Source organism: Heterodontus francisci, chromosome 34, assembly GCF_036365525.1.
Source record: "Heterodontus francisci isolate sHetFra1 chromosome 34, sHetFra1.hap1, whole genome shotgun sequence".
In the NCBI taxonomy this organism is placed as follows: Eukaryota; Metazoa; Chordata; class Chondrichthyes; order Heterodontiformes; family Heterodontidae; genus Heterodontus; species Heterodontus francisci.
The window spans coordinates 7,173,905-7,237,526 of NC_090404.1; the positions used below are offsets into that span (position 1 = coordinate 7,173,905).

General features: G+C 43.6%; 1 pseudogene; it reads left to right on the top strand.

Moving 5' to 3' along the window:
* The first annotated feature begins 36,277 nt into the window (after window positions 1-36,277).
* Window positions 36,278-47,038, top strand: LOC137348478 (Ig heavy chain C region-like; annotated as a pseudogene).
* The last annotated feature ends 16,584 nt before the right edge of the window (window positions 47,039-63,622 follow it).

Genomic DNA, 63,622 nt, shown 5'->3' on the forward strand with positions numbered 1-63,622 from the left:
TGAAGCTAATTATTTGTATTTGTGGAATTGAAAGCAATATGATGTGTTTTGTTCACATACACAAACACATAAATAAGTAAACACTTGCGGGTTATTTTGCTGGAAGTGTGAAGCCAGGGGCTCAATGGGCACTGTGCTAATGAAACACCCTGTTTGAATGTCTGCATTTAGCACACAATTTTGATCCTAATTGATAATTACCACAATTGTATTTGCCTTAAAGGTGCTAAACCAGAGACCTGCAGATTTAGCTCTCAAGTGCTGATTAACCACAATTTTCTTGAAACAGTCTAGGTGGGTTCCATGAACCCACTTCTAGTACAAGTGTTGGGTGGCCTGGCTGACACACAGTGACATGTTTACGGATGGCTCAGGAGCCAACTGAGAGTGTGCACAGATTCTCAGATACAGCATTGTAGGTCCTGGTGAAGGAGATCCTGGGGAGGCAGGATATCCTGTACCGCAATGGGGCAGGACACCACCTCATTCAACTGTCTCACTATCCTGCAGCAACTGGGGCTGCTCTGCCTGGCCTCATGTCCTCCCCTCCATTCAGCCAACCAGCAAGGTGCCAATGATCAAGTACTTCTTTTCTCCCGTTGACTTCGATAAGGTTAAGTCGCACAGCTCTTACACTTCTTGAGTGAGGCCTTCAGAGAATTTCCAAGAATAAATTTTGATAGGGTGTTGGAAAAGTCGGAAAAGTGTCCCAGAATTTCTCCGGATGGGTTTCAAAAGTCCTCTTCAAACTTCCAGCAACCAATGGACAATAAAAGGTGATGTACCTTTAAGTAGCACAGAATACCACTGCAGCAACGTTTTACTCCCAATCAGCTGGTTGTTGTTTAGAGAGAGGGTTCGCCAAGTGCTAGTTACCAAAATGGTGTGCAGCCGATTTAATAAGCGTTAACAGAAGATTTTCAGTAACAATTAGCTGCAGACTGATCCTCCGTATCCTAGCCCAAGTGTCAACTCTTTTACCAAGACATTATCTTCCATTAAACTCAGTCGAAATCAATGTTTCAGCTAGAGATCACATCTTGGCTCCATTGGAGGCTACATCGCACTTAAAGTATCAGGGACGTCCCCCCTCGACCATCCTCCCCCGACAATGTCTTTCAGGTGACATCATGAAACAATAGTCTCTCCTCTCCCTCTTCTCTGTTGATATGGCTATTAAAGTTCCCATCGTTCCCACACTGTGTCCTGATCAACATTCCTCCCTTCAACCATGGTTTGACATCCTTCCATCTACATGCAGCAAACCATTTATTAAGGTGGTGTGTCTTCTCTTGGTGTGCCTTTGCTGAGGGCTGTGAAGGCCAATCATTGAGGGGCAGCTGCTGCCGCAAGTGCCAAAACTTAATCAACCAAAATCAATGAAAATACATTGACAGATGTTCAGTCACTTTGCTCTATTATTGATGTTTCTGGGCACAAATCGGCCACGTTCATCTGGAAATAGTTGCACCACACATTTTGGGACCTCTGAGAGAAGGTGATGATCTTGTACATCAATGCTAGTTGTTTCTTGGTGTATTACGACCAGAAACAGTAACTGACATCGACATTTTCACAATAGGAGTAATGGCCAAATACAACCACCAGGTGTCAGTGAAAGCCCGATTGTTGACATTACATGAAACAGGTGCTGCCTCAGTTATTACTGCACTGAACCCTGTATCTGTTTATATTAGACTAGACTCCGTCTCAGTTTATATGAAGCTAGAGCCGGCTTCAGTCAATATTACACTAGCTGTTGTCCCTGTTTATATTACACTAGGTCATTGTCCTATTTGTATGCCGACAAACGTTGTCTCTGATCATATAAAAAACAGCCCATACCTCAGTTATTTCTATATTGGCCCAAACTCAAGTGTTAATATACTGGACCATGTTTCTGCTTGTATCACACAATGCCCTGTCTAGGTTATTACTGCACTAGACCACGTTTCTGTTTATATCACACAATGCCCTGTCTCTGTACTGTAATTAACCATCTCTCTGTTACGACTACATGTTACCCTGTCGCACCTATTGCTGCACTGTCCATGTCTCAGCTCATAGAAATCGAGGTCTTGTATCAGTAATTACTGCACTAGGGTCTGTATCAGTTTATAATACACAATGATCTCCATCAGTTAAAACTGCACTGGACCTTGTCTCAGGTTTTCTTATACTAGATGCTGTTTCACTTTATACGACACTATACAATGTCCCTGTTCACATGACACAAGACTCTGTCTCAATTTTTACTGCACTCGACTCATTTTTTCTTATGCTAGATCATGCATCTGTTTGAATTACACTAGACCATGTCTGTTAATACTACACGGGACCCAATATTAGTTTTTACTGCTCTAGGCCCTGTCTCAGTAATTACTGAACCAGACCCAGTGTTGGTTTATATTACTATAGGTCCTGCATCAATAATTGGTGCACAAGGCCCTCTCTCAGTATTCCTGCACAAGACCCTGTCCCTGATCATATTGCATCAGTTATTAGTTATCAGTTATTAGTTATCAGTTATTAGTTATCAGTTATTCTCTCGGTTGCTACTGCCCTGCACCCTGTCTCAGCTGTTACTACAAAGGACCATGTCTCCGTTTATATTAAAGTCGGCAAAGTCTCTGTTATTACTGCACCAAACCCTGTGTCTGTTTATACCACACTAAACCCAGTCTTAATTAACGGTGGACTCGTCCATGTCTCCATCTATATTACACTGGACCATGCCCCTGTTATCACTCTACGGGAACATGTCTCTGTTCGCATTCAACTAAATCCTCTCATTTCGTTAATATTGTGGTTATTTTATGCTAGGATCTCTCTCTTTCTCGATCTCTCTCTCTGTTGATATTACACTAGATTCCCTCGCTGTTTATATTAATGTTGACCCTGTCTCTCTTCACATTACGCTGGACCCCTTCTCTGTTTGAATGACACTATACGCAGTTTGTGTTCATATCACACAAGGCCCAGTCTCAGTTTATATTACACCAGGCTCTTGCTCTGTTCATATGATATTAGGCTTCTCTGTTTATAGTCTATTCGACCATGTCCCTGTTATTACTCCACTGAAACATGTCCCTTTATATTAAACTAGGTCTCTCTCTTCATTAATATTCTGCTAGACCCTGTCTCTGTTAATATTGCACTGGACCCTCTCCGTTTATATTACATTAGATCCCGAAATCGTGCCTCAGTTTATATTACACTAGACCTGCGTCAGTTGTCACTGGATTTCGTCATGTCTCTGTTTATATTACACTAGACCCGATCTCTGTTCTTACTGCAATAGGCCCGATCTCTGTTCTTTTACACTAGATCCTGTCTCTGTTTATATTGCACTATATCCTATTTCAGTTCTGAATGCAGTGTGCCCTGTCTCAGTTTATATTACACTAAGCCCTGTCTCAGTTCATATTGCATTCGACCCTGTCTCAATTATCATTGGACTTCGCCCTATCTCTGTTCATATTGCTCTGGATCCTGTCTCTGTTTCTATTACACTAGGCACTGCCTCTGTTCATATTTAACAAGATCATGTCTCAGTTTATATTACACTAGACTCTGCCTCTGTTTGTATTAAACTACACCCAGTCTCTGTTTAAATAACACGACACCCTGTCACATTTTACGTTACACTCGACCATGTCTCAGTTATCAGTGTCACCATGTCTCTGTTTATATTACGCTAGACTCTGTCTCTGTACTTACTGCACTGGGCCCTGTCTCTGTTTATATTACACTCGACCCTGTCTCTGTTCATATTAAACGAGACCCTGTCTCTGTTTATATCACACTAGACCCTGTCTCTATTTATGTTACACTAGATCCTGTCCAGGTTATCACTTCACGAGGCCATGTCTCTATGAGATGAAAAAACATTATTATCAATAATGATGTTGGATTGGAAATTGGTCTCGGGTGACAGCCCAACACGGTCGTTATGGGTTTGGCCACCCGTTCTACGCAGCGCCTGATACTTAGTTTCACGACAGTCAACGGAATTAAATATCAGGTGCTGCCTATACCGGGCAGTCAATCCGATACTGTCCTTTCTGTGCCACTGACTGGGACCAATTTCTACCTCATATATTTCTCTGTGTGGGAGAGTGCAATCCTTTTCTGTCTGAATGAATATGTTTATTCTTGTTAATAGGAATCAGCAGCTATGTGCAATTGCGAATTGCTCCAGTATTATGTGGGTAATATTTGTGTTAAAAGGATAGGATGAGTCTTGCACCGATTTCCCAGAAATGTACTGGCGTTGAAGGACAGGACTAAAGGTGGACATAGTGCACTGCACTTCACACGACACAGTGACAAACTCTGTTGTCTTGAAGTTTGCTAATTCACTCTTGTGTTGTACTGTGAAAATGCTCAGTTTTTAATGTTGAGGATTTTTTGGCCCTGCAGGATTTTCAATTTAGCTTTCACCTGAATGAGTGATTGTGTCAGAAACAGCTTGGAACAGTGATCTCGCAGTACCGGCTGATGGGCTGCCGCAGAGTGCTAATGCCCACGAGAAATTTCTCACCTGATCAATAGCAAAAGTGAAATGGGAATACACAATGTGTTATATACACGAGTGTGTGTGTGTGTGTGAGTGTGTGTGTGCAAAATAAATCATCCTTAATTACAAGACCGTTCCACAAAGACATGTGCGTATTTCACAGGACTTTTTCTGCATTTTATTTTCTTTTATTCAAACTGTAATTGCAGATTGCTTAATACCGTGGAATGTAAACAGAGATATGGGCTAGTGCAGTAATAACAGAGCGACATGACCTAACGTGAAACTAGAAGAAACATGTCTTTCTGCAATAATAGTTGAAACAATACTTTGTACAGTAATAACTGTAAGTGGTCATGGTGTAACATTAACAGAAGCAGGGTCAACTTTAACAATAGCAGAAACAGGTTCCTATTGAAAACTGACAGGGACAAGGTTTACAGTAATAATAATGGAAGCGGGCACTAGAATTCGAATAACAGCAGTTTTTTTTTCAAATAATGACAGTGACAAAGTTATAAGTGTAACAATTACAGTGACAGTGACTAATGCAATAAGAGTGGAGACAGGGTCCAGAAGAAGACGTGGCTTAACTTGAGTATAACAAAGACAGTGTTTGATGCAATAATAACACAGGCAGGCTGCAGTGTATTACTGAGCACATCACGGGATCCAGTGTGATGATAACACAGTCGTTATCTAGTGCACCAAATCGAAAGTTCGGGTCTCATCTCATAGTGCGCGTGAGTCAGAACCTATTTAAATAATCGTAAATGCTTTGCCTAATAACAGAGTCAAGGACCACTGGAGTATGAATGAGATAGGATTAGTGTCATGACACAGGCACTGTTCTGTGTAATGGCAGCTGGGAACAGATTATGTCAGCATTGTCGAATTGGTCGCCCACTCACTCCTAAATCTGAAGCTTGTGTTTTCAAGCCCCACTCCAGAGACTCAACTATATAATCTAGGCCGATGCTCCCAGTGTTAGTATAAATGCAAGTCTTTCTGTTCTTTTGCCCACTATTTTCTTTGACTCAGAAGGAGCGAGGGGAATGGCAGACAGAGCTATTCTGCACAGTTTCTCCACCCAGCGAAGCAGGCGTTCCCAAAACATCATTGCACGTTTGACGTGCTGCCCACTCCCCCCAAAAGATATCATCACCCTTGTTTTTGTGAAGGGACTTACGACTGCAGGCCCGGGACAGACTGGGACCTGGTATAATAATAATCACAGAGGCTGGCTCCAGGGTATCGATAACAGAGGTTGCTTTTACTGCAGGTGTTTTTACACTGAGGGAAGCATGTGCCGAATAGACACTCGACTGCAATAGGAAGAAAAGGTGCAGGGAAGCAATGATGTTTAGAGCCTAGTGCAGGCTTCTGTGTGGTGGTGAGTGAAGCAGGGAGTTGTGTGATAAAATAGCAGTGGAAATATATTGACAGAGGCACTTGTGACCGACACCACCTGACTAAGAGCTGATACACAAAAGGCTTTGACCATGAGGACATGACGGACTGCAGAGATTTCAGATATCTGAGGTGACAATTATGCCTCTCTCAGAGGAACCAAAAATAATCTGTTCCTTCTCATCCTTCTGCACCTGTCAGCTGTGCCTCAATTGGTAACCCTCTCACCTCCAAGTCACAATTTTCCGGGTTCCAGACCCACTCCAGGGCTTAAGCAAAAAAATCACGACTGGCACTGTAGCGCAGTAGTGAGGGGATGTTGCACTGCCAGAGGCCCCGTCTTTCAGATGGGATGTTAAACCAAGGCCCTGTCTGCTTGCTCGGGTGGATATACAAACTCCCAAGGAGCTATTTAGAAGAAGAACAAGGGAGTTATCCCTGGTGGCCTGGCCAATATTTATCCCTCAGTCAAGATCACAAAAACATATCACATTGCTGTTTGCAAATTGGCTGCTGAGTTTCCTCCATTACAACAGTGACTACACTTCAAAAATACTTCATTGGCTGTAAAGCATTTTGAGACATCTGGTGAAAGGCACTAGATAAATGCAAGTCTTTCTCTTTTTCTTTTTTGCAGTCCCCGGGTTACACAGGGGCTGGATCTGACAGTTCATAGAAACCAATGTTTAAATCTTCTTTTTCGGGAATTTTATGTCTGAAAAAATCAAACTTCAAACCTCGCCAGAGGAACATTCAGAGTGTCACAAAGTTAAGTGAGCTGTTCGATTAATCCTATTTCCCATAACACGGCCAATTTGTCCACCTTCATGTATTGAGACAATTCCCTTTGAAAGTTACTGTTCAATCTGCTTCCAGCGGCCTTTCAGGCTGTGCATTCCAGATCACAACAAATCGCTGTATTAAAACAAAATTCTCCTCATCTCCCCCTCTGGTTGTGTTGCCAAATATCTCAAATCTTTGTGTCCTCTGGTTACAACCCCTCCTGCTATTGGAAACAGTTTCTCCCTATCTACTCCATCAAAAATCCTTCCGGATTTTGCACACTTCTATCAAATCTTGTCTGCTCGAAGAGGACAACCCATGTTTCCCTTTATAAAATCTATCAAAAACCCCTCATTTTTGAACAGATCGATTAAATAGGAAGACACACAGATGAAGAGGGAGACAAGAGAATGAGAGACAGAAAGACTCAAAGAAAATCTGAGAGACTTGAAAAAAGGCAGAAACACGAGGTGGTGAGAGATAAAAAGCTGAGTAATAGAGGGAACAAAGAACACACAGAGAGAATTATATAAAATCAAAGGGAGAAAACGACTAGCTCCCGGTTTCAGAGAGCAGAGAGAGCTCAGTGACTGATCCACAGATACTGCCAGTTATGTCCGGGAATGGAGAATCAAATCAGAAACAACAGGTTACATTGTAAATGTCACCACAATGTGTTCTGTGTGACTTTGAACCGATTCTGTGGACAGATATAGGCCACCTTTGCAGATGTTTCCATCAGATTGTGGCCCCTGGATTTATTTTCTACTCAGAAGTGAGATGTGTGGTTTGGAACCGGCAGCAGTGAAACAGGAAGTTGTGTTGCCCGAGAATGAAACAGCAGCTGTCAGTTTCATGCTATCACCATGAACAATTTTCCTGCCTGTGAGGGTGGATTCACTCTGATAGCACCAAGAACCAGCACAAAGATTTCTTCTGGACTCAGCATTGCATTCACCTCTATTCACATTTTAAAAAATAATCATCTGAGTTCATTTGGGTTTTTATGAAGGGGGAGATGGATTCAGGATGATCACTGGGAGAAATGAGGGGAGATTAATAAAATGCATTTTCCCCAAAGAGAATTATTCGAAAATAGGAGATTTTAAATGAGTCAACGTCTGTCTGTACAAGCGAGATAGAGAGAGAGGAGACAGATCTAATGCGTGCAGTGCAGTCTGAGGGAGAGGAGAGAGGTTCACTGAGTACAGTCTGAGAGAGAGGAGAGAGATTCAGTGAGTTCAGTCTGAGAGAGAGGAGAGAGGATCAGTGATTTCAGTCTGAGAGAGAAGAGAGGTTCACCGAGTTCAGTCTGAGAGAGAGGGGATAGGTACAGTGAGTTCAGTCTGAGGGAGAGGAGAGAAATTCAGTGAGTTCAGTCGGAGAGAGGAGAGAGGTTCAGTGAGTTCAGTCTGAAAGAGAGGACAGAGGTTCAGTCTGAGAGAGAGGAGAGAGGTTCAGTGAGTTCAGACTGAGAGAGAGGAGAGAGGTGCATTGAGTTCAGTCTGAGAGAGAGGAAAGATGTTCACTGACTGAGTTCAGTCTGAGAGAGAGGAGAGAGGTTCAGTGAGTTCAGTCTGAAAGAGAGGACAGAGGTTCAGTGAGTTCAGTCTGAGAGAGAGAAGAGAGGTTCAGTGAGTTCAGTCTGAGAGAGAGGAGAGAGGTTCAGTGAGTTCAATCTGTGAGAGTGGAGAGAGGTTCAGTGAGTTCAGTCTGAGAGAGAGAAGAGAGGTTCATTGAGTTCGGTGCAGCTTGAGAATAGGACAGAGGTTCAGTGAGTTCGGTGACAGATGTTCTCGCCTGGGTAACGGAATGGTCTGTTTGAGATGTCTTTCTCACACAAGAGCACGCAACAGAATGGGTTGTGAAAAATTGTTCTTGTTATCAGATGATTGGCAATGTTATTGCATTTTGAATAAAGCGAAATTGAATAAAATACTGAAAAACACTCGGTTGACATAATCACTTATGCCGGTGCAAATGCATTGGAAGAATTAAGAATTATGTGTTCGAGGCAAACTGACTATACAACACCAACACCAGCCCCCACACCCCCGTCAACATCCACATATGCACACACCACACACACACATATACTCCACACACATTGCCACCCACACAGCACACACCCATACCCACACACAAACACACATCATTCTCCCCACACACACAGTCACTCACAACTCCACCCCACACATACAGCCACTCACCACCCCACCCCCCCCCCACACACACAAACATATACCTACCCACACACAAACACACATGATTCTCCCCACACACACAGTCACTCACAACTCCACCCCACACATACAGCCACTCACCACCCCACTCCCCCCACACACACAAACATATACCTCATCACACACACACGCACAGACACACACACATAAAACATTTTGTGTGAGCTATTTTCAGTTGCAGCTCTGAACCAGATGAGAGAGATAATCGTGTGGGCATTAGGACCCTACGGCAGCCCATCTGGTGGTGCTGTGAGGTCACGGTTCCAGACTCTGTCCAGTCGAAGCAGTGGGTCAGGGGAAGGTTATATCGAAAATCCTGCAGGAAAAAAAAAGTGGAACATTAAAAAACAGTCAGCAATGGTCACAGTACAACATAAGTATGAATTAGCAAACCTTAACACAACAGAGTTTGTCAGTAAGTAGTGTAAAGTTCAGTGCACTATTACTCAACTTCAGTCCTGTCCCTCAACCCCAGTTCATCTCTGGGAGATTGTTACAAGATTCAGCCCATCCTTTCAACACAAATATTACCCATAAAATACCGGAGCAATTAGAAATTGCACACAACTGTCTTCCAACCAAAAATGATTAAATCATCATACACAAATGTATGTCTTTATTTAATATTAATATATATGATTCTCACTGTCTACCTACCTATCTATCTAGCTATTTATCTAGCTGCCTATCTATCTATAAGAACATAAGAAATAGGAGCAGGAGTAGGCCATTAGGCCCCACGAACCTGCTCCACTATTCAATAAGATCAGGGCTGATGTGATCATGGCCTTAACTCCACTTTTCTGCCTGCCCCCTTAACCATTGACTTTCTTATAGCTAAAAATGTGTCTCAATCACCTTTGAGTGTATACAATGACCCAGTCTCCACTGCTTTCTGAGGAAGAGACATCAAACACTAACAACCCTCTGAGAGAAGAAATTCCACTTCACTCCGTCTTAAATGGAAGACCCCTTATTTTGAAACTGTGCCCCCTAGATCCAGATTTCTCCATGAAGGGAAACGTTCTCTCTGCATCTACTCTTTCAAACCCCCTCAGAATCTTATATGCTTCAACAAGATCATCTCTTATACTTCTAAACTCCAATGAGTAAAGGCCCAACCTTCTCAACCTTTCCTCATAAGCCAACCCTTTCATCCCAGGAATCAGCCGCATGAAACCGCGCTGAACTACTTCCAATGCAAGTACATCCCTCCTTAAGCAAGGAGACTAAAACTGTATGCAGTACTCTAGGTGCAGTCTCTCCATACCCTGTAAAGTTGCAGCAATACTTCCCTACTTTCATATGCCATCCTCCTTGCAATACGCACCAACATTCTATTTACCTTCCTTATTTCTTGCATGCTAACTTTTTGTGATTCATGTACGAAGATACTCAGATCTCTCTGTACCACAGCATTCTGCTGCATCTCTCCATGTAAACAATATTCTGCTTTTCTATTCTTCCTGCCAACGTGGACAACCACACATTTTTCCACATTATTCTCCATCTGCCAAATTTTTGTCCACTCTTTTAACCGACCTATATCTCTTTGCAGATAGATTGTGTCCTCCTTCCAACTTGCTTTTCTATGCATTTTCATATTGCCCACAAATTTAGCTACGATATACTCGGCCCCTTCATCCAAGTCATTGATATAGATTGTAAATAGTTGAGGCCCCAGCACTAATCCCTGTGACACTCCGGTTTGCCAACCTGAGAATACTCCATTTATCACGACTCTCTGTTTCCTGTTAGTTAGCCAATCCTCTATGCATCGAAACAGAGAAAATAGGAGTAGGGGAAGGCAATTCGGCCCTTCGTGCCTGCGCCACCATTCATTATGATCATGGCTGAACATCCAACTCAGTAACCTGTTCCTACCTTCGCCCCATATCCTTTGATCCTTTTAAACCGAAGAGCTATATCTTCTTGAAAACATACAATGTTTTGGCCTCAACTGCTTTCTATGGTTGCGAATTCCACAGGTTCACCACTCTCTGGGTGAATAAATTTCTCCTCATCTCAGTCCTGAATGGTTTACCCCATATCCTTAGACTATGACTCCTGGTTCTGGACTCCCACACCATCGGGAACATCCTGCCTGCAACTACTCTCTCGAGTCCTGTTAGAATTTTATAGGTTTCTATGAGATCCCCCTCACTCTTCTGAACTCCAGGGAATAAAATCATAACTGACTCAATCTCTCCTCATACGTCAGTCCCGCCATCCCAGGAATCAGTCTGGTAAACCTTCGCTGCACTCGCTCTATAGCAAGAACATCCTTCCTCAGATAAGGAGACCAAAGATGCACACAATATTCCAGGTGTGGCCTCACCAAGGCCCGGTATAATTGCAGCAAGACATCCCTACTCCAGTTCTCGAATCCTCTCGCTGTGAAGGCGAAAGTGGGAACAGGTTACTGAGTTGGATGATCAGTCATGATAATAATTAATGGTGGAGCAGCCGCGAAGGGCCGAATGGCCTTCTCCTGCTCCGATTTTCTCTGTTTCTCTTTGCCTTTTTTACCGCCTGTTGGACCTCCATGCTTACATTCAGCGACTGGTGTACGAGAATACCCAGGTCTCGTTGTGTATTCCCCTCTCTCAGTTTATCGCCATTCAGATAATATATTACCCCCAACACCAAGAGCTCTTATCTTGTCTAAAAAAATTTATGTGGCACCTCATCGAACGCCTTTTGGAAATCCAATGCGTGGTCTCTACTAGTTTCCTTTTATCCACCCTGCTTGTTACATCCTCAAAGAACTGTAAAACATTTGTCAAACACAATTTCCATTTCATAAACCATGTTGACTCTGTCTGATTGAATTACAGAGTCACAGATTCATAACGGCGAAGAAGGAAGCCAATCAACCCACCGAATCCATTCTGGCTCTATTTAGAGCAATGCAATCAGTCCTGTCCATCAGCTCTATCCCTGTCGCCCTGAAAATTTACTTCCCTCAAGTGCCCATCCAATTTATCATTGAAATCATTCATCATCTCTGCATCCAGCATTCTCTTAGGCAGTAACTTCCAGGGCATTACCGCGCAATGTGTAAAGCAGTTCTTCTTCACATCCCCCTGTATTTCTTGCTCAAAACCTGAAATCTGTGCCCACTAGTCCTTGTACCATCATGTAATGGGAACAGCTTTTCTTGTCTACTCCATTCATACCTGTCACACTCTTCCACACTTCTGTCAAAATTACCCTCAATCTTTTTTGCTCCAATGAGAACAACCTCAGCTTCTCCAACCTAAACTTGGCGCTGAAATCGCTCATCTCTGGAATCATTCTCATAAATCTCCTCTGCATCCTTTCAAGGACCGTCACACCCTTCCTAAAATGTGGTGACCAGAACTGGAAGCAATACTTTAGTTGTAGCCTAACCAGAGCTTTATAGAGGATCAGCATAACTTCCCTGCTCTTGCACTCAATACTTCTATTTTGAAGCCCAAGATCCCAAGTGCTTTGTTAACTGCTCTTTCAATATACTGCCACGTTTAAAGCTCTATGCACACGATCCTCCAAGTCCCTCTGCCCCTGTGCACTTTTTAGAACTGTACCAATTTAGTCTATATTGCCTCTCCTTACCCTTTTTGCCAAAAAGCATCACCTCACATTTCTCTGCACGAACTTCCATCAGCCACTTGTCTGCCCATTCTGCTAGTCTATCTATGTCCTGTTGCAATTAATTGGCAACAACCTCACTATCTGCCAACTGATTTTCTAAATTTCCTGCTACTACTTCTTTCAGAATGGATTCCAGCATTTTCCCAATGACAAATGACAAGCTAACTGGCCTATAGTTTCCTACTTTCCGTCAGTCTGTCTGTCTATCTATCTAGCTGGCTATCTATCTATCTAAGAGATGTTTTACAGTGCAGCCATGAATATGTAGGACCTAGTGTAATATAAGAAGAGATGGGATGGAGTCCACTCTTGACTGAGACAGGGATGTATGTAATATTACATGAGACTAGGCCTTGTGCAGTAATGACGTAGACAATGCCAAGTGTAAAATAAACAGAGATGTGGTCGAGTGCAGTAATAATCTAAACATGTTCTCATGTGATATAAACTAGGACTGGGGATGGCCTAGTGGAATATGAAAAGAAGCATGGCCATGTCAACCAGAAGTGAGCGAGGGCTGAATGTAATATAAGCAGAGACATGGTCTGGAGCAATATGAGCAGTAATGGTCGGTTTTATGGTAAACAGAAACACTGGCTACTGCAGCAATAACTGAGACAGGGCCAAGTGAAGCTAATAGAGCTACAGGACCTGGAATACGATAAACTGAGACAGGGTCTAGTGAAGTTAATAGAGCTGCAGGACCTGGAAAACAATAAACTGAGAAAGGGTCTAGTGTACTCACTAATGATACTGGGTCCAGATTCATATAAACTGAGACAGGGCCTAGGATACAGGGCCTTGATTAATATAAACTGAGACAGGATCCAGCGCAGAAATTACTGATTCAGTCATTATATTAGTATGAAGTTTGACAGAGCCTAGTGCATTGATTACAGATACAGGGTCTAGATTAAAAGAAACTGATTCAGGTTCCATTGGGACATAAATAGAGATAGAGTACAGTACAATATAAACAGAAACGGGGTCCAGTTAAATATAAATAGAGACGGGATCCAGTGTAATATCAACAGAAGACAGGCTCTAGTAAAATATATTAACAGAGATGGAATCTATTTATATATATATATATCAACAGAGACAGGGTCAAGTTTGATAAAAACAGAGACGAGGCCAGTGTAATATAAACAGAGACGGGGTCTATTGTAGTATAAAGAGAGACAGGGTCTAGTTTAATAAAACAGAGATGGGTTCTATTTTAATATAAACAGAGACGGGGTCTAGTTCAATGTAAACAGAGACAGGGTCTAGTATAATATAAACAGAGATGGGTTCTATTTTAATCTAAACAGAGACAGGGTCTATTGAAATATAAAGGGAGACAGGGTCTAGTTTAATTAAAAACAGAGACGGGGCCAGTGTGATATAAATGGAGACAGGGTCTACAGACATATAAACAGAGACAGGGTCTATTGTAATATAAAGAGAGACAGGGTCCAGTTTAATAAAACAGAGACGGGGCCAGTGTAATTTAAACAGAGACAGGGTCCACGTGCAGCATATGCGGAGAAGCTCCAGTGCGGTGAAGCAGCGCCCGTTTCATGTCAAGAATTAGGCTTTCACTGCCATCCACTGGCCAGAGATTGTCATTGCTCCCATTGGGAAAATGTCGATGTCAGTCACTGTTTCATGCAGCAATGTATCAAGAAACAACTTGCAATGATGTACCAGCTCATCACCTTCTGTGGAAGGTACCAAAGGGTTTAAGGTGTAACTAATTCAAGATGAATGTGTCCGACTTGTGCATAGATTCTTCAGGAACAGAGTATAGTGGTTCAAATCCTGTGAATGTATTTTTGTTGCTCTTGGTTCAAGCTGACCAGGACACAGTGTGGAATCATGGGAGCTTTAAAACCCACCTCAACAGAAAAGGGGTGGAGGAGAGATAATTGTTTCAGTTTGTCCCTGGGAAGATAGTGCCCTTTCAGCACTGCACCCATCGGAAGCCTGGTTAATACACTCAGTTTCTGAAGCTGACGTGGAATCCATAATTTACTGATTCAGAATCAGAGTCAAGCCACTTTCGCCAAGCTGCTACTTAAATGTTTAATAAAAGCAAAATAATGCGGATGCTTGAAATCTGAAATAAAAACATGAAATGCTGGAACAACTCAGCAGGTCTGGCAGCATCTGTGAAAAGAGAAGCAGAGTTAACGTTTCGGGTCAGTGACCCTTCTTCGGAACTGATATATAGAATATTAGAAAAGTCACAGGTTATAAGCAAGTGAGGTGGGGGTGGGGCAAGAGATAACAAAGGAGAAGGTGTAGATTGGACCAGGACACATAGCTGACCAAAAGGTCATGGAGCAAAGGGAAACAATGCAAATGGTGTGTTGAAAGACAAAGCATTAGTACAGATTAGGTGTTAATGCACTGAATATTGAACAGCAGCAAGTGCAAACCTGAAAAAAAAACAGTGGGTAAGTAAACTGAACAAACTAAGATGAAATTAAATAAATGCAAAAAAAAGAATGTAAAAAATGTAAAAAAGAATGTAAAAAAAAAGAGAAGAAAATATAACTAACAAAGAAAGTAAAATGGGAGGCTGTCATGGTCTGAAATTATTGAACTCAATGTTCAGTCCGGCAGGCTGTAGTGTGCCTAATCGGTAGATGAGATGCTGTTCCACGAGCTTGTGTTGATGCTCACTGGAACACTGCAGCAATCCCAGGACAGAGATGTGAGCATGAGAGCAGGGGGGAGTGTTGAAATGGCAAACAACCGGAAGCTCAGGGTCCTGCTTGCGGACTGAGTGGAGATATTCCGCAAAGCGGTCACCCAGTCTGCGCTTAGTCCCCCCAATGTAAAGGAGAGCATACTGTGAGCAGCGAATACAGTATACTACATTGAAAGAAGTACAAGTAAATCGTTTCTTCACCTGGAAGGGGTGTTTGGAGCCTGGGATAGTGAGCAGAGAGGAGGTAAATGGGCAGGTATTTACCTCCTGTGATTGCAGGGGAAGGTGCCATGGGACGGGGACGAGGTGGTGGGGGTAATGGAGGAGTGGACCAGGGTGTCGTGGAGGGAACGATCACTTCGGAATGCTGACAGGGGAAGGGAGGGGAAGATGCGACAGATAGTGGCATCACGCTGGAGGTGGCAGAAATGGCGGAGGATGATCCTTTGGACATGGAGGCTGATGGGTGGAAAGTAAGGACAAGGGGAACCCTGTCACGGTTCTGGGAGGGAGGGGAAGGGGTGAGGGTAGAGGTGTGGGGAATGGGCCGAACACCGTTGAGGACCTTGTCAACCTTAGTGGGGGGAAATCCTCGGTTGAAGGAAAAGGAGGTCATATCAGAAGCACCGTCATAGAAGAGCAGATGCGTCGGAGACGGAGAAACTGGGAGAATGGAATGGAGCCCTTCCAGGAGGTAGGGTGTGAAGAAGTGTCGTCGAGGTAGCTGTGGGAGTCGGTGGGCTTATAACGGATATTAGTAGACAACCTATCCCCAGAGATGGAGACAGAGAAGTCGAGGAAGGGAAGGGAAGTGTCAGAGATGGACCATGTAAAGGTGAGAGAAGGGTGGAAATTGGAAGCAAAGTTGATACAGTTTCCCAGTTCAGGGCGGGAGCAGGAAACGGCACCGATAGTCATCAATGTACCGGAAAAAGAGTTGGGGGAGGGGGCCTGAGTAGGACTGGAACAAAGAATGCTCGACATCTCCCACAAAAAGACAGGCATAACTAGGACCCGTGCGGGTACCCATAGCGACGCCTTTTACTTGAAGGAAGTGCGTGGAGTTGAAGGAGAAGTTGTTCAATGTGAGAACAAGTTCAGCCAGGTGGAGGAGGGTGGTGGTGGATGGGGACTGGTTGGGCCTCTGTTCCAGGAAGAAGCGGAGAGCCCTCAAACCATCCTGGTGGGGGATAGAGGTGTAGAGCGATTGGACGTCCATAGTGAAGAGGAGGCGGTTGGGACCAGGAAACTGGGAATTGTCAAAATGACATAGGACGTCAGAAGAGTCACGGATGTAGGTGGGAAGAGACTGGACCAGCGGAGAAAAGATAGAGTCTAGATAGGAAGAAATAAGTTCAGTGGGGCAGGAGCAGGCTGACACATTGGGTCTGCCGGGACAGTCCCGTTTGTGGATTTTGGGAAGGAGGTAGAAGCGGGCTGTCCAGGTTTGCGGGACTATGTGGTTGGAAGCTGTAGAGGGAAGATCTCCAGAGGAGATTAGGTCAGTGACAGTCCATTGGACGTTGGCCTGATGTTCGGTGGTGGGGTGATGGTCCAGAGGGAGGTAGGAAGAAGTGTCCGTGAATTGGCGTTGAGCTTCTGCAAGGTAGAGGTCGGTACGCCATGCAACAAAAGCATCACCCTTGTCTGCAGGTTTGATGACCATGTCGGGGTTAGACCTGAGAGACCGGTGTGCCTCAAGTTCAGATGGGGACAGGGTAGAGTGAGTGAGGGGGGGGGCAGAGAAATTGAGATGACCAATGTCTCGCCGACAGTTTTCAATGAATGTTTAATGTGTTCAAGTGACATTTTATATCTGCATTGGTTAATACAGTTGCTGTTAAACTTCCGTATACTAATATCACAAATAGCAACTTCAGGATTACAATTACAAAACTGTTGATTAATGCAACTGAAATTCGTTGAATCATTGAATCTGACTGGATAGAAGGAGGCCATTCAGCCCATCGTGGCAGCTGTTTGAAAGAGATATCCAATCAGTTCCACTCTCCTGGTCTTTCTCCAAAGTCCTGACAATCTTTCCTTTTCCAGTAATTATTCAATTCCCTTTTGAAAATTCCTAATTGAATGTGTTTGCACCAACCTTTCAGATAATTCATTCCAGCTCAAAACAACTCGCAGTATTAAAAAAAATCTCCTCTTCTTGCCCCTTATTCCTTTACCAATTGTTTTAAATCTGTGTCCTCCGGTTGCTGACATTCCTGCCAGTGGAAACAGTATCTCACTAACAACACTATCAAAATCATTCATAATCCATGAGCTCAATTAATTCTCCCTTTAGGCCTCTCTACTCTAAGGGAAACGATCCCAGCTGTTGTAACCTCTCTGCAGAACTGAAGTCCCTCATCCCTCTTCCAATTCTATCAAACCCCCTCTGCACCCTCTCCAGCGGCCTTAAAATCCTCTCTGAAATGTGGATTGAAATAAATTCTGCCATTATTTCACATTCATCTTATTTCTAAAGATACATTGGCCCTTAACATTGAGGTGTGTGGTAATCTGAGTATTATTAATATTGGTACCGATAATCTTACTTGCTTTGACACTGCAGACGGTGACTACATACTCAGCAACATCAACCTCTGCACCGTTGATGTTTCAATAAGATCACTGTTGTGAGCTGCTGATTGGACATTTCATTGATTTAAAGACTCTTTTTAAATACAGTTGTTTATTTATTCATTCATGGGATGTGGGTGTCGCTGGCTCGACCAGCATTTATTTCCCATCCCTAATTGTCTTTGAGAAGGTGATGGTGAGCTGCCTTCTTGAACAGCTGCAATCTTTGAGGTGTAGGTACACCCAGAGTGTTGTTAGGAAGGGAGTTTCAGGATTTTTACCCCGTGACAGTGATCGTGTTCCAAGTGAGGATGGTGTGTGAATTGGAGTGAACCTTGCGAGTGGTGGTGTTCCCATGCATCTGCTGCCCTTGCCCTTCTAGGTGATAGAGGTCGTGGGTTTGGAAGGTGCTGTCAAAGGAGCCTTGGTGAGTTGCTGCATTGCATCTTGTACACAGTATGCACTGCTGCCACTGTGCATCAGTGGTGAGTGAATGTTGAAGGAGGTGGTTGGGGTGCCAATCAAGCGGGTTGCTTTGTCCTGGATGGTGTCGAGCTTCTAGAGTGTTATTGGAGCTGTACCCATCCAGGCAAGTGGGGAGTATTCCATCACACTCCTGACTTGTCTCTTGTAGATGGTGGACAGGCATTGGGGAGACAGGAGGTGAGTTAATTGCTGCAGATTTTCCAGCCTCTAACCTGCTCCTGTAGCCACAGCATTTATGTGGCTGGTTAGTTTCTGGTCAATGGTGACCCCCAAGATGTTGATAGCCGGGGATTCAGCGATGATAATGTCATTGAACTTCAAGGGTAGAAGGTTAGATACTCCCTTGTTTGATCTGGTCATTGTCTGTTATTGTTGTTGTAGACATGTCTCTCTTTATATTCCAGTAGGACCTGTGCTTGTTGTTCATAATGTAGAACATCTCTCTGTTTCTATTGCACAAGGCTCTGCCTCAGTTATTACTTGAGAAAATGCCTCTATTTATATTATATTCGGTCCTATCTTTGTTATTACTATGCTAGACGTCGATGTCTCTGATAATATTACATTCGGCTCACTCTCAATTACACTGTAATAAACCTGATCTCTCTTTATATTGCACTGGACCTGCGTTGCACTCGATCCTGTATCTGTTTATATAACAGTTCCGAAGAAGGGTCACTGACCCGAAACGTTAACTCTGCTTCTCTTTCCACAGATGCTGCCAGACCTGCTGAGTGAATCCAGCATTTCTTGTTTTTGTATATAACAATAGACCCTGTCTCTCTATAAATTACACTGGACCCTGCCTCTGTATACATTGCACTAGTCCCTGTATCTGTTTATCTCACAATAGACCCTGTCTCTGTTTACATTATATTAGACTGTTTGGTATCATATTTTATTTTATAATGCTCTTGTAAAGCACCTCAGGACTTATTATTATGCTGATGGCACGATCTAACTGCAAGCTGTTGTTGCTTCTGTGATTGGATTCTGCTGTTGAACACGTCCAGGACTAAACCATGTTCAATCTGAAAGTGGAGTTTGTTTCTGCTGATGTCAATAACCCCTATAACTGGGCTGGAGTTTAATTTTTACATTTACCAAATAAATCAGATTTGTGTCAAACACACATTTGTTCAGTCCTTGATTTCTCCAGGACAGGAGGAAACTGATTGATGTCCTGTTAGCCACAGTTCCGTTTTTGGTCCTTTTCTGCTTTCTAACTCGACATCATTCAGTTCTTGTCGCTTCAGTTACTCTCATGTACAAGTCGCAGCGCCTCTTCCCTTCCAGACTGCCTCTCCAGCCTTGAGATCCAGGGAAGGTTATCAGTAACATGCCCGGGATCACTAAACACAAAAACTCACTCTGTAAATCACTTTCAGCTATTGGACCTAGCCAATGCCTCACAGCATCTCTCGCACCTTCGATGTGTGAATAGACCATCACGCCTGCATACTCGATTTAAATGTAAACTTAAATCTTCCGAGCAAATGTATTCAACAACAGATGAACACTTCACATAACTGGCGAAATACTCAATTACTGTGATCTGCAATGCACTGGCTGAAAGGGTGGTGGAAGTAGATTCAATAAGTTTCCAAAGGGAATTGGATAAATAATTAAAAGGAAGAGTTTGCAGGGCTCTGGGGAAAGGCCAGGGGAGTGGGACTAATTGTCAACTCTTTCAAAGATGCTGCCGGCCCGACAATGCAGCTCTCTATTGACAGCAGACAGTCTGATGTCCAACTCCCCAAGAATAAAGATCCAAACTCTCTAATAAATCAGCTTTATTTCAAACCATTTGCAGTAAGTTGGGTTCCAATTGCCCCGCTCCCCCGTTGCCTGGATACAAACACTGTGAACGGCAGTGCCCTCTAATTATGGTCCCGAGACTGCGCTCCCTGTTTAAAGTGCTGTGGCACTGTCTCCCTGCGGTTCAATCCTCTGCTGTCCCCACACTCGCTTCCCTTCTTTCTGGAGATCTAACTGTTGTATAATTGCACCAGCAGTTAACAGGTACCTGTGAAATCCTCCATCTGCTGCTTTCATGCAGACTTCAGCCAATTTATTTGAAGCAGGTTTTTATTAAATGAATTAACACCTGCCTAAAATGATCATCTCAGGTCTATCACACTAACATGTTAAAATGTTGTAGAATCATTACGAATCATTTTCAGACTAGAAATTTGAACGTGCCGTTTCACTTTCAGTCAGGAACAGATCACAGTTTTACTCCAATCTCTGATTTGACAGCACATTTCCAGCATTCACCGTTGTTCATTTTGATTCTAAACACAGTTGTAAATGAGCATTCTGTTCCGTGCCAAGGATCTCAGAAACATGGAAGAGAGCGGCTGGGGACACATTTCTGACACGTCTCAGCATTAACGCACACGGGGGCTTTGCTGTCAGTCGAGAGGCGAGAAAGACCAAAGTGCCGTTTGTCTGTCTCACTGTGAGCCTAAAGGACTGTGGCCAGTAGAAGTTCTGTTCTTGCCGTACGATCCTTCCCCAGATTGTCATTTCTGAGATCCAGCCAGGTGATGTCAAACACTTAGGGGGGAAAGACAAAAACCTACAACAGTGCTTTGAAAACAAAGCTGATTTATTTCATATTTATCCAGAATATTAAACCTCAGCGAAAAAATCACTGTCAAAATGAACATGGTTCAGTTCTAGGTGTGATTAACAGCAGCAATAACAGCAGAATCCAACCCTTACAGTCTCTTGTGAACTCGCTGGTGTGTTCGCAGGTGGGATGACTGAGTGAACCCCTTCCCACACACAAAGCAGGTGAATGGCCTCTCCCCAGTGTGAATTCGCTGGTGATTCAGTAGGTTGGATAAATGAGTGAATCCCTTCCCACACATGGAGCAGGTGAACGGCCTCTCCCGAGTGTGAATTCGTTGGTGTGTCAGCAGGTTGGATGACTGAGTGAATTTTGTATCACAGACGGAGCAGGTGAAGGGCCTCTCCCTGGTGTGAACTCGCTGTTGATTTAACAGGTTGGATGAACGCGTGAATCCCTTCCCACAAATCGAGCAGGTAAATGGCCTCTCCTGAGTGTCAACCTGCTGGTGTGTCAAAAGATTGCATGAACGGGTGAATCCCTTCCCACACACAGAGCTCATGAATGGTCTATGCCCCGTGTGAAGTTGCTGATGTATCAGAAGGCTGGATGAATTCATGAATCCCTTCACACACAGAGAGCAAGTGAAAGGTCTTTCCCCAGTGTGCGAATATTGGTGTGTCAGCAGATCCTTTTTCCTTTTAAAGCTCTTCTCACAGTCAGAACAATTAGAAAGTTCAGTGTTAGAGTGAACAAGTTGATGTGTTCGAAGGTGGGATGATTGGGTGAATCCCTTACCACAAACAGAGCAGGTCAACAGTCTCTCCCCAGTGTCACTTCTTCGATGAGAATCCAGCTGGGATGGGTAATTTTATCCCTTCCCACAGTCCCTGCATTTCTACGGTTTCTCCATGGTGTGGGTGCCCTTCTCCCGCTCCAGGTTGGATGAGAAGTTGAAGCCTCGTCCACACACGTGTGCAGTTTCTCCCCGATGTGAATGGTGGAGTGGTTTCTCAGTCTGTGCAACTGGTTAAAGCTCTTTCCACAGTCCATGCACTGGAACACTCTGACTCGGGTTTGTGTGTGTGAGTCGGTGCTTTTCCAGTCACACTGATGTTTGAAATCTTTTCCCACAGACAGAACAAACAAACATTTCTCCTTCCACATTCAAAGGCCGATGACATTCAGACTAGATGAATTGAGTGACTGTCAGATCTTCACCTGAAGCTTGGCTTGAGTTTCCAGTCTGAAAATAGTAGTATATATAAATGATTTGGAGGAAAATTTAGCTGGTCTGATTAGTAAGTTTGCGGACGACACAAAGGTTGGTGGAGTTGCAGATAATGATGAGGATTGTCAGAGGATACAGCAGGATATAGATCGGTTGGAGACTTGGGCGGAGCTTTGGCAGATGGAGTTTAATCCGGACAAATGTGAGGTAATGCATTTTGGAAGGTCTAATGCAGGTGGGAGGTATACAGTAAATGGCAGAACCCTTAGGAGTATTGACAGGCAGAGAGATATGGGCGTACAGGTCCACGGGTCACTGAAAGTGGCAACGCAGGTGGATAAGGTAGTGAAGAAGGCATTTGGCATGCTTGCCTTCATCGGCCGGGGCACGGAGTATAAAAATTGGCAAGTCATGTTGCAGCTGTACAGAACCTTAGTTAGGCCACACTTAGAATATTGCGTGCAATTCTGGTCGCCACACTACCAGAAGGACGTGGAGGCTTTGGAGAGGGTACAGAGGAGTTTTACCAGGATGTTTCCAGGTCTGGAGGGCATTAGCTATGAGGAGAGGTTGGAAAAACTGGGATTGTTTTCACTGGAACGACGGAGGTGGAGGGGCGACATGACAGAGGTTTACAAAGTTATGAGCGGCATGGACAGAGTGGATAGTCAGAAGCTTTTTCCCAGGGTGGAAGAGTCAGTTACTAGGGGACATAGGTTTAAGGTGAGAGGGGATGTGCGAGTCAAGTTCTTTACACAGAGTGTGGTGAGTGACTGGAACGTGTTGCCAGGGGAGGTGGTGGAAGCAGGTACCATAGAGACATTTAAGAGGCATTTTGACAAATACATGAATAGGATGGGAATAGAGGGATATGGGCCCCGGAATTCCTGAAGGTGTTAGTTTCGGCAGGCATCAAGATCGGCGCAGGCTTGGAGGGCCGAATGGCCTGTTCCTGTGCTGTACTGTTCTTTGTTATTTTTGTTCAAATGCTCCTCTTCTAATACCCTGTAAAAGGAGTTTACAAATGTCATCACTGTCAGTACAGGATAGAAATTCAGAACGAACAATTCCAATTTCTATGGAACATTTTTTCCGCTCTTGCTCCCCCAAAGCTGTAAATTCCTGTCCCACACACTGTCCCTCCTCCCCGTGCAGAAAGCCAAACCCATCGCACCATCTGCAACATTTCTTTCCTCCACTGCCAGTTTTCACTCTTCCTCGACTCTGGCTGGGTTCAGTTCCCCATCTCCGATGTGTGGAGTGAGAATCAAATCAAACTTCGTGCTCACTGGGGCCCTGAAGCCCCGCCCCATTGTCTTGCGTCACCAGGATGGCCGCGCATGCCCGTGACCCCGCCCTGCCGAACATGGAGGCCTATGGCCCCGCTCCCTGGGCCTGTCACTGCAAGTAAACATTGGGCCTGTGGCCTCTTATCGGGGCCTCACGCATGCCGTCCGGCGGAACACAGAGCGGTTTCCCCGGTGGACTTTATTCGGACCCAAAAATCCTTCAGCAACTTTCTGACCTCAGCGGTGGGTGGCAGGGGCGCGGCCTCCCCATAGTTTCTGTATCTCCCTGTACCACTTCCAGGGGCCTGCTCCAGAGCTGCAGCTTCAACTGGTGATGGAGCCGAGCCTCATCCGCACCAGCGCACCGGCCTCCTCAAACAGGCAACGGGCGGGTTCCACCCCGCGGAGCCTCTGGGGAAACACACTGTGTGTGTTATTGACTGTCAATAATTGGAGAATTCACTGATCCGACTGAGATGGAGCTGAAGCGAAATTAAATCAACTGAACGAAATACGAGAGCCTGCAGACATTAATGATTTGAATAAGGAAAGCAAACTGCCGCCCTCGCAGACAACATCAAATACAAATTTTAATTTGAATTCGTCAATGATCCTTAAAGGGACAGTACTCTCTCTCTCTCTCTCTGTCTCTGTAGTTGGCTGTTAAAGGGATAGACCGAAGTAAAGGCAGAGTGTCTCTGCTTGCCTGTGTGATTCAGGAAGTTTGTTTTAAAAAAGTGTGCAGGAAACAATTCACTCAGTCAAGCACCAACATTTACACATTGATGAGACCAGCTCGTTCATTCTGGCAAACTGTTCGAAAAATGAGAAGAGCTTAAAAAGCAAAAATAATCTGCAGACACATCAATCCATTAACTCAAGGGACAGACTGTTCACCTGCTCAGCATGAGGGAAATAAATTACTCATTTATCCGAAATGTTGAGACACTCGTGAGCTCACATGCGACTATCAGGGTCAGAATCTGCTATCAGTGCTTGCATTAATCTCACCCAGTTTGAATCGTCTTAATTCTGACAGTTAGGATGTGTTTCTGTTGATATTAATAACCCTCAACGAGGTAGTAGTTCAATATTATGCAGAGCTAATCAAAGGCGGAAGGGTCAGATAAAAATCCTGTGATTGTCTCCAATTAGTTTATTTTTACTTTTGTGAAATACTTCACTCTTCAAAGGACTTTCTTCAAATACTGAAAGCTACCACAAATGGAGCAAAGCTCCATTAAACAACTGATCATAAACTGAAACGAAGCTCCTTCCAAGTGAATCCATGATTTACTTGAACTTCTTTCAATTCAGTATAGTGTATTCACTGCTCACACTGTGGTCTTCTCTACATTGGAGAGACCAAGCCCTGACTGGCTGATTGCTTTGTGGAAAACTTCCGTTCAGTCTGCAGGTATAACTCTGAGCTTCCAGCCTCTTCCTCTGTTTCACTGGCTCAAACTGGTTCTGATAAAAGGACACAGACCTGAAATGTTAACTGTTCCTCTCTACATTGTTGCTGCCAGACCTGCTGAGTATTGCACCCCACAGAGACATCACACATTGCTTCCTCCCTGGGACAGCTCAGGGTCAGACACTGAACATACTGCACCCCGTAAAATAGCCCGCCCATTCCAGGTATTATTCTAGTAAACATTCTCTGAATTTCTTCCAATGCATTTACATCCTTCCTTAAATAAGGAGACCAACCCGTACACAGTACCCCAGACGTGGTCTCACCAATGCCATGTATAGCTGAAACATAACCTCCCTACATTTGTATTCAATTCCCCTCGTGATAAACAATAACACATTCCATTATCTTTCCTAATTATGTGTTGCACCGACATACTAACCTTTTGCGATTCGTGCATTAGGACACCCAGATCCCTCTGCATCTCAGAGCTCTGCAATCTCTCACTATTTAGATAAAAGGTTTCTTTGTTATTCTTCCTGCCAAAATGGACAACTTCACAATTTCCCACATCATACTCCATTTGTCAGGTCTTTGCCCACTCACTTAACCTATCTATATCCCTCTGTCGCCTCCTTATGTTCACTTCACAAGTTACCTTCCTACTTATCTTTATGTCATCAACAATCAGCAGTACCAGAATGTCTCATCTTTTCCTGATAGGTTTAATAATATTGGAAAGAGCGAAGCTATTGTCTTCGGTCCGTGCCACAACCTCCACTGCCTAACCACGGACTCCATCCCTTTCCTGTCAATTGTCTGATGCGATACCAAACGGCTCATAACCTTGGTGTCATATCTGACCCCAAGATGAGCTTCCAACAGCATATCGGCAGCATAATTCAAACCACCTATTTCCATCTCAGTCACATAAGAACTTGTAAATAAGAGCCAATGTAGGCCATTCAGCCCCTCGAGCCTTCTCTGCATTCAATATGATCAAGGCTGATCTGATTGTGGCTTTGACTCCACTTTCCTGCCTGCCGTCCCCATAACGCTGGTCAACCAAAATCTGTTTAACTCAGCCTTGACTATATTCAATGACCAGCCTCCACAACTTGCTGGGGAAGGGACAAACACAAACGACCCTCTGAGAGAAACAAATTCTTCCTCATCTCCCTCTTTAAATAGGAGACCCCTTAATTTGAAACTGTGTCCCTTACTTCTAGATTCCCCCATAAGGGGAAGCATCCTCCCAGCATCTATCCTGTCAAACCCCCTTCAAATAACAGACATTCCAATTAGATCACCTCTCAGTTGTCTAAACTACAATGAATATAAGCCAAACATGTTCCCCTATTCCTCATAAAACTAATGGAGACAATCCATGCACGTGTTCTGTGTGTGGACGAGGTTTCAGCCGATGGTGTGGCCTGTTGAGCCACAAGCAAAGGACAAATCCCTCGCCTTCTGACTTCGCCGCTGCGTCAGCTCAACTTCATCTGAAACTTACATCAATGCATTTATTATCTTTTAGCTCGACTATTCTACCACACTCCTCACTAGCCTGCCACATTCAACTCTCCATAAGAGTAGGATGCAGTCGGGACCAAAGTCGCAAGCTGTGAGTGGAGCCGGAAGACATAGTTGAGGTTTTAAATGATGACTTTTCATCTGTGTTCACCATGGAGAAGGACGATTAGGTGTAGAGATCAGGGAGGGGGATTGTGATATACTTGAACATATTAGCATTGAAAGGGAGGAAGTATTAGCTGTTTAGCGAGCTTCAAAATGGATAAATCCCCAGGCCCAGATGAGATGTATCCCAGGCTCTTATGTGAGGCAAGGGAGGAGATAGCAGGGGCTCTGACACAAATTTTCAAATTCTCTCTCGCCACAGAAGAGGTACCTGAGGACTGGAGGACAGCGAATATGGGACCATTATTCAAGAAGGGTAGCAGGGATAAACTAGGTAATTACAGGCTCGGGAGTCTAACATCAGTGGCAGGGAAACTATTGCAAAAAATTCTGAACGACAGGATTAATCTCCACTTGGAGAGGCAGGAATAAATCAGGGATAGTAAGCAAGGCTTTGTCAAGGGGAGATCGTGTCTAACAAACTTAATTGAATTTTTCGAGGAGGTGACGAGATGTGCAGATGAGGGGAAAGCAGTTTATGTAGTCTACATGGACTTCAGTAAGGCTTTTGCTAAGGTCCCGCATGAGAGATTAGTTAAAAAGGTAAGAGCCCATTGAATCCGGGGCAATTTGAAAAATTGGATCCAAGATTGGCTTCCTGGCAACAGACAGAGGGTGACGGTCGAGGGTTGCTTTTACGATTGGAAGCCTGTGACCAGTGCTGTACCGCAGGCATCGGTGATGAGACCCTTGCTGTTTGTAGTGTACGTTAATGATTTAGATGTGAATGCAGGAGGTATGATCAGTAACTTCGCAGATGACACAAAAATTGGTGGTGTCAGAAATAGTGAGAAAAGGCTTAGATTGCAGGACGATATAGATGGGCAGAGCAGTAGCAAATGGAATTTAATCCTGAGAAGTGTGAGATGATGCATTTTGGGAGGGCTGATAAGGCAAGGGAATATACAATGGATGGTAGGACCCTAGGAAATACAGGGAGTCAGAGGGATCTTGGTGTATTGTCCATAAATCACTGAAGGCAGCACCACAAGTAGATAAGATGGTTAGGAAGGCATATGTGATATTTGCCTTTATCAGCCGAGACATATAATATAAGAGCAGGGAAGTTATGATGGACCTGTATAAAACGCTAGTTGGGCCACAGCTGGAGTACTGTGCACAGTTCTGGGCACCACACTACAGGAAGGATGTGATTGCACTGGAGAGGGTGCAGAGGAGATTCACCAGAATGTTGCCTGGGCTGGAGCACTTCAGCTATGAAGAGATACTGGATCGGATAAGTTAGTTTCCTTAGAGCAGATAAGGTTGAGGGGGGACCTGATTGAGGCATATAAAATTATGAGGGGCATTGATAGGATAGATGGGAAGAAACTTTTTTCCCTTAGCGGAGGGGTCAATAACCAGGGGGCACAGATTAAAGGTATGAGTCATGAGGATTTGAGGGGATTTGAGGAAATAGTTTTTCACCCAGAGAATGGTTGGAATCTGGAGCACACTGCCTGAAGGGGTGGTAGAGGCAGGAACCCTCACAACTTTTACGAAGTATTTCGACGAACACTGGAAGTGCCATAGCATACAAGGCTACGGGCCAAGTGCTACAAAAAAGGATTAGAATAGATAGGTGCTTGATGGCCGGCACAGACACGATGGGCTGAAGGGCCTGCTTCTGTGCTGTATTATTCTATGACTCTACATCAACAACTGGCACCTGTACTCGATCACTGGTCTAAAGCCTAGCTACCCGACCAACCCAAATACGTGTGTCAGGTTCGGGTCGAGTCGGGCATTTAAAAATAAATGCACTGGCCGAAGAGGTGGAACAGTTTCGAGGTTAATCCTGTCAACATTCAGAATAACAGACTATAAAGGAACAGTGATCTCAAAGACAATCTCGTGCAGCATGTCTGCAGGGGATGTGTTGAATCAGGTTCAAAGGGATTTAATTATATATGTTTTCTATATTAGACAATCAAATTAAAATCTGGAACTGAGATGGGGATATGGATTGGTGTTAGATGGGAGGATTTGGATCAGTGTATTACTCCAGGAAGTCTTGCAATCAGAGTGAAATTATTTCCAAAATGATTCCTGTAATAACAGTAATCCCATTGCTATCTGTTGGTGTAAGACTACTTTAAGTATTTAAAGTGGAGACCACAGGCATGTTAGAGAATGATATCCAAAAGGAATTTGTGACCTGTCCAAGGAGATTAGTGAAGGGAAAGGAAGGGATGTGGAAGGCACCAGACACTGGAAGATTTCACTGTTTCTATTACGGTATGTCACATCTCTGTCTATGTTACACACGACATCGTCTCAGTTATTACTGCACTCGACGACGACTTTGTTTCTATTACACCAGATACTGTCTCATTTATTACTGCATTGCACAATGTGTCAATTTATACTGCACTAGATTCTGACTCAGTAATGACTAAACCGCGCCATGTATCTGTATATATTACATTAACCCTTGTCTCAGTTCTGGTGGAGTAGCAGATAGTGAAGGGGACTGTCAGAGAATACAGCAGAATATCGATAGACTGGAGAGTTGGGCAGAGAAATGGCAGATGGAGTTCAATCAGGGCAAATGCGAGGTGATGCATTTTGGAAGATCCAATTCAGGAATGAACTATGCAGTAAATGGAAAAGTCCTGGGGAAAATTGATGTACAGAGAAATTTGTGTGTTCAGGTCCATTGTTCCCTGAAGGTGGCAACGCAGGTCAATAGAGTGGTCAAGAAGGCATATGGCATGCTTTCCTTCATCGGACGGGGTATTGAGTACAAGAGTTGGCAGGTCATGTTACAGTTGTATAAGACTTTGGTTCGGTCACATTTGGAATACTGCGTGCAGTTCTGGTCGCCACATTACCAAAAGGATGTGGATGCTTTGGAGAGGGTGCAGAGGAGGCTCACCAGGATGTTGCCTGGTATGGAGGGCGCTAGCTATGAAGAGAGGTTGAGTAGATTAGGATTATTTTCATTAGAAAGACGGAGGTTGAGGGGGGACCTGATTGAGGTGTACAAAACCATGAGAGGTATAGACAGGGTGGATAGCAAGAAGCTTTTTCCCAGAGTGGGGGATTCAATTACAAGGGAACACGAGTTCAAAGTGAAAGGGGAAAAGTTTAGTGGGGATATGCGTGGAAAGTTCTTTATGCAGAGGGTGGTGGGTGCATGGAACGCATTGCCAGTGGAGGTGGCAGACGCGGGCACGATAGCGTCTTTTAAGATGTATCTAGACAGATACATGAATGGGCAGGAAGTAAAGAGATACAGAACCTTAGATAATAGGTGACAGGTTTAGATAGAGGATTTGGATCGGCGTAGGCTTGGAGGGCCGAAGGGCCTGTCCCTGAGCTGTAATTTTCTTTGTTCTTTGTTCTCATTGCATTAGGCCATAGATTACTCGAGTTGAAAAATAATGCTTATGATAAACTTTTACAAAAGTCCAGTAGGCCTCAGCGGGAGTATTGTGTCAAGTTCTGGCTACCACATTTTCAGAAAGACATCGAGAAGTTGGAGAGGGTCTGGAAAAGATTTTCTAAAATGATACCAGGGATGAAAGATTTCAATTACGTGACGAGAGTGAACGAACCGAGATTGTTCCACGGAGAGCAGCGAAGATTAAAAGGAGATTTCATAGAGGCGTTCAAAATCATGAAGCATTTTGATAAAATGAATAAACTGAAAGCATTTCCAGTGACAGAAGGGTCAGTAACCGGAGGAAACAGATTCAAGGTGAACTGCAATTTAACCAAAGGCGACATATAAATGACTTGGAGCTTGGAATACAGAGCAGAATCTCAAAATTTGTGGATGACACTAAATTTGGAAGTGTGGCAAACAGAGAAGATAATGTGAACCGCCTGCAACAGGACATAGATAGACTAGCAGAGTGGGTAGACAAGTGGCAGATGGAATTTAATACTGACAAGGGTGAGGTGATGCATTTTGGCAGAAAGAATAGGGAGAGGCAATATATACTTAATGGCGCAGTTCTAAATTGTGTGCAGGAACAGAGTGATCTGGGGGTGCATCTGCATCGATCTTTGAAGGTGGCAGGACATATTGAGTAGTTTAGTAAAGTATATGAGATCTTGGGCTTCCTAAACAGAGACACTGAGAAGAAAAGCAGGGAGGTTATGCTAAAAATTTATGAAGCTCTGGTTAGGCCCCAACAATAGTATTGTGTCCAGTTCTGGTCACCACACTTCAGGACGATGTGAGGTTCTTTGAGAGGGTGCAGATATTTATCAGGATGGTTCCAGGAATTACGTATTTTAGTTACAAGATTAGATGGGGAAAACAGGAATTATTCTCCTGATAACAAAGGAGATTGAGGGGAGATTTGAGAGAAATATGAAAGCTTATGACAGGCTTAGGACAGTTAGGCAAGGAAAACCTGTTCACATTAACTGATGGCAGAAGAACTAGGGGATACAGATTGAAGGTTGTGGGCAAGAGATGCAGGGGACTATGAGAAAGAACTTTATAATGTAGCGGGTGATAATGATCTGGGACTCGCTGCCCACCAGGGTGGTAGAAGTGGAGACAGTAAATGACTTCAAAATGAAATTGGATAGCCACTTGAAGGAAATAGACTTTCAGGCCTGCGAGGGTCGAAAGTGGGAGTGGGACCGACTGAATAGCTCTGTGGAGAGGTGGTATGGACTCAATGGGCCGAATGGCCTCCTTTTGTGCTGTAAATGACTGTGTAGCTCAATGACTCCAGACAATATGACGGAAAAGATAAATGACAGACCAAATTGCTATGATCCGGAATGCACTGCCTGAAAGTGTGGTGGAAGCTGTTTGGTTAATAACTTTTTAAAGGGGAATTTAATAAATATTTCATATGAAAACAATACGTAAATATCTGTTCTGGCGTAATAGCAGGGGGCAGTAGAATAATTGGATATGTCTTTCGGAAAGCTGGTACAGTCCTGAGAGGCTGAATGACCTCCGTCTCAGCTTTATCATGCTCGGAGCGTATGATTTACTGGCTGAATCCAACACTTTTTTTTTACACCTGTTGTGAATAAAAAGACTAGAAGAAAACAAGTTGCATATCTATAGCGCATTTCACGACCACAGGACGTCTCAAAGGCTTTTCAGCCAATGAGCTACTTGTGAAGTCCCCTCACTGCAGTAATGTAGGAGACGCAACAGCCAATTTCCACACAAGAAAGCAGACAAATATATGAATTTGGAGCAGGAGTAGGCCACTCGGCCCCTCCACAGACACAAATGCGACAATGATAAGATAATCTCTTTTTGTGATGTGTATTGAGGGATAATATTAATCAGGGCACCGGGGATAATTTCCCAGCACTGGTTTGAAATGGTACCATGGGATATTTTCCACCTGAGAGGGCAGACAGCGCCTCGGTTTCATGTCTCATCGGAAAGTCGATATCTCCGACAGTGGAGCACTCCACTGGAGTGCCAGTGCAATTTTTGTGCTCGTGCCCTGGTTGAGGAGTTGAAAATAGAACCTGCTAACTCAGGGGGGAGAGTGCGAGCAACCGAACCACGGTTATTGCTAATTAAAATACAGAGCAGGGAGGAATAGGTAAATGGAACTCCAGGAATTCAACAGTTCAACTTCCAATGTAGATACAGTGTTCAATCAGACAGAGTCCGGGCCTTTCAGGCATTCCCCCAGAATGTACAGTACGGACAGCAGTGCAGGAACTGACTGTGGGCACGACCTTAAATCAAGCACCAGAATATCTCTGCCATTCGGGGAATTGTACTGTATCTTTCAACCATTTAGTAGGTAACCCAGAACTTCACAATAATCCAAAGGCTATGTGGACAAAGTGGGTCATTTTCTGCATAAGAAACTTCCGTGGAATGTGAATTGTTAAACAATTGATAGATTGAGAAACATCAATCGATTGAGAGTCGTGAAAGGCTTTGGAATCATTGATACATCGAGAGTCATCAATCGGTTGCAAGTTATCAATTGTTTCAGAAAGTTGGTTGTTGTGGATCGATCAATAGATTGGAAAAAATCAATGAATTTAGGTACATCTAATGTTTGGGAAACACGATGAAGGACACAAATATTGAGAAATATCATTTGTTTTGAATATGCAACTCGGTTGACAGCACCCCCTCCCCCCAACCCCACCATAAAATAGGGAAATACCTATTAATTCAGAAATGTCTCTCTGTCTATCTGTTTCTGTTAGTTAGCGCAGAGACAGTTTGTTACTCCTGATAATGGGGAATTGAGGGGGTATGGGAATTGTGCACAAACCTGATTAATAATGCTCGATTCTGGGACACAAACTCTTATACTGGGGGAGGGGTCAATCGGGAATCGATCAACTCAGTGCCATTCCCCTAAAAAACGTCACAAATTGCACCTCGATATTAATAATTCATTTTGCACGGCCTTGGAACATTCGAAAAGAGTGTCAAAGTATAAAATCAGAGCACAAATGCGTGTGGAGAAGTGATTACAGAATATTGACATACTGGCATGTTATTGGAGGCTTTATCTCCGGCAGCAGTTTCCTCCAACACCAAAGAAGTCTAAGACAGAAGTGCAACCAGTTGTGAAGCAGGATTCTGCATTAACCTCATGCTATAGAGCACTGGCCTTATAATCATGGTCAATATTGTGATTGGAATCACCATATTCAGCAACGTCGCAGACGCAGCTGATGCACCATGTCCACTCTAACCATATGTATCCATCTGCTCATGTTTCTTATGGTCTTTGTGATTGACAAGGGAGTCAAGTGTTAACGGAGGCAGACAGGAAAGTGGAGTTGAGGTCACAATCAGATCAGCCATGAACTTATTGAATGGAAGAGCAGGCTGGAGGCGCCGAATGGCCTAAGCCTGCCCCTATTCCTTATGCTGTTATCACATCAAACTGAGCACATCTCACTGAAGTACTGAATTCACACGTGCAATTCGTGAAGAATTCATTCAGTACATGAATGGACTGAATGGAGAGCCTCTGGGGAGTGTGTTTAAAGGAGTTGGGGACGTTTGAATTTGTGACCACGATGTGTAATACCCACAGGATATATTTCACTGTAGCAATGATGTACAATGAATATAAGGCGGTAAATAAAGTTACAATTTATGCTCCTTCTATGTGGGACTGTGCTAGTCTCCTGTGTGGCGTTTGGAAAGTCTCCCTGTGATTGCGTGTGTTTTCGCCGGGTGCTCTGGTTTCCTCCCACAGCCAAAGACTTGCAGGTTGATAGGTAAATTGGCCATTATAACTTGCCCCTAGTATACTACCTCGTGCAGGTGCTAGGGAAGGTGGGGATGTGGGAGAGTAATGGGATTAAAGGATTAGTATAAATGGGTGGTTGATGGTCGGCGTGGACTCGGTGGGCCGAAGGGCCTGTTTCAGTGCTATATCTCGAAATACATTTTTCAAAAATTCATGTAGGGCAGTGGAAAAATGTATCTACTCGTTTGCTACATGTCTGCTGTGGTTGAAGTAATTCGGGTGAGTGCTTTGTTGTTCGTGAAAGGACCACATGTTCAGAAATATTGCAATAGTCCTTTCTCAACCCAGTCATAGTATCCCTCTGAGACGAAAATTCGCCATCAGCAGAGAAGGAACATCTGTACCACAGGGAATTCAGCTCGTTAATTCTGGATAACCTAGGAATTCAAAATGATCTAGAAAATCAGGAAGGACTGAAGGCGTCAGACTGATACAAATGACATAAAGGGGCCGGTTCAGGTTAGGAATAATAGATCAGAAAGATGAGACAGCATCTTCCAGGCCCATCTCTCCATCCATCCATTCATTCTCCCATCTACGAATCCATCCATCAATCAATCTGTTCATCGGTCCTTTAAACAAAACGTTCAGACTTCCAACTATCCATGCATTCCAGCATCGCTGCATCTGTCCCTCGATCAGTGCAAGTCAGTATATTTATCTATTTCAGAAGGCATCCTCTCTCTGATGCCCTCTCTGTCTGTATACGTGTTTGTCTGTCTATCTATCTATCTGCATATCTGTTGCAATGTTATGATGTGCTGACAGATCCTCCAGTGCACTGTTGCAACTAACAGGGTGTCTAGAGTTTGGATGTATTTCATTTCCTGAGAGATGGCAACAGTTCACAGAGTTTAACAACTGATAAAAAAATTGACTGCAGTATTGTTGCTGGGTAGATTTGTTTATGAATTGGCCTCATTCACAATGTTAACAGTTTGAAGTTGGCTTGCAGCCAAGCGGTCAGTAATGAGGAAACGGATCTTTGATTTAATGCACAGAATATCCAGATGCTTCCTGTAAATAATATTGGGTATTCGAGGCTCCCTGACAGTAGTTAGCTGGGTTGCTGCCAAATACTGTGTGGGGCAGATTAGCGTGAATAGAATGGACAAAAATGGAATTTAAACATTTAAACATTAACTTAATCAGCAGCGCTCTTTAAAAAAATGCATTTTACATGATATCACATCTAAAGAATGATCTTAGGTAAATGCAGTGCTCACATCACGATATAATGGGAGCTCAACATAATAAATTGACCCAAATGTCAATTAAATATGATTCTAGATAATTAAGAACATTTATTTCGTACTGCATGAAGTCCTAGAGAGAGATTTTAATAACCCCACATTGATATAAGTGGGACTAGCATAATAAATAAATAGATAGAATTGCCTTGAATCCGCTGCATTTCCTTGACTTTTCTCACAGAGGTGCGAATACATTCAAACTAAAGACTCCTTTATTACTGATAACAGCTGCATAACGTACAGTTTACTTTCTGATGATTTCGATTGTCAAACTAGCCTTCTCGTAGCCAGGCAACTATTGGATAGAGAAATGCCCTGTTTGTGATCCGTTTCCACAGTAAATATTCTTGTGATATTCTGTAGCATAGCGTTGAGTCTTGATAACTGCGTTTCGGATACAAAAATATGTTGCACAGTCTGTCGCTCTTACAGTTATCTGCAATGATTTGGGTGCAGGGGGATAGATTTGCTGATCGACCTATCGGTTCTGATTCACTAGTTCCTGTTTTTCAAAAGCTGATCTGAATTTTACATGTCACTCCTTCATTATCAGGCAAGTCAACTTATTTTACAGGTAATTTTCAAATGGCTGGCTTAGGGTCATAGAATCAAGAGCAATTCGAGAAATACACAGAGAGAGAGAAAGACTTGTGTAATGTGAAGTGTTTCTATTCACTGTGGTCTTTTGTAGTGTAACTGCAGTCATTCACGCTGCAAATCGAATCACTTCTCTAATATCCCGCATTTTCTGCATAAAATTATTTAAAAAGAAAACATTATCGGGGATACTTTATTGCTATAGATCGAAGGGTTGGATAGCAAGAGACAGAGCAACGAGCAGTCACTTTTGACGCCATTAATATAATTCAATCTGAAGCTTTGACATCCTTAGTGTAGTCTTGACGAAATAAAAGGGTTTAATTCACAGGCCACAATGCAATTATTTATTACTGAACGCATTCTCAACTGCAATATTTCCATTTAGTAACAAGTAACCGTTTGCATTCAAACCATACAGCCAAATACCTATCCCGAGAAAGAGATAAAACGTTCACATTTAATAATAACCCAGTCTAATGATATGAATCCATTCTTTTGGTGATGTGAAAAGTGGGACGTGGATACAGTCAAGGCCTCGGTCAGGGAATCGATAGGCGGCGCCTGGAACCTCGCCCCCTTCTGCCGGGTATTTAAATGCCATTCACTATCACTGCAATACAACAGTCCTGGAGCCAGTTTGCTCAGTGAGTTCTTGGCAGAACCATTTTCACCGAATTGCCAGAAGGATGAGCTCGGCGATTTCTCTCAGTCTGTTACTGGTTTTCTTATCCCGTGAGTAAGTTTTATTGTCCGTTTCTCTCACTGTTACTGTCTCAGTGTTAGTCTCTCTCTGGAATGTTACAGAGTCAGGAATTCTTTCACCAGGATTAATCCTCAGGGTTTTTGATATTTTTTACAGGTGTCCATTCGGATGTCGTGTTGACTCAGCCAGAGGCAGAGACCGGGAAACCTGGAGGCTCCCTGAGACTGACCTGTAAAACTAGTGGATTCAATCTTGGCAACACCCGGATGTACTGGATATGACAGGTTCCCGGGCAGGGGCTGGAGTGGTTGGTTCACTACGATGCTTCATCCAGCAATAGTTACGCCCCAGAGATTAAGGATCGATTTACTGCGTCCAAAGACACTTCAAATAATATCTTCGCTTTGGCCATGAAGAACCTGAAGACCGAAGGCACCGCCATCTATTACTGTGCAAGAAACATTACTACATTGGGTACACTGAGTGGCACAGCAGTTACTGTCAATACAAAAACTCCCTCAGCGCTAATTGAAGAGTCTGGGTCAGTGCTTGCTTTTACAATCCAACTATACATACAGTGAATTTCTATTTGTGTCCAGCACTGTCCTACTAGACGGTTTATTATGGATAAACTGATGAATTATTCATTCATCAGTTGGTGATTTCAATAATTGCTGATATGTTGCTGAGTGAAATATAAAACATCAGGATAATGTACCAACAGTGAAAAGAATCATTAGCGCAGTTAGAATTTACAATTTTAATCTGGGATGTGGATGTTTAAAATAATGAGGGCTTTATCTCCATTCTGTGCAGAGCCAGTTATTGTGTCACCCTGCCCAGGGAATGTAACACTGTGACACCATGGACTACTGGGGACAAGGGACCATGGTGACGGTGACTGCAGGTAAGGAGAAAGCTCTAAAAAAAAAGCTCTCATTCAGTAACTGTTTTGTTTGTGTTTTATTTTATATTTCTGTCTATTTTAATGATGCATTGGTTCACTGAAATGTGGATTCGGTGGATTCTGTATTGAGATCTGTTGCAATGTTTTCTGTGATTCTGCTGCAAAGGGATGAAAGATTTTAATGGCTTCTCCAAATCGGTGTTGTTGAGGGTTTCAGTTCCTGATTGATGTGATTTGGTGTACATTTGCTGATGTGACTGTGTGTTTGGGCGTCTTTAAATATCTAGTTGCTGTTAAACCTTATGACGTTTCTACATTGTTTAATCTCGATGACATCTAGCTGCTGCAGGTTTTCCGAACGAACACAAACAATAAGTTTGAAATATGTTTCAAATAAGTTTATAGGCTGAAAGTTTTAGAGGTCAAAAATAGCCTTACTATATTTTCATCTTTTACTGTTTGTGGTAATTTAAAAATTTTCATCTATCAATCTACTGCTCACGAATGCTCATATGTGACACAATACATTTTGATGTAATTAAGTACTGCATAAATAACAAGTTTGCTGCTTTAGTCAGATTTACATGAATATAACCTCATTTATTATAATGCAGTGATATGAGCCAATATCAATTAAAATGCTATAGCATCAATATTAATTTATGAAACATGTTCTTTGTACCAGTAATTCTGCTGCCATTGTTTTATATATCTCGTAATTCAGAGGCAGGCGGACTCGGCGGATTCTGCATTGAGATTTTTTTTTTTGCAGTTTTGTATTTGATTCTGCTGCAAGTGTTTGTGGAATTAAGCTGCTTCTCCATGAAAAGTACTGAGGCGGGATTCAGCCCCTCAGTGATGTGAGTTGGGTTTTACCTGCTGAGGAGAGTGTGTGTCTGTGTTCCAAAGGAAAATTTGTGAAGCTGGCGTTTCTGCTTTGTGACATTGAGCGGCTGTCGGATTTCTAATCGAATGGAGACATTTTACCTGTTCAAAACGAAAGGCAATTTTATCAGGAAAACTGCCAGGTTTCAGAAATGAAAAAAAAACGCTTTAAGATTTTTCAAGGCATTTTTTAACTTTAATAACAGGTTTATCTATTAAACCATGGTTTGCGACGCTCTTTCAGTACGTGAAATGTTATTGCAAATACAAACTGCATAAGCAGCAAGTTTGCAGATTGGAGAGTGAAATGAATGCAATTCAAATAATTATAATGCGACAATATCTCCACATATAAACCAAATATGCTTTAATATTAACATCGATTCATTATTCATTAAACTACTTTTACAATTCTGGCGTGCCACGCACATAATTACCATGACCAGAGCATTTTATGGGCTGGAGACAATTTTTAATTTATGCTTGAAATGATTGCAATAAGAGTGTACTTATTCCAGTCCTCTGTTCAGTTTGATGAGCGCTTTTGAATTAATTGTTATATTCCTGATTAAAACAGAGGAATGGCAGCTTGTATTTACTCATAACTTAAATAGGAGTTGTAAATTGCAGTGTGTCTGTGCAATATATCTGTCTGGTTATTACATTCTTTGCGTGCAGCCCAAACTATGTTCTTCCTTAAATGTCATTTGTTGTTGCATAGCGCGATAATTATCACTGATCTAATATTAACCATTTTCCTGAGACAAGAAGTCGCTGGCAGTCAACGAATTGTTCACATGATTTTATTTAAATTGAAGAAACTTGCAGACTGCATCAGGCTAGAGCCAAACAAATAACACGTTGATGTTCAAGCAGATTCAATTAATTACACAAGGTTAATGTTATTTTTGAATTCAATAACAGCATCTTGTCTCTTACAGCTGTCCGGCTCACAGGATAGAATTATAGGCAAAGGATAGTGTATACATGACAGTTATGCTTAATTGTTATTAAATATTAAATTGGTCAACAAAATCTCGGCTACATTTGAACATTAAGTTTCAAATGTCGCAGATGATCTGAAGAATTGTTTTCGTCTATTTTACAGTGATCGTTTTGGAGCTTCCTTCAACAAAAAAGCACAATATATTTAACAATTAATGTACAGGTATTGTCTGAACCACGGGAGTAAAATATAAAAACATTGTGTCATTAAATAGTGGCAGCACCGTCACTGATCGCAAACTGCCCAGATGTTTTTGATTTTTTTCTCATATGGTTAAGATTTATGACAATATTTAAACACGAGAGTCCTGCTTTCACAAACAGGCGATATTACAGCCCATGGACAGTTAGTGAGATGTGACCCTGGACAGGCTTGAAACTATTTAAAATATTCCACTCTTAAATCCATCGTGTGAAATACACGCTGAGAATTGACGGAGTTTATGATATATCAACACATTCAGATACGTGTGCAGTTGCAAGGTTGTAGATAGAAAGCAGGGCGGGACTAAATTTATTGTTCATTTTAAATTATGGAACTATGATTCGAATTAAGTAAAAGTAATATATTTGTCTGAATAGTTTCATCTATTAATATGAAGTTTATTATTTAATATTGATTAAGGGTCATAATAATTTAATTAAAACCCCAATATTTCACAAGGTGCCAGGCAGAAACTGGTCTTGAATTAATATTAACTCATGTGTACAAACATAGTATTAAATCAGCTAACATGAAAATTAACCAAGAATATAATAATGCTGATTCATTAAACATAAATGACCTCCCACAATTGAATAGCATAATTGCCAAGAATCCAATGAGTGCAAAATCTCAAGGGCCGGAGAGAATTGTGAATTACATCTGAAAGTAATTTAGAGAACAATACATTTCTTACTTAGCTGTTCTCGGCTCGATAAGGTGTCACCACAGATTTTAATGAATTAACTTTGTGCATTGCTTCAAATTTTTTTGGTAACATTTAATTCTGAAATTGTATCAAACCAGTGGATAATCGGTTTGCAAGTTAAACGTCTCTTGATTTTCTAAATTCTTACTCTGTCACTGAGTTCCTGTTGCAGACATCAAATTTCCCTGAATGTGAATTGTTTTGATGCACTCATTATAAGGGAAACTATATCTCACATATTTTCAAGATTGCAAACAGACAGCGAGAGACAGTTGAAGGTTGAAGGGAGCTTTTGAAATGAATATCAGTTTAATCTCAAAGAGTTTACAGACTTGGACTGATCACAATTTGATAATTGATAAATTAGACTCAAACAACTTAATTGAAATTGACAGACTGAACAGATCTGTCTGCTGAGAGCCTGATTCTTGCACCGTTTATGCCTGTTCTGTTTCTGTGCACCTGCTCACTGTGTCAGGACGAGGAGTCCTCCCTACAGGTTGGAAACAGTCTCGTTCGTTCTCTTGCATTTTAAGGAATGCAACTTGATCCATTTATTTCAGAAACTTGCACCTGTCAGAAACCTGAAATTCTGACTTTAAGTTTGACAAGGCGCCTCAGCAATGAGATCAGTATTCCAGTCTGTGACAATCAGTAATAACTGTTCAGAGACACGACAGACGGACTGTGAAAGGACATTTGGTCAGTTGGTAATCTGTAATGCACCTCCCTTGCGTGAGTTTGATTTGGCAATGTAGAGGAAGATTTGCTGTATATTTAATCCATGTTATAGCTGTCCTGGGGTGATGAGATAGTGTAGAGGGAGCTTTATTTTATATTAAACCTGTCCTGTACCTGACCCAGAGTGACAGTGCAGTATGGAGGTGGCTTTCCATGGAATAAAGCACTTGCGATGTCTGACCTTACAGCTCATGATAGGGCCATATAGAGGGATCTTTGCAGCTTAACTGTCCTGAAACCTGACCTGAGAATGTTTTACGCACAGTGTTTAAGGAATCTCAACCTGCATCGAACTAATAAACTGTGAGTTCTCGACCCAGATATTTGAAAATAAATTGTTCCATTGCCCAGATTAAACAACGCACATTAATTGATTCTAACATTTATTCAAACCTAAATTTTAATGAATTAATAATTTTTAAACATGTTAAGTGTCTGATAATTATTGAATGAGATTGGTCTGATTTTTAGCGCACTTTCAGAACAAACAGTTTCAGTAAGTGACAGCAACGCTCCAGAGAGCAGCGCCTGTTCTGATCTGATGGGAAGCTGGAAGTTCTTTTGGCGATTTAAATGGAGAAAAGTCGAGACTCCAGCTCCAAATAACCATCATGATAATCTCTTGTTTAAACCAGTATTTCGTTCAAGTATGTTCAAAAGCGAATAGGCAGTGATTAACTCTGGTGAGATGTAGTTACTGTACTGGGTCACAGCAGAGGGTACAAAGCCGCTGAAGTAAGATTTTGTGAAACTTTTGAAGTGATACAGTTAGCCTGCAATCAATGTCAATCACAATAAGATTTAAGTCTCTGACAGTATCTGATTGACTCATTTGTATTAAATCCCTCAGATCCTCTTATTTTAAAAATCCTCTTTCATTGTAACAAGCAGTAAAATATATGTCACAGAGATATTCAAAATTATGAAGCCTTTCCTCCCATTAAATTGATAAGAACTAATTCTACTGAGTCGGGTAGAATCATAGAAACTTCTCGCACGTAATGTGACCATTCACCCTGTCATACCTGTGTTCACTCTCAAAGAGCTCTTCAATTTAATCTTACAAGCCAGCTTTTTCGTCATAACCATGCAAGTTAGACCGCTTTGAGGATATGTCCGGTTGCCTTGTGCACTCCAGATGCACTTGCAGGGAGCCTGCACGGACACGATGGGTCGAATGGCCTCGTTTTGTGCTGTAGCCATTCTATGGTTCTAAGAAAAACACCCTCTGTCTAGAAAGATACCTCCTTCTGCAGCCACTACCCTGCCCACTGCCCACCCTCCATTTGGTTTTGCCAATTATTTATTTTTGTTACTGACCCACTTGCCAGAGAAAACAGTTTCTCCTTATCTGCTATATCAAAACATCCCATAATTTTGAATACACTTATTAGATAACCACTGAAGGAGAACAATTCGGCTTGTATAATCGCTGGTGTAGGTGTTTTGAATAATGAATGTTTTATACAGAAATTCAGAAACCAATTTCCCCAGCTCAGTGAGTTGGTCTGTAGAGGGCACTGATTTAAAATCAGCGTCAAATGAATGAAGGAAGAGGGTGTGAACCTACGTTTCTACACAGGGGGTTGTTAGGATCTGGGATGTCCTATCAGAAAGAGAGTTTTAAACAGAATCCAAAATAGCCAGTTAAAATGGCACTTTTGAAAAGAAGATTAGGAATTGGAAGGTGAGCAGGATCGCTGGAGTGATCTTTCACAGGCTTGATGGACAGAATGGCCTCCTTCTCTGCATCATTTCTATTATTTTATAATCCTGGGTCATGAACAGCCTAGAGATGCTCTATTGTCACTGCAGGTTTTCATGGGAAAATCATGGATTTACTTTGCCTGGTAGTGTAGTTTCATGTCTTAAGCTAATTTCATAAGCACGCGTTGCAATGGCACTTTTTCAGAGTCGTCGCTATTTTGTGGGGGCGGGGGAGTGTGCTTGGGGTGGGGAGGGGGTGGAAGGGTGAGGGAACCCAGCAGTCAATTTTCAGAGAGCACATTTTCAAAAACTACAATTAACAAATACCTAGTGTTTTATTTTTGGACAAAGTTCTGTATGGATAGAAATGCATACTGTCTGAAATAGCGAAGAAACTCCTCTTTCAGTTTATGCCAATGAAAGGTACTTCATTGAGATGATTTCAAAAGGCTTTTACTTTAGTATTGTGACAGGTCCTGAAAGAGAGGTGTTTTCCTGACCAGGGAGCCGGCATGTGATGATCACCAAATGACGAACTGATGGAAGCTCAAAGGATTTAATCGGAAAATATTGGACTCTAGATGGAGTCAAATTCGGAGATGTCTGGTTATTTAATAATCATGAATCACAGAGTCCAACTTCTTCAATCTGGCATTCTTTCCCAGCGACACCGTCTCCCCCAACCCTTTACGGCCTATGCTCCTGTGCACAAGCCAACACCGGTGGCTCCGTGGCCTATGGCTGTTTGGCGATGGACTAGATCCCCCAAATCACCAGCGTTTCCTGGAAGAAAGATAAAGAGCCGATCACCACTGGATTGAAGATTTACCCGTCAGTGCTCAACAAGAAGGGAACCTACACCCTGAGCAGCCAGTTAACCATCACCGAGTCAGAGGTGGGAAGCAGCAAAATCTACTGCGAGGTTCGACGCGGAGAGTCGCTCTGGATCAAGGAAATTCCAGGTTAGTGTTGTGGAAACTGTGGAAAAACATAAAAGCTATAGTGATCTTGTGTAGAGCTTTGGCTTTACGACATTTAGGGTATTGTGCACTGTTCTGATGCCAGGAAACTCCAGTTAGTATCTGCGTGACAACAAATAACCTGTTAAAATAAAAGAACAGTTTGGATAAGTTATTAATGTCTTCGAGAAATATCTAACATGTTTTTCTTCAAGATTGCAAAGGTGACATCGTCCATCCAACTGTTATCCTCACCCAGAGTTCCAGTGAAGAAATCACAAGCAGCAGATTTGCAACTGTCTTGTGTTCAATCATCGATTTCCAGCCAGAGTCAATAACCGTGAGTTGGTTGAAGGATGGACAACCCATGGATTCGGGCTTCGCCACCTCTCCCGCCTGTGAAGTGAACGGGAACTTCTCGGCGACCAGTCGGCTGACTGTCCCCGCTGGGGGATGGTTCACCAACACGGTCTATACCTGCCAGGTCTCCCATCAAGAGGTCACCCAAAGCCGAAACATCACCGGATCTCAGGGTAAGAGACACAAACCGAGAAAACTCCAGATCATACTGTTCTCTGATGAATATCAAATTGAACAATTTATTGGAGTCAGTACAAAGCACTGAATATTTTTCCAATTCGCCATCGTGCCTCATTCCGCTGTGAGTGCTGAATTAGAATTGCTCACGGTTCAACATGTCATCACATCTCCAAAGAATGGCTCCCTCTGCTTTGATGTCATATAGTGAGTCAGGTGGCCTTGCTTTCAGTTTTATCGTGATTTGGCCGATCATATTCAGAGCGGCAATAGGTGTCTGGAACTCTTTACTGTTCACAACCTCGGGATCAAGTGCCAGAAAGAGCATCTTCCCTATTTAGAAAACTGTGTTCAATTCAGGACTCATGAGCTCAGGAAGGATATATTGTCATTGGGAGTGATGCAACACAAATTGAGTAGAATGATAGCGGGGCTGAACGGGTTAAATAAGAGGACAGGTTTCATTGACCAAACTGGTATTCCTTTGTGTATAGAAGATTAAAGGGTGATCTACTTGAGGTGTTTAAGATGTTTACTGGAATTGATGGAGTCGAAGGCATAAACTTCAAATTAGACTAAGGTCATTCAAGGATGATATCAGGAAAGTTATTCACACAGTGGGTAGCGGAAATCTGGAATTCTCTTCCTCAACTCGCTCTTGAAGTATGTCATCAATTCAAAATTTTCATGTCGAGATTGACAGTTTAGAGTTCGGCAAGGGTATTTTTATTTAGAGATACAGCACTGCAACAGGCCCTTCGGCACACCATGTCTGCGCCAACCAACAATCACCCTATTTATACTAACCCGACTTTCCCTACCACCTACCTACACTAGGCGCAATTTACAATGGCCAGTTTACTTATCACCTGCAAGTTTTTGGCTGTGGGAGGAAACCGGAGCACCAACACATTCACAGGGAGAGCTGCCAAACTCCGCAAAGGTAGTGTCGAACCCAGAATCGAACCCACGTCGTTGGGACTGTGAGGCTGCGGAGCTAACCACGGTGCTATCGGTGGACGGTTTTAAGGTACAGATCAGCCAGTGTCCACTTGGATGGCTGAGCAGGCTCAAGGGCCAAATGGCCTGTTCTTTTTCTTCTGTTTCTATTACTGCCCTCTAGTCACATGGTCTTCTGACTCCAGACTGACATATGAGGAGTTCTCACTCATGACATACATCAGAAAACTGCCTTTCACCGTTATTGCTAATTATTCCCCACCTCAAAAAGATTCCACAGAATTGCACTTTCCCGGCTTTTGCCCCTCCTCTGATTGGTTGCTGCATATTTTCATCCTCCCAAATATCGTGAGAAGGCGCTGGAAAATTAACGTTCTTCCCTGTTGGGTCTAAAATCCGGAATTCCATTTGACACTCGTTTTGAGCCAGTATGAATTCTATGTCTAGCTCGTGTCCTTGGGTGACAGGTGCGTTATATTCAGCGGAGATGTGATCGGGTGCAAGGATCAATGGACGGGCAGAAATACGAACATGCGAGCTTACGAGTTAGCAGTAGTAAGCCACTCGGCCCTTCTAGCCTGCTCCACCAGGGATTTCGGGAAGAACTTTATTCAGTGCGGACGCAATTTCTCACTCAATTATTCGATTTTTAAGCCGGGTAATTGCTTCAAAGCCCATTGCAGGCTTCTTAGTGTGCAAGTACGCAGTATATGTTATAGAATCTCCCGGAAGCTTTTTCCGGTTGTTGTCCTTCCAATAAAGTGTAATATGTAAGTTACAGCTTGAGGTTGATATCTCGAAATTGATTTATTTTCCTAGAGGCTGTATACAGGTGTCTGATTCTGAAGATGAATCTTTGATTTATTTCCATTTCTGTTTTACAGTTCCTTGCTCCTGCAATGATCCAGTAATTAAAGTACTGCCGCCATCAATAGAACAGGTCTTACTGGAGGCGACGGTGACGTTGACCTGCGTCGTGTCTCATGCTCCTTATGGCATCAACGTGTCCTGGACACAAGAAGAGAAGCCTTTGATATCTGAGATTGCCGTCCAACCAGGAGAGGATCCCGACAGCGTGATCAGCAGCGTAAACATCTCGGCACAATCCTGGCTGAGTGGGGCTGTGTTCAACTGCGTGGTGAGCCATCAGGATCTGCCTACTCCTCTCAGAGATTCTATCCGCAAGGAAGAAGGTGAGCGGTGAGATTGAAGCAATAAGTGAGAGGTTGCCCCTATTTCTTGTGATTGTGAAAGGGAAAATTCTTCTTAACAAGTGCTCCAATGAACAACCCCAATAATTTAATTGTAATTCTACGAACGGAGTCCTCTGGAATCAGAGGTGATGCATCTCAGGGGAAGTTAAATAGCAGATGAGAGAGAAATGATAGAAGGAGGAGAAGGAGTATTGGGTGCAGCATAAGAAATTGTACAGGCTAGCTGCGCAGAGGGGTCTTTTCCTGTGCTGTAAATTCTATGCAATTCCCCAGTGTAATAGCTTCGGTTCTCAGCGAGAAGGATTTGCTCCAGAGTGGAAAACAGGACAGGCCCCAGTGGGGAAAAGGAAAACCGTTAAAATCCAGCACAAAGCACTATTCCTATCACATCTAACCACCAGTTTTATTCTCTCTGGAATTCTCCAGTTTATTGACATTTATTTTAATTTTTCTGCAGATAAAGATCTGCAGGACCCTTCCGTGTCTGTCCTCCTGCCCCCGGCAGACGAAGTCTCCACTCAGAGATTCCTCTCCCTCACCTGCTCAGTGAGAGGTTTCTCCCCCAAGGAGATCTTCGTCAAGTGGACCGTCAATGACAAGTCGGTGAATCCCGGCAACTACAAAAACACCGAGGTGATGGGGAGAACGACAATAGCTCCTTCTTCATCTACAGCCTGTTATCCATTGCAGCGGAGGAGTGGACCAGCGGCGCTTCTTACTCCTGTGTGGTGGGACATGAAGCGATCCCCTTGAAGATCATCAACAGAACAGTTAATAAATCCAGCGGTAAACCGAGTTTTGTGAACATTTCCCTTGCACTGTTGGACACTGTCAATTCATGTCAATGAGAATCTCTCGATTGCATTTCAATCTTAAATACCTGTTCTTCCAATCGCGATTTAAATACACAACCGCTTAGTTATTTTTGCTTGCCACATTTGCTAAGTGTAGGTCAATTCATCTAAAGTAGGATATTTGCAGATCTCGGGCTCAAGTCTTTTAGAACCAGTGCTCCCAGATACACCACAGGTTGGCTGCAGAGCAAAGCTAATTCATTAGAGGATTCCGTTGAGTTACTTCGGCAACGTTTCCCCTGCTGGGGGAGGTCTGAATTTTTCCCTTCTCTAACAAACAAACGCAGGCATTTAGATCACAGTATCTCTGTTTCCCGTGTTGTCAGCCCCTTGAGAATTGGTGTCAGTTTTAAATTACAGCATAAGAAGCACTGGGAACTGAAGGGAGGGGCACACACCAACACCAAGTATACCAAAATCTCCCATCAGAAAGAGGGAAAAAGGCGATTTATTAACTCACTGTATCCCTACTTTCTCAACATAAAGAAAGGAAAAGAACAATTGCTGTTCCATTGTAGCTCCACTTCTCCAATCGAGAGAAGGGAAAGGCAGTTGTCGCCCCTCTCCCCAATTTCTACAACAGAGAAAGGAGCAAAGCCATTTGTTAACCCACTATACTCCCACTCCCCGGATGGAGACATGAGAAGACAACTGCTCTCTATTAGATGGACTCAGTTGCCATCGGTGCAAAGTCTGCTTCTAGTTCATTGTGCGAATGTTCAAACGTTCCACATGAGAATCATATTGTAAAATATATATGCATGCAATATAATATTTTTAAACACTTCCTTGTTAATCTTATGCGACCAGATTGAATTCTAATCGTCCAAATCTGATTGTTGATCGAATCCTCCTCTGTTTTTTTCACGCTTGTGTTCCTGATGTTTCTGGGGCCCATCAGTTGTATTGCTGCGTGCATTCAGCTGATGTTATGTTGTATCTTGCACAGAATACATTTATGCACAGAACAGTGAAGAATATTCTTTACAATACACACTGTCAAGGCCATGCTCGGATATTGGTTCTCAGTGGAACTTTGAAAAATAATAAAAATGCATTGGCACACGGACACAAACACACACATAAACACACTCGCATGCACAAATACACACATACAGCGACACACACGAACAGACCCAAACGCTGAAAGAAATGCTCCCACAGTCATACACACAAACATAAACATAAGCACACACAAAGAACAAGAACAAAGAACAAAGATAATTACAGCACAGGAACAGGCCCTTCGGCCCTCCAAGCCTGCGCCGATCCAGATCCTCTCTCTAAACATGTCGCCTATTTTCTAAGCTTCTGTATCTCTTTTCTTCCTGCCCATTCATGTATCTGTCTAGATACATCTTAAAAGACTCCATCGTGCCCGCATCTACCACCTCCGCTGGCAATGCGTTCCAGGTGCCCACTACCCTCTGCGTAAAGAACACGTTAGTACAGTCTCACGCACAACGAAATCTAGACATAAAAGCATACACTAGGATACACATTAATACATATACATGGACGCACATGCTCGCAGATTAACAGATTCACACACACACACATAAGCACTTAGATAAATAGACACATTAACACACTCACTCATACACACATAATCACCAACATCAATATGCTGACACACATGGATACACAAACACACACATGAACACATACAATATCACAAATGTGCACATACTCACACATTAACACACACATTAATACATAGTTATTACAAAGCACTGAATATTTTTCCAATTCGCCATTGTGCCTCATTTTTTTTTGCGAGGAGCAGCTTTGACAGAACGAGGTGCGGAGCGAACTTGCAGCTGAGCGGTCAATTTCAGTAAGTTACAAATCAATCCCCTTTTGTTTCGGAGGACCAGGGGACTGCTGGGTAAGGGAAAACTATTTATTTGGGCAGTTTTAAAATCTTTTTCTTTTTGCGAGGAGCAGCTTTGACAGAACGAGGTGCAGAGCGAACTTACAGCTGAGCGGTCAATTTCAGTAAGTTACAAGTTAATCCCCTTTTGTTTCGGAGGACCAGGGGACTGCTGGGTAAGGCACATACTCACACATTAACACACACATTAATACATAAATGTCGTTATCAACACGTAAATTTACACATTATTACAATTCTAGGGGCACACACACACACACATAAAGAAACACATCACCTATGCATGCACTTATATTGACACGTATAAACACATTAACTCACAGGGACACATTAACGCAACCATCAACACAAAAACACGGATTACCAAACTCATCGGGACACAAACACACACATAAACAAATATTAACATGCTCAGGCACGTATGGACAGATCGACAAAACACACACAGACTGTCACTTGAATACACACTTCAATGCACATTGGCACATTAACATCCATTACCATACATGGACACATAGACACAGCAGCAACATATAAACAAGCTCATTAATATACTCACACTTGTGTACACAAACAAACAACTGAACACTTTCATTAATACTCACACAAACGCACACATGGATACGCAAACACAGTGTAATGAAAAGCAAGAGATACTCATGCCCAGATACACAAACACTCAAGTGCACAAATAAAAAGGCCAGATTACAGGCAAGAGCATTATTCAAATGCACTGTTTCAACAGACACCGTCTCCAACAATTTCCCTCATACATTTTGGACCTGCAATCACAATGAAGTAATATTCTCAAAGAAACTGCGATAAATTGATGATTTCCCAACTACTTTCATGAGAAATAAACAAACAAGATTGGAATTCACATCCGATCCCTTACTCAACACCACTGACAATCTCCAAGTAAGTAACTGTCTGATCCCTATCTTCAAAATAATTGTTATCGATCTGTAAACCTCCCTCGTTATCTTCTCGTATTCCCTAATGATGGAACGAAATTGATGCAAAATAAAATAGAGCCTGACACTAAAGAAAAAAGAAACTGACACGTTTTCCAACACGGCCTGCATGAGGATGATAAAAGAAGAACGGCTGTGGATTTAATAAGAGAGAGAGATTGCTGAGCATGAATAACAACAATAAATAAGCATTGACAATTAAATTAAAGAACAAAATAACAGCTGAAGGAAGAGAACTCCAAATACAAAGTAACAATCTTAGATCCTGGAGTGATAAATCATCGAAATACATTTTCTCCTCTACATCTGCGTAGATTCCTCAGACCACATCTGGATTGAAGACAATGAGGAAAAGAGCGGCAACATCTGGAGAACCGCTTCCACATTCATCATCCTGTTCTTCCTGAGCATTTTCTACAGTGCTGCCGTCACTCTGGTGAAGTTGAGAATATTCAATCCACTCACACTTCAATTTGACTGAAGCTGTTTGACAAATCTCGAAAAGTTTCATAGATTTAAAAAATAGTCTGAGATAAATATCCAGACCACGAAACCTCTGCTTCATTCTTTTATCCCTCTTTTACAGGTCAAGTGATCGATTGAATTTCGGTCGCCCTGAATTTTCCTCATTTTCTAACATCTCTGTATTACTCAAACAAACTGTAAAAGTAAAATTCCAACAGTTGATGGTTCTGAAACTGTAACTGAGAAATTCAGAAACATTATTTCCGTTTTTCTCTTTGTAATGTTTGAGATAATCGTGGCTTTAATGTAAATATGTTTTCGAATTTGACCTTTGTTTGAACTTGATGTGTAAATAAGTAAATATTCCTGATTCACAATTGTGTCCTTCACTTTACGTTGAGCCATTTTTTGTCTCTCTGGTCTTGTTACAGTTTTACAGACAGCTGGCAGCTCATGTGTTCTGTTCTCAGTTTATCGCACAGTTGTTACATTCAGTTTCGACCTTTCCCTTAAAAAAACGGAATTCTCTGTAAAATGCTCCTGTTGAAATTGTTAATAATCTTGAATATGGACGAACATGGACTTGCTGAATTCCTGGTGCCAATGACAACACTGTTCCATGTTCCCTATTACACGTTTTCCCATTTCCTAGACAGCTATTTTTCACCAGTTCTGTCTGGGTTGTGTTTGAACACAATGCCCTTCAGTGAAGGAGCCGCTGCGCCATCCATAGCCCCATTAGATTAAAGACACATTTCCCCCTGCCTTATTATGTCAATCGCCAGAGACAGAATGACTGCACAGTGACAAAGAACACCTTGCTGACTTCTCCCATCATATGGTCTATCACAGTCACATGCCAGGTTATATTAAAGAGCAGCACTCTGCTCCCACACAGCCTGATATGTACAATATGGAAGAATACTGTTCCATCAATATTTTACAGGGCAGATATGGCACTGCTTTGATAGAGAGTAAATCTCCCTCTTCACTGTCCCATCAAACACTCCCAAGGCCGGTACAGCACAGGTTAGATACAGAGTAAAGCTTCCGATAAACAGTACCATCAAACAGGGCAGGCATTGCCCGGTGTACATACTGTGTAAAACTCCTTCTACAGCGAAACATAGACATAGAAACATATAAAATAGGAGCAGGAGTAGGCCATTTGTCCCTTCGAGTCTGCTCCACCATTCATTATGATCAGTAGCCTGTTCTGGCTTTCGCACCATACCCTTTGACCTCTTTATTCCCAAGAGCTATATATAACTTCTTTCTGAAAATATACAAAGTTTCGGACTCAACTGCTTTCGATGGTAGCGAATTCCACAGGCTCACCACTCTCTGGGTGAAGAAATTTCTCCTCATCTCAGTACACTGTCCCATCAAGCACTCCAGGACAGTAGCAGCACACTTCTTCACACCCTACCTCCTGTAAGGACTCCATTCCATTCTCCCAGTTTCTCCATCTCCGACGCATCTGCTCTGATGATGCTACCTTCCATGACGGTGCTTCTGATATGACCTCCATTTTCCTCAACCGAGGATTTCCCCCCACTGTGGTTGACAGGGCCCTCAACCGTGTCCGACCCATTCCCCGCACCACTACCCTCACCCCTTCCCCTCCCTCCCAGAACCGTGACAGGGTTCCCCTTGTCCTCACTTTTCATCCCACCAGCCTCCATATCCAAAGGATCATCCTCCGCCATTTTCGCCACCTCCAGCGTGATGCCACTACCAGTCGCATCTTCCCCTCCCTTCCCCTGTCAGCATTCCGAAGGGATCATTCCCTCCGCGACACCCTGGTCCACTCCTCCATTACCCACACCAACTCGTCCCCGTCCCAGGGCACCTTCCCTTGCAATCGCAGGAGGTGTAATACCTGCCCATTTACCTCCTCTCTCCTCACTATCCCAGGCCCCAAACTCTCCTTTCAGGTGAAGCAGCGATTTACTTGTACTTCTTTCAATGTAGTATACTGTATTCGCTGCTCACACTGTGGTCTCCCCTACATTGGGGAGACCAAGCGCAGACTGGGTGACTGCTTTGTGGAACATCTCCGCTCAGTCCACAAGCAGGACACTGAGCTTCCGGTTGCTTGCCATTTCAACACACCCCCCTGCTCTCATGCTCACATCTCTGTCCTGGGATTTCTGCAGTGTTCCAGTGAGCATCAATGCAAGCTCGAGGAACAGCATCTCATTTACGGATTAGGCACACTACAGCCTGCCGGACTGAACATTGAGTTCAATAATTTCAGAGCATGACAGCCCCCCACTTTACTTTCATTTTTAGTCATTTTTAGTTATTTTTTCTTCCTTTTTTTTACATTCCTTTTTACATTTTTTACAATCTTTTTTTGCATTTATTTCATTTCATCTTAGTCTCACCCACTGTTTTTTTCAGGTTGTTTTTCTTCAGGTTTGCACTTGCAGCTGTTCAATATTCAGTATATTCACACCTAATCTGTACTAATGCTTTGTCTTTCAACACACCATTAACATATTGTTTGCCTTTGCTCCGTGACCTTTTGGTCAGCTATGTGGCCTGGTCCAATCTGCACCTTCTCCTTTGTTATCTCTTGCCCAACCCCCACCTCACTTGTTTATAATCTGTGACTTTTCTAATATTTGTCAGTTCCGAAGAAGGGTCACTGACCCGAAACGTTAACTCTGCTTCTCTTTCCACAGATGCTGCCAGACCTGCTGAGTGAATCCAGCATTTCTTGTTTTTGTTTCAGATTTCCAGCATCCGCAGTATTTTGCTTTTATTACAGTAGCAGCACAGGTTAGATACAACACAGACACATGAGGGAGCACAAACACTGTGAATGATTCCGAGAGACTGGTGAATATCTGACACAATATACCATTGAGCGCAAATGCGGGAATTATTCCAAGAGTCTGGGGTCCATCTGACACAACAGGGAGCACAAAGCCTAGGAATGATCCCACAGCCTGGGGCCTGTCTAATACACCAGAGAGGGCAAACGCTGGGAATGATTTCCAAAGCCTGACGTCAATGTGAAAAACAAGGAAGCAGAATTCCTGGGTTGATTCCCAGAGCCGGAGTCCTGTCTGTCAGAAGAGAGAGCACAAATTGTAGGAATGACTGCCGGAGTCTGAGGCTTATCTTATCCAGTGACTCTGTCTTTGCATTTTCCGTTATGGATACGGTTGTGGGGGACGACCTACCAGAGGAAAGCCACAGTGGCCAGGTCTCTGGCTCTGAGACTGGCACAGTGGCCCAGCAGGGAAGGGGGGAGAATAGGAGAGAGATAGTTTTAGGGATTCAATGGTCAGAGGAACAGACAGGAGATTCTGTGGTCGCGAACGAGACTCCCAGATGGTATGTTGCCTCCCGGGTGCCAGGATCAGGGATGACTCGGATCGAGTCCACAGGATTCTTAAGGGTGAAAGGGAGCAGCCAGAGGCCGTGGTACATCGGGTTGCATCTGAACTGGAGTGGCACCCATATCCTGGGTGGGAGGTTTGCGAGAGCTCTTTGGGAGGGTTTAAACTAGTTTGGCAGGGGGATGGGAACCGGAGCCACAGATCAGTGGATGGGGTAGCTGTTGAACAGGCAGATACCGAGTGCAGAGAGTCTGTGAGGAAAGTTAGACAGTTGACAGGGCAAAGATGCAGCCAGTATGATGGGTTGAAATGTATCTATTTTAATGCAAGAAGTGTCAGGAATAAGGGCGATGAACTTAGAGCATGGATCAGTACTTGCAGCTACGATGTTGTGGCCATTACGGAGACGTGGATATCACAGGGGCAGGAATGGATGTTGGATGTTCCGGGGTTTAGATGTTTCAAAAGGAAAAGGGAGGGAGGTAAAAGAGGTGGCGGAGTGGCATTGTTAATCAGGGATAGTATCACAGCTGCAGAAAGGGAGGTCGTCGAGGAGGGTTTGTCTACTGAGTCATTATTGGTGGAAGTCAGAAACAGGAAAGGAGCAGTCACTTTGTTGGGAGTTTTCTATAGACCCCCCAATAGCAACAGAGATATGGAGGAACAGATTGGGAGGCAGATTTTGGAAAGGTGCAGAAGTAACAGGGTTGTTGTCATGGGTGACTTCAACTTCCCAAATATTGATTGGAACCTCCTTAGTGCAAATAGTTTGGATGGAGCAGTTTTTGTCAGGTGTATCCAGGAAGGTTTCCTGACTCAGTATGTAGATAGGCCGACTAGAGGGGAGACTATGTTGGACTTGGTGCTTGACAACGAACCAGGCCAGGTGGCAGAACTCTCAGTGGGAGAGCATTTCGGTGAAAGTGATCACAACTCCCTGACCTTTACTATAGTCATGGAGAGGGACAGGAGCAGACGGGATGAGAAAATATTTAATTGGGGGAGGGGGAATTACAATGCTATTAGGACGGAACTGGGGAGCATAAATTGGGAACAAATGTTCTCAGGGAAATGCACGACAGAAATGTGGAGGTTGTTTAGGGAGCACTTGCTGCGACTGCTGGATAGGTTTGCCCCGATGAGGCAGGGAAGGGATGGTAGGGTGACGGAACCTTGGATGACAAGAGATGTGGAACAGCTAGTCAAGGGGAAGAAGGAAGCTTACTTAAGATTGAGGAAGCAAGGATCAGACACGGCTCGAGAGCTTTACAAGGTAGCCAGGAAGGAACTGAAGAATGGACTTAGGAGAGCTAGAAGGGGACATGAAAAAGTCTTGGTGGGGAGGTTTAAGGACATTCCCAAGGCTTTCTACACTTATGTGAAGAACAAGAGGATGGCCAGAGTGAGGCTAGGGCCGATCAGGGATAGTGGAGGGAACTTGTGCCTGGAGTCGGAGAAGGTAGGGGAGTTCCGAAATGAATACTTTGCTTCAGTATTCACTAGTGAGAAGGACCTGGTGGTTTGTGAGGACAGCGTGGAACAGGCTGATATTCTCGAACAGATTGAGGTTAAGCGGGAGGATGTGCTGGAAATTTTGAATGATATGAGGACAGATAAGTCCCCGGGGCCAGACGGGAAATACCCAAGGATATCACGGGAAGCGAGGGAAGAGATTGCTGCGCCTTTGGCGATGATCTTTGCGACTTCACTGTCCACTGGAGTAGTACCAGATGATTGGAGGTTGGCAAATGTTGTTCCCTTGTTCAAGAAAGGGAATAGGGATGACCCTGGGAATTATAGACCAGTCAGTCTTAGGTCGGTAGTGGGCAAATTATTGGAGAGGATTCTGAGAGACAGGATTTATGATTATTTGGAAAAGCATGGTTTGATTAGAGACAGTCAGCATGGCTTTGTAAGGGGCAGGTCATGCCTCACAAGACTTATTGAATTCTTTGAGGATGTGACAAAACACATTGATGAAGGAAGAGCAGTGGATGTGGTGTATATGGATTCTAGCAAGGCGTTTGATAAGGTTCCCCATGGTAGGCTCATTCAGAAAGTAAGGAGGCATGGGATTCAGGGAACGTTGGCTGTCTGGATACAAAATTGGCTGGCCCATAGAAGTCAGAGGGTGGTAGTAGATGGAAAGTATTCAGCATGGAGCTCGGTGACCAGTGGTGTTCCACTAGGATCTGTTCTGGGACCTCTGCTCTTTGTGATTTTTATAAATGACTTGGATGAGGAAGTTGAAGGCTGGGTTAGCAAGTTTGCCGATGACACGAAGGTTGCTGGATTTGTGGATAGTGTGGAAGGCTGTTGTAGGTTGCAACTGGACATTGACAGGATGCAGAGCTGGGCTGAGAAGTGGCACATGGAGTTCAACCTGGAAAAGTGTGAAGTGATTCATTTTGGAAGGTCGAATTTGAATGTGGAATAGAGGCTTAAAGACAGGATTCTTGGTTGCGTGGAGGAACAGAGGGATCTTGGGGTCCATGTCCATAGATCGCTCAAAGTTGCCACCCAAGTTGATAGGCTTGTTAAGAAGGCGTCTGGCGTGTTGGCTTTCATTAACAGGGGGATTGAGTTTAAGAGCCGCGATGTTATGCTGCAGCTCTATAAGTCCCTGGTTCGACCACACTTGGAATATTGTGTTCAGTTCTGGTCGCCTCATTATAGGAAGAATGTGGAAGCTTTAGAGAGGGTGCAGAGGATATTTACCAGGATGCTGCCTGGACTGGAGGGCACGTCCTACGAAGGAAGATTGAGGGAGCTAGGGCTTTTCTCATTGGAGTGAAGAAGGATGAGAGGTGACTTGATAGAGGGGTCCACGATGATGAGAAACATAGATAGAGTGGATAGTCAGAGACTTTTTCCCAGGGTGGAAAGAGCTATCACCAGGGGGCATAATTTTAAGGTGATTGGAGGAAGATTTCGGGGCGATGTCAGAGGTAGGTTCTTAACACAGAGAGTGGTGGGTGCGAGAAATGCGCTGCCAGCGGTGGTAGTAGAAGCCGATACATTAGGGGCATTTAAGCGACTCTTGGATTGGTACATGGATGATAGTAGAATGAAGGGTAGGTAGTTAGTTTGATCTTAGAGTAGGTTAAAGATTCGGCACAACATCGTGGGCCGAAGGGCCTGTACTGTGCTGTACTGTTCTATGTTCTTTGTTCTGTACACAAAACACGCTCTCTGCCTGTTAAGTTAGACGCACACACATGCTCCACTTTTCTGGTATGCACATGCAGAATCTCTGCTTCCTACCTTTCTACTGTGCCCGTGACCCCTGCTCCTCTGTCACCTGTTTTCCTGATGACCTTTAACTCTGCTCCGCTACATTCCCTCTGATACCATCTCCCTGAACACGCTGAACAGCACCCTAGGGATCCGCCATTAAGAAGCTGAATTGTTCTCTACCTCCTTCACAGACTCACCGGATGTTTTTGACGCCTCCCAGCCAAGGGAACATCTTCAGAGATTTCTGATCAGGTCCGAGGATCTTCCAAAATTTTCCTTCTAATGCGGAGCCGCATTTCCTCCATCTTCAGCTGCTTCATCAATGACCTTCCTACAATCATAAGCTGAGAAGTGGGGATGTTTGCTGCTGATGGCACAATGATCAGCACCTTTAGCAACTCCTCAGATACTGAGACAGTCCGTGTAGAAATGCAACAAGACTTGAACAATATTCAGGCCTGGGCTGATAAGTGGCAAGTAACACTCATGCCACACAAGTGCCAGTCAATGAAGATCTCCAACAAGAGCGATTCTAACCATCTCATCCTGACATCCAAGGGAATTATGGTCGCTGAATCCTCCATTATCAACATTTTGGGCTTACTATTGACAAGAAGCTGAACAGGAGTAGCCATAGAAATACCAAGGTTCGGAATTCTGCGGCGAGTAACTCACCTCCTGACTCACCAAAGCCTGTCCACAATCTGCAAGGAAAAAGTCAGGAGTGTGATGGAATATTCCCCAGTTGCCTGGATGGGTGCAGCTCCAATAACCTTTAAGAAACTCGACGCCTTCCAGGACAAAGCAACCCGCTTAGATTGTCACCCCATCCACTAACATTCACTCCCTCCACCACCGACGCATAGTGGCAGCAGTGTGTACCATCTACAAGATGCACTGCAGCAACTCACCAAGGCTTCTTGGACAGCACGTTCCAAACCCGCGACCTCTACCAACTCGAAGGACAAGAGCAGCAGATGCATGGAAACACCACCAACTGCAAGTTCCCCTCCAAGCCACATGCCATCCTGTCTTGGAACTATATCGCCGTTTCTTCACTGTAACTGGATGAAAATCCTGGAACTCGCTTCCTAACAGCACTTTGGATGTACCGACACCAGAAGGACTGCAGCGGTTCAATAAGGCAGCTCATCACCAGCTTCTCGAGGGCAATTAGGGATGGGCAATAAACACACACCTGACCAGCGATGCCCACATCCCATGAAGGAATTACAAAACAACTGATATTCAGGTGTCAGGTCTCCTGTGGGTGAATATGATATCAGGTTAAGGGAGGGAAGATTTAACGGCCCTTTGAAGGGCTCGGAATGATATTTGGGAATGGGTGGTGTTGATGCCTGAACTCTTTCTCTGTCCCAATCTCTCTGCTCCCTCATCCCCCACCACTATCATTTGGGGCCGTCCTGTCCTCTAAGCTACATTTATCTTGAATTGCCCTCATTGTCTCACTCTCTGTCCCTCTGACCTTTCCCCAGACTGGGTCAGTCTCATTGGTGCACGGCCCCTTCAAGATGCTGGATAAACCTGCCATGAGTCAGAGATTACAGGGGCTGCGCGGAGGCTGGAGATGGCCGTGGCTCACTGACGCTCAATGAATTGGGGAAATAACCAATCATAGTGCGGTGACGTGATGTAACAATTGTTCCGCCATCCACAGCTGGTCCAACTGGCCTCCACCGTGGTTCTGAGACGGAAGCTCCACCATTTTTCCATGACGGACGCTCCGACACCTCTGTGTGGCGTACGGTCGGCCATGTTTCAGTGACGTCACAGGGTGTTTGGCGTTTATTAAAAAGAACAATTCGATTGAAAGGAAAACTGAATTCAGTTTCTATCAAAATTGTTGTTCCATATGCACCTATAAAAGTGAAGGTTTCGTCCGGTATCTCAATACATAAAGATGTGGATAAACAGTTGTCGTTGGGCACATGTGCTGTCCGGTCTCCCAGAGTACAGCGCGACCCATCCTTTCGCAACTGCTGTGAATTGTGGGAGCGACAGCCCTCCATGGCCCAGTCATTAACTGAGTAAATCCAAACTCAACCACCCTTCCATCCGGGTATTGCCAGGGTTGTTATCCTGGACAGACTTAAAAGTGAGGTGGCAACCTGGTGAAGCAACAACAAAGGACTACATTCATGGTAAACAGTGGCAGTAGCATGCTAGAGTCAGAGGTAAGTGATACCACAACCAATGGATCAGATCAAAGCTCTGCGGACCTGCGACATGAACATTAAGCAAGTAACCAAAGGAGGAGGCTCCAAAAAGATCCTCATCCTCAATGATGGGGAAGACCAGCATGTCACTGCAAAAGACAAGACAATTTACAACCATCTTCAGCCAGAAATGCTGAGTGGATGATTGCTCTCAGTCTCCTCCTGAGGTCCCCAGCATCGAGGATGCCAGTCTTCAGCTAATTCAAAGAACAAAGAACAGTACAGCACAGCCACAGGCCATTCGGCATTCCAAGCCTGCGCCGTATTGATGCCTGTCTAAACTAAAACCTTCGAAATTCAATTCACTCCACGTGATATCAACAAAACGGCTGATGGCACTGACATCCCAGCTGCAGTATAGAAGACCTGTGCTCCAGAACTGGCTTTACCGCGAGCCAAGTTGTTCCAGTACATTTACAGCACCTGCATCTACCCGGCAATGTGGAAAATTGTCCAGGTATGTCTGGTCCGCTAAAAGTAAGACAATTCAGCCCGGCTAATTACCACCCCATCAGTCCATTTTCAAACATTAGCAAAGTAATGGAAGGTTTCATTGGCAGTGATATCGACTGGCAGTTTCTCAGCAAAAACCAGCTCACCGATTCTCAGTTTAGGTTCAGCAAGGGCCACTTGACTCCAAACTTCATTACAGCCTGGGTATATACATGGACCAAGGAGCTGACTTCCAGGGCTGAGATGGGAGTGACTGCCTTTGACATCAAGGCAGCATTTGACTGAGTGTGGTAACAAAGACTCTCGCAAAATTGAAGTCAATGGGAATCAGGGAGAAAATACTGCACTGGCTGTAGTCAAACCTAGCACAAATGATTGTGGTTGTTCGAGGTCACTCACCACAGCCCCAGGAAATCAATGCAGGAGTTCCTCAGTGTAGTGTCCTCGGCCCAACCACCTTCAGCTGTTTCATCAATGATTTTCTCTCCATCATAAGGTCAGAGACTGGGATCATCGTTGATGATTGTAGTGTTCAGTATCATTCATGTCTCCTCCAGATATGAAGCATTCTGCCCCTGCATGCATCAAGATCTGGACAGCATTCAGTCTTACGTTGTTAAGTGACAAATAACGTTCGCGCCACCCAGGTGCCAGGCAAGGACCATCCCCAACAAGAGAGAATCTGACCATCTCCCATTCACGTTCAATTAAATGACCATCACTGTATTCCCCACCATCAACGTTCTGTGAATTAATATTAACAGGAAACTTAACTGGACAAGACATATAAATACTGTGGCTACACGAGCAGGTCAGAGGCTAGGAATCCTGGGTCGAGGAACTCACCTCTTGACTTCCCAAAGCCTGTCCACCATTTAGAAGGTACATGTCAGGAGTGTGATGGAATACTCTCAACATTCCTGAATGACTGGGGCTCTAACAACACTCAAGAAGCTCGACACAATCCAGGACAAAGCAACCCGCTTCATCAGCACACCATACACAACATTAAACATTCATTCCCTCCACCACTGGCGCAGAGTGGCAGTAGCGTGTACCATCTACAAGATGCCCTGCAGCAACTCATCTCGGCTCCTTCGCCGGGACTTTTCAAATCCGTGACCTCACCCTACCTAGAACTGCAAGGGCAGGAAACGCATGGGAACACCATCACCTGCAAATTCCCTTTCAAGCCACACATCATCCTGACGTGGATCTACATTGCCGTTCCTTCACTCTTGCTGGGTCAAAAACCTGGAACTCCGTCCCTAAAAACACCGTGGGTGTTACTATACACAATGGACTGCAGCGGTTCAGAAAGCTGCTCACCACCACCTTCTCAAGGACATTTAGGGATGGAAGACCAATGCTGACCTAGTCAGAGACTCTCATATCCCATGAAATAATAAAAAAACAGACTGCAGTGTCCTGCGGAGCGGAGAGAACCTCTGAGCAGATTGCAGACTGAATCCAGAACATCACAAAGGTGGTGTCTGCTCATCAACCAAACACGGATTGAAGCAAAGAAATGGAAATAAGAAACTCGACTGATCCCCGTTGAAGCAGGATGACCATAAATGTAACCCCGAGAGTGATATATCACACAGAAGAAGTAGTTTTACTTTATATAATAGAAAGGGAGAGACTTTAATTTATGTCGCACCTTTCACGGCTTCAGGACGTCCAAAAGCGTCTTATAGTTAAGGAAAAACGTTTCAGGTGTAGTTACTGTTCCAATGCAGGTAATATTATTGACATAGAGTGAGGTCAGAATACTTTTACAGAACATTTTGTCAATCTGACCCTGGTGGATGTGAAGGGATTTGGAAATGCTGATACTTTCCCGATAATTCCAATTGATCATCAATAATAAAAACAATATCGGATCACAAAAAAAATCGATACAATTGTCTGCCGGTCTGTCTGTTTATAACACATTGAAATACCGTTCCGAACGGAACAATTGTTATCCTTCTTCAGACGATACAGTGACAATGGGTGAATGAAAAACATTGATTGCAGCACTTCACTGTTTCAGTCAACCGTGCCGTGACACCTGTGATTTAACCTTGCTGTCAATACACCGCCCTGTGCAGTATTCCCACACAAAAGTAATGCCTGTAATCTCCAGCTGTCACCTGTGAAACCACGAAACTGACGGCTTTACGTTTGGCCAAAAATGAGGTGCTGGAGCGCCATCGAGTGGCGTCAGGCGGTAAATGAAATACTGACTGTGAAAAATGTGGATTCTCAATTTACTCACCAAACTGCTGCATTATCACGTTGAACTATTATTATGCTAGAGTTCTATAGTTGTCACTGTTTTATTTTTATTATCACTGTAACTGCCGTTGCTATTTTATAATAATTCTGAGATTTCTTGTCTCGGTTTACGGGTGTGATCATGTCACTAACACATTACACGCGCATTCGCAAACATTAGCAGAACTTAGCGTTAATAATTCCTCGGTTCATATGATTGGATTTCTAATTTGCTAGGACTAGAAGTCTTTCAACCTCTCGAATCATCAAATACGAAGATCAAGCAACATTCAGAAACTCCATGAAGTGAAGGTGATTAATATTTTGCTGTTGAGGTTTAATCTGTATGTTGAACCCAACACGATATAAAAATGTAAATCAATTTCATTGCATATCAAACAATTCCAGTTGGCATCATTAGGAGTTAAGAGAGCAAAGCTCTCTGTGAACTATCCAATCAGACACTCCGAGAGTCGGTACAACATGGGTTAGATTCAGAGTAAAGCTCCCTCAACACTGTCCTTTCAAACACTGCCAACGGAGGTATAGCACGGGTCAGGAAGAGAGTAAAGCTGCCTCTGCGCTGCCCCATCAAACACTCCCAAGATGAGTACAACACGGGTTAGGTACTGAGTAAAGCTCCCTCTGCGCTGCCCCATCAAACACTCCCAGGGCAGGAACAGCACAGGTTAAATATGGAGTGAAGCTCCCTCTGCGCTGCCCCAACAAACACTCCCAGGGCAGGTACAGCATTGGGATTGGCTGGTCAATTTGGAGAACTTCCTGCCAGCAATCAGGGGGAGCAGCTGCACCTGTGTTGCAGCAATTGCAGAGTGGAGAGTGGAGACTGCAACAACTGGGGAGAGGAGAGTGGAATAACTGCAAAGAGGTGACTATAGAGTGGAGACAGCTGCATTTCCTGAGGAACTGTTGCACTTTTTCAAAGATTAAGAAGACCTGCAAATCATTTTGGAGAGGTGGTTGTTGGAGCACCAGAGAACTGTTGGTTGTTTGGACTGCTGGGGGAGGGAGGAGGCACCGGAAGATCCAGAGGTGGGGCTGCCAAATTCTGTAGGGAGCCCTTGTATTTGGTCTTGTGTTTATCTGCCATCCTGCACAGAAGGGGCTCCCTCCCCACCCCCAACTGTGTGGCTCGGGACGGCTGGAGCTGCCCGGCTGAAGACTAGCTTAATACAACAACAGAAAAGGGAGAGAACCGGGCGGCTCTAGCCGACCCGGGCGAAGAGCCCTCCCCTAACTGGAAGATTGAACTGTAGACTCTGCAGGAAGTTGCTGCAACCACCAAGTGAACTGTAACATCCTCGCAAGTGTTCTCTCTCTTCTATCACTCGGCCACCTATCCTCTCCTCTCCTTGTCCTTTTCAACCCTATCCTCCTCTACTCCCATCCTCACCTCCCCCATCATATTGTTTGTGTTTAAGAAAACTGTCGTGTGCTTTGTTTCTTGGGGGTGGGCGTAGCTCTGCGACCCCATGGTAAGCCCCTCTTCGCCGGTGGCGGGGCCTTCCCGTTCATATGCTGCTGCGGCTGCTGCAGCTGCAGCTGTTGCCCCGTCACCGTTTGCTTTATTAACATCGAAGAATGGGGTCAAGAGCTACGTCCACCCGAACATGACTATCGAGACATGCGTGAAAGCAATGGCCGAGGTTGTCGGCCCGTCGGCCATTGTTGCAGCCTCTAAAATGTATGGGAAGGCAGT